We start from the raw sequence: 67,070 nt of genomic DNA, 5'->3' as shown, positions 1-67,070 counted from the left end.
TAACCTGTATCCATCTCATCATACGTTTTTTTTAGCTTTGGTGTAAATCTAATTTATTTTCTGTCAGAAGAACAGATGAATATGTATTGTACACATTTTTTGTTTACTGAAATGATTTAATATACACAACAATATAGACTGGTTGTTACATTTTTGTAACATTGCAAGTGTTACAAACATATCAGTTCATTCCTAGCTTCATATGTATGAACCTGACATAATGTGGCTGTAACTCTGTTCTAGCTGAATGATTGGTTTGATGCAGAGTCCACCTGTGTTGTCTTTCCAAACATGGGTCGAAGGAATTCTATTAAAACTGTGTCCACCATGCCTTATATTTCATCTAAGTTGTAATGTGACTTGTACATTATCATAATAACAACTTTTGGATTCTTGAAGGACTGGATTGAATTTGAAGAAATAGCTGATCTGGAAGAGAGGGCAAAGAGTAATTTCTTTGAAAAGGTTCATGAAGAGGTTGTGCAGAAAACACAGGAAGCTGCAAAAGAAAAAGAGTTTCAGAGTGTTAAAGCCACACCAGATGCGGTTTTTGAGGTATGTTCTCTGGTATTTTTTTATTGATTCACATTTTTAACATTCATCCATTTTATACAATTACACTTTACCTTACCGACACCATCTTCAACATATGTGCTTGTTACTCTTATTTAATTCTGGTAAAATCATTTTGCTCTTCAGTCTTGTGAGATTTGTCAAGAACAGTTTGAGATGTACTGGGAGGAGGAGGAAGAGGAGTGGCATCTCAAAAATGCAATCAGAGTTGATGAGAAGGTAGATGAACTGATCTTTAACTGGTCTTATGCAACTTGTATTCATACATATGGATTGAAATATAATGTTTTCCTTTTCCACAGACTTATCATCCCTCCTGTTATGAGGATTACAAGAATGTAAGTCAAAAACAAAATCACTTTTTAGCATTTTGCTTTGTCACATCCGCCTATGAATCTGAAGACCATAGGTCACAGGTTCAAACCTGTGCTCTGGATAAGGGTGTCTGATAAATGCCATGCATGTAAATGTTAGTGCTGTTATGCAGCTACACATATTCTGCAGCTCACCAGGCACCGTTTGACTGAGAAAGTTTCTCATTTGATCACCTGCTTATGATTTTATTGTTTAATCAGTATTGAAATACAGCTATAGACATAGGTCCTTTCCTTCCTCATAATTCCTAAACAAGATGAATGTATTTCTTTTTAACACAGACATCTTCATTTGTGGATTGTACACCTTCACCTAATAAGGTCCTGACAGACCCTTTAAACGCATTCCTGACTCAAGGACAAGATGAAATGGCATTGGGTACAAGTATTAAGGAAATAAAGGAAGAGCCAGAAATGGCAGATGTTGATGTTGTAGTGGATAAAACCGAATGCCAGGTGAAGCTAGAAGGAGACACGCAAACCAGTGCAATTATTTATTAAAGCTGCTTCCACACATCTTGACTTTGTGTTTATTTTGAATCATTATTTGTTTTGTAAAAAAAGATATTTTTATATTTGCTAGCTCTGCGGCAGGGCCCTAAGCTATGCATACTTTAAATACATTTTGGTATTTGAAATTGCCTGTGAAATCCAGGTGTTTTTGCTGTGTGGATGCACATTGATCTTGTAGAATGGAAGGTGTACTTTGGGGAAATGTATATGTAAAATTTAATTTATGAATAAAGATATATTTGGTATTCTTTTGTGTAATGTGTAATGAGGCTTTAATTAAAACAATTTTCCTATTCCAAGTGTTCTTGTTTTGGGTGATGAGCAACTAGTTCTTAGATTTTCTTTTTAGTGGCTTTGAACATGTCCACAAACATATCCTATTTGGATGCTAAATGTTGAGGGAAAAGCGGGTGAGTTGTCAAATTTAATTCTATGGGTTATGGTAGTTTTTTTTTTTTTTTGACACTAAATACAATAAAATTCATTTGGAAAAAAAAATTGTACTCTTGGTCTTCTGTTTAACAATCATTAGCAATTACAACTTATTTATGTGTGTGTATATATATATATATAAAATGTAAATGGCTCTGATGTGACTCTCTAAAATATGCATTCATATGAATTGAGCTCAAATTTACCAGTATTTTTACTCGGAAACTAAAGCCAGGTTCCTGCCAGTGGGTGACGAGTCAGGTGCCTTGAGCAATAATTAAACAAACAGGTTTCATTGTCCTTTTTAGCATTTTATACACAGATAATTAAACATGATCGATTTGTTGTGTTTAAGTCTGTACTATTTACACAAATATACATACATTGTTAATGCATTATACAATAATACAAACATGTTTATGCTGTGCAGTATTAAGTTTACATATTAAGATTAAGTGAAACCAAAGAGCTAAAATCTGAGAACAGATCCGTTCATTTCCAGAAACGGTAGAATCCCAAGGCAATTGCCAAGCAGGAGAAAACACATGCTGTAAAAGACAAGAAAATGACTTAAATTGAATGATTTAAGTCTGCAAAAAACACAACTGTTACAACATTCAGTCTCCATTTGCACAGTGTGGGGTCCAATTCTGAATGCATATCCTGTCCCTTCAATACACATTACACTTCATTTTAGTTGTAGGTATTTACTAATACTTCCTAAATCACAGTTGAATATATATATGTGTGATATAAGACACGCCTCACTTCCCTCCCCCTTCAGCAGCTGATGGAGGTTGTTTTTCAGAAGACCCAGGACTTTCAGAATTACATACTTTAGACCAATTAATCAAAATCTGAGTTTAGAAACAGTAACAAAAAAAAAAAAAAGAAATGGCTAGCTCTGGAATGGACAGTCCCCCCTGGAGCAATTTAGGGTTAAGTGTATTGCTCAGGGACACAATGGTCGTTGTGGATTTGAACCTGGGTCTTCTGGTTCATAGGCAAGTGTGTTACCCTCTAGGCTACTACCATCCCAATTTTACATATACTGCAGAAAGTGTCCTTGGAATCTTAGTTTTGAGAGATTCAATTATTATTTAATAATCATTTATACAGATATAAATTGAAAGAACATTAGGTTTTTATTAAAGAACAGCAAATATTTGCTGAGGTGTCCACATTTTTTCATGCGACTGTTTACAGCAGCATCACTGTTAATCTGTTTTTATTGGTGACAACAGCCAAATAACAATAGTTTCTCCCAATGCCGTATCCAAACTAGTCTATTAAATGTACAAGTTCTTGTACATTTTACATGATTATTAGTCTTGCCAAACAGTGAATACGTAAAATGAACCTTCTGTTCAGATTAAATGTGCAAATATATTATTATTAATCCATAGTCCAGGTGCTCAATAACGCTATTCAGCTTTGAATAAAGATAGAAAAATAAATGTTAACTTATAGATGGTTGTTGGATTAGTGTACGTGTTTTGAAATAAATAAAACCAGCTGAGATATACTTGTCAATGAGGCTAATGGTTAAAGAACTAGTAATGCAGTCATGATGCAATAATAATAATATTAATTAATGTAATGTTTCAACGTGTTCATCAGCTCTTACCAGCAAGATATCGAATAGTCTCAAGCTTCAGAGATTCAAGAAGCGTTTTCAGCGAAGCAACCTCTGTGTCAATTTTCTTGGTTGTTTCCATTGTGCTTCGATCAATATCTGAATTCTGCAATTTTAAAATGGACTGCTCAGTTAAATTGGAAATAAAAAGACTACAATATAATTATTTTGCAAATGCAAAAAACAAAAAATTGGACTGTACTAGGAACTGACCAGTAAAATCATGTTTAATCCAGTCACAGATACTACATAGTCAGATTCTGATTAACCAGGAAGTACCAGATAAATTTGTCAGGATTATGAATGAATGAAACAAGTAGATTTTAAATAATACCTTCTTCTGGAACTCTGTCGTGATTTCTAAAAGTTTCTTCTCTTGCTCTGTAAACTGAAGAAAAGGAAAAAACAAAATAATCACTTTCGAAATTCCTTTTCTTCCAGCACCACACATTTACAAACATTTGATGTGTCGTGGCTTCTAATTTTGTAGAATAAATGTGCCGCATCAAGATAATTGCTGGTGCATGTCTGATTATTTTGTACTTTGTTTGTCTGCATTCAATTTGTGAGTCACATTACACAACACAGCAAAACATCTATTGTTTTATTCTGTTAAATCACTTCTTTGCTCATTTGGTCATCACACATGAAAACATGATCAGTCACATATATGAGTGCAAGCAAAGTCAAGGAGCATTTCATCTCAAAGTAATGCTTTCGAGAGGTTACTTACCATGTCTGTAACTCTACTTCGCTCCAAATTAATATCCAATTTTGCATCTGCTTTAATTTTTTGACTTTCTTCCTTTAAAAAAAAAAAAAAAAGATATTGCATATGTAAGAAATTAGCATTTTAAAATTCCATTAACTATCTGCTTTACTCACCATTAGCCTGCTCTTTATCTGCTCCAGTTCTGTTTTCATTTTCTGATAAAAAATAAACAAAGCCATTCTGCTGTAAGCATTTTATTTATGAGTATTCCACACCTGAAGGCCAACTGCATTTCAGACTGCGGTTAAAACAGGACAGGAGCCATGATGTGTTCAGAGTGGGAGAAATGTGATGCAAAGGCTTGGATACATACTGCATTTTCAGAGCGCAAGTTAGCAAATTCACTTTTCTCCAGTATCACCATGTCCTTCCGTATAGAGTCCAAATGAGACATTATTTGCTGAAGAGCAATTTCCTGGGAGAAAAAAAAAAGAAAAATTATTTAAATGAAATAACAATGCGAATAATGTGTTTAAACAAGATTGATGAACATTTAATATTTCAGTTTTTTTCAGAATGTCAGATGGTACAAAATAATTTATATATAAATAATAACAATAATTTAAGAATACTTTCTAATGACTAGGTATTTAGTATCATTTTAATCCAGTTAGTTCACTGAAGATACGTAGTCAGTGTTTAGCTTGTATAACAGTGTAAATTCACTGTACCCTCAAAATAACTAAACACACAGACATTAATGTCTAAACCACTGGCAACAAAAATGAGTACCAGTGAAAATGTCCAAATTGGCTCCAAAGTGTCAATATTTTGTGTGGAGCATCTTTACCTTCAGTTTCTTTAGCAGAGCAGTGGTGGTCTTATTATGTTTGGGGTCGTTATCAAATTTCGGAAGAGAGGGGCATATGTCACAGTACATGTTCTTCACTCATGTAGCCTCAAACCTTGACAACTACACAATGCTGGACTGTAAGCAAGACACAGTTGTCTTTGTTCTCTGACAGGCTGAAGCCTTCAACCTCTGCACCAATTCTGGCTGCACACAGGCATACATTTTCAAAAGATAAACTCTGGATGATGCAATGTGTTATGTGATATTTGACAACTTATAGCATTTAGTAGTCTTCATAGTGTGTTTGTCTACATGGACTGTTGTACCACCTGGCATTTTGAGGGTTGCAGATGCCCGAACATAAAAATATATATTATTTGAACATCATGATATTTGTCTGTACATTTGGTGGCATTATATGTAAAAGCGGATGATTTAAACCTGGTGTGCAGCTGTCACCATATCCCTGTAGACAACGTCCATGTTGGCAGTGGTCAGAGTCACCAGCGCCCCCACCAGCACTTCTGCCTGATGCCTCTCGAAACCTTTAAGTCACATTTCTCTCTTAACAAACGTAATTCTTATAATAAACAATATAATAAACAGCATTAACCTTTAGTTTCCAACTCTTTCACCAGTGCATGAGTATCGAAAGTGAGTTTCCTCTGCTCCAGCGGTGTCAGCTCCACCTTTCTCATGTCATACGACCTCCAGTTTGACGTCGCGTGAAAACCTTAACACAGAGATAGATAATTTCCGAGCACTGCCAGAATCATAGGCAATGTGCTTAACTAATAAAAACAACAAAAACGCGTCATGCATGGACGCTACACGTGGACGTATAAAATTTCGTGTTTCACAGGATGCGAAAAAACACATGAAATGAGCCTAAAAAAGTTGTAAACTTTGATGCATTAGACAAACGACGAGCATTAACTGTAATTCTTCACCTCTAGAGACCTGGACTCCTTTCCGGACTACACTTATCGGGTGCCGAAATGTCGCGAAACTCAGATGAAGTGTCGCGGCAAAGCGCCTGATTACAGCCATGTCTCCCCACACAGAGCAGAAAGAAGAACACAAGGCAACCGAACCACGTGGCGAGGAAGTAGTATCATGACCTCGCATACGTGAACATGTGCGCCACGCCTCTCCTTCATTTTCATGAAATGCGCATGCGTGGGATGCATATGGGTGTGTTCACATGCAGGCGTCCCGACGGCTTTTAGAGCAGCACAAACGTGTCACGCTGACTTGTGTGGCCGTCTGAACGTGTCTCGTGTTTTTTCTTCTTTTTATTTTTAAAAATATCTGTAAACAAGTACATCAGAAAATAACCAAATTAATTGATACAGGGCCCTTTGTTATCCTCATTGTACATGCTGCTGCTTGGTTAGTTAATTTGTAGACATGGGGTACATTTTCATTTTTATGCGCCTCCCTGAACTAGAAAATTGACTGAAGGCCATTAGAGACTGGATGACTTGCAATTTCCTTATGCTCAACATGGATAAGTCCGAAGTGTTGGTAATCGGAACATAGTGTTGGTGTTGGTGTGCTGCTTTTTCAACCGGTCCTAGTACATTTGTAAAACATTTGAGTGTGATTTTTGATGCTGATCTGACATATGATTGTCACTTTCAAAATATTTCCAGGACAAAGTACTTCCACCTAAGAAACATTGCTAGATGCAGAGAAATTAGTTCACGCATTTATAACATCTAGACTGGAATTCTGTTTTCTGGTTGCTCTGCTGCTTCATTGAAAAAATACATACAGTTATATATACACTAATATATATATATATATAAGGCAAGTTGTCTGTGTTATTCAGTGTGGTGCTGGTTTGCAGTCCAGGACCGGATGCTGCTGTACCGTCTGATTGACGGTTGCAGTTTGAAGAGTTTGTGACTGCAGTGACTAGGTTTCTGATGTTTCTCCTGCTTGGTGTAGATGTCCTGTAGAGAGGGAAGCTTGTTTATGTACTAGTCTATGCAGAGCTTTGTGGTTGTAGGTGGTGCTTTTTTTTTTTGGCAGCATTAACAATTTATATAAAATAAATATTGTGGTCACTGAGGAATGCACAATAAACAAAATACACTGCAGTCATATTTTTAATAGGTGCAAAACATAGTTTATTTTAAGAATTATAAATAATTCTGAAATGATGCTAAGAAATTGCGAGAAACGCGAAATTGCGACACCCACGACTTTAAAACTTTCCGTGATCACCTTTCCGATCACCAAACCACACGCCGGAAGCGGCGCCGTCTGCCGCCTTCTTCGAAAATGAGAAGCGAACACGCCCCCAGTGGACTGTCATGGCGGCTTCCATGACGAGATGGTTTGGATGGTTTCCGGCATTGACGCTTGGAGTCACTTTGATTAAATGTCTTTTAATAAACACATAGTAGGTTGCATGTGCTTATCTGTCTGTGGTCTGGGGCTCCAGTGGTGTAGCTGTTTGTGTTCTTCATCGTTGTTCAGCATTTACCTGCTCTGTATTGTAATTGTAGTCACATGTCAGATGATGCTGTTGATTTAAAAGCTTTAATTTTGTCTTGTGTATATTTGCAGCCGCTCGACAGATTTCGAGGTTCACAGAAACTGGCTGGCCATCACCCACACCCTGCCGGTGTCAGACTGGTATTTCGAGGTGGGCACCAGAAAAGGGTGTTTCTTTTTTTTTACTTTACTGCATGAAATTCATATTTCACATTCACTTTCAGGAAACCTCAGAATGGACCCTGGATTATCCTCCATTTTTCGCATGGTTTGAATTTTGTCTGTCACATCTGGCAAAATATTTTGATAAAGAGATGCTTGTTGTGCAAAATCTTAATTATGCCAGCCCTGCTACCATTCTATTCCAACGGCTTTCAGTCATACTGACAGACCTGCTCCTTGTTTATGCTGTGAAAGAGTGAGTTTATTTTCCAAATTTCACAAGAATATTCCTAATTTTACCACATTGAGAAAAGTCACGTTTGCTGCCTTTTAGGTGCTGCAACATAATCGGAACCTGCAAAAGCAAGGAATTTCTTGGAATACGTCCATTTGTCCTGGCCGTGTTGCTGCTGTGGAACTTTGGCCTCCTAATTACTGACCGTATCCTTCCTCAGCTGCCACGTGGGCTGACATGAACATTGTGAAATTGTTGATAATTCCTAAATCTATTTCAGACATTCATTTTCAGTACAATGGATTTTTGTTTGGCATTCTGCTTCTGTCAATTGTAAGACATTTCCAGGTAAAACAAAAAAAGAAACAATTCTGTCCTGATGCTATGGAAGTCCACAGAGGACATGTAATTTCACTTTTTTTTTATTTTGTTCTAAAAAAAAGTCATGATCTCATGTGAGGTCAACGTTTAACAACTCTATTTAAAATATATATATATTGCCTTACCTGTCTTCTCATGTAAGTCATGTCTTTTTACTTGTGCAAGTGAAATGTGTCTTCTGCTCAAGTGATTGACACTGATATAAAACTTGTCTTTCTCTGAAATGGCTATTTCTGCTTGCGTCAGCCCCAGATTACAGTAATAATGAATGAGTTCATCCATAATGCTATAGCTAGCAATGGGTTAGCTCAAAAATGTTTTTGGGATACTTCTGTTTTCTCGAGATATCAAAACAAAAAAGTGAAATTGCATGTCCTCTACAGACTTCAGTATCATGCTAGCCCAGCGGGGTGAAGTGGGCAGTAACCTTTTCATGTTTCAACAGAACAGACACCTGGAAGGAGCCCTGCTGTTTGCCGTCCTCCTCAACCTGAAGCACATTTATCTGTACATCGCTCCAGCTTATGGTATCTTCTTACTGAGATCCTACTGCATCATATCCAACAGTTCCGGTGAGCTGCATCACCTAGATGTCTGTTTCATGCTTTTCCATTAGAGGAGTCTTCCTCAGGTGGAGGTTGGCATGTACATTTATATAATATATTTTTTGTGTTGATTTTTTTAAGATGGGTCATTCTGCTGGAGAAGTTTCAGCACTGTCCGCTTCACCCTTCTTGGATCATTAGTTCTGTCTGTATTCGCACTTTCCTTTGGACCATTTATTGCATTGGTGTGTATAAGTAGGAACCTCTTATTTACATTTTACATTATTTACAGTTTACATCTTATATGACATTCATTAATTCTGCAATCTTGCATAACAATCAGTGATAATACACTGATCATGGAGATCTTGGACTTTCAGAAATGTATTTGGATTGTTCGTTATACATATTACATATTGAAAGTTAATTATTTTCTTTGAAATTGATGTGGCTAAGGCCTATTAGCGACTCATCAGTGGTCCAAACCCAAGAACTGGACCTGCTGTCCAACATGGTGACAGTACAAGCATCATGCTACCGTTTGGCTGCCAGTGATACTGGTGTAATGAAGAAGGTGGTCTACCTTCAAATTCTTTCAGATCACCTCAGATCAAATGGTGGTTGTTCATGTGGTTGAGATTGATGAAGTGGGCTTTCCCAAAACCCTGACCTCAGCCCTATTACAAAATTGGTGGACTGTGAAAATCACCTTTTCAAATATAGAATTATGCCAAAAGCTTGTTGTTTGAGGTCAAAAAGCTTGAAGGACTGGCAAAGGTATCTGGTTCAGGTGCAACTTATTAAGTGAAATTCAGCAAAGCATTTGGTGTCATATATGATTTTTATTTATCATTAAAATATATGTACAATTAATCCATCTTGTGAAAACAACAAAGGTAGAACGTAAGAACTTGTTAGGAGCATGTAGTTTATGTTTTAAGGCATGTAGCTTTTATTTTGCTCTCCAATGACATGCATTTATTTTCTTATAGGGTCAGATGCCGCAGGTTCTTTCTCGACTCTTTCCCTTCAAACGGGGTCTGTGTCATGCCTATTGGGCACCCAACATGTGGGCTCTGTACAATGTAGTGGACAAAGCCCTGTCTGTGCTGGGTATGTTGTTTGGAGGAGGAAGCAACATTAATTCTATCTTAAAGACACTGTATAAACCTATTCATGTGGCCAAATGGTTCAGGAATAGGTGATTAATTATTACTAAAGTCCTGGTAAATTTTCAATGCTCAGGTCTAATGATGAATCTCTTGTAAGGTGTAAAATTTCAACTTCTGAAGACATTGCCCAAGGCTTCAATGACTGGTGGGTTGGTGCAGGAATTCTACCATTCAGTTCTTCCCTCGGTGACTCCACTAGCAACATTGATCTGCACACTGATCTCCATACTGGTGCGTCAACAAAAGAACATCTACACCTCCAGACAAGACATGATGCAACAATTAACAGTTTCTTACCCTCATCCATCTAGCCTTCATTGTGGATTTTATGGTGGCGACCCAATGGGGCACAAGGATTCCTGCGATGCATCACAATCTGTGCCCTGGGGTCATTTCTGTTTGGGTGGCATGTACATGAGAAGGCTGTTTTAATGTCCATCCTTCCATTTAGGTATGAGTCTTATAGCAGTGATGTGATCTTGTGTCCTGGTTTGAGTGCTCTGCTTTGTTTTATACCTTTTGTGGCCTGTGTCTGTTTTTGCAGTTTGCTTGCAGTGAAAAGCCGGGAGGATGCTGGAATTTTTCTTATGTTATCTACAAGTGGTCATTTCTCACTGCTTCCACTGCTCTTTACTGCACCTGGTACAAATTCCTAGTCCTATCTCAGCATATGACCTTTATTCAACATGGTTGCTTCACTTCCTGTGTCTTTTCTAGAGCTGCCCATCAAAGTTCTGCTCATGCTGCTGTACACGTTGTCCAGTTTTGCTGCACTGAAGACACTGTTCAGGTCAGCTTCTATCTGCTTTTTTCCTTCTCTGAGGCTTCTTACTAACCTTTATGATGTCAGTAGGGAAGGTCCCCTGTTGCGGAGCATGGAGCAGCTGTATCTCATGGGTCTGATTCCTCTGGAGGTCGTCTGTGAATGGGTTTATCCACTGACAGCATGGCAGCAAACATTGCCATTCATCCCACTGATGATGACGTCTGTCTACTGTGCACTTGGGATCACCTATTCCTTCATCAGGCTCTACATTTTGGCACTGAGAACCAAGCTAGACAGAGAGAAAAGTCATTGATGAGATCTTCAGTTACTGCTGTCCAAAATTTCAGTTACTGCTGTCCAAAACTTCTATATGGGACCACAGTTTGAATAAACTACAAAATCTACTTTTATAACATGATCTTGATTATCATGCATTTTTCTTCTATTTTTAAACCACTGATATGTATTTGAAAGACTTATTTACAGGTTACAGAGTATTTACAGGTTACATATTTACAAATAGATTTCCCATAATATCTTTTTGTAATAAAGAGACTATTAAAAAGTGATTACCAGCTAATTAACACTTACTAACACTCCTTACTGGGACATTTGTCTTTGTAAAATATGCTCCAACATCTCCCTGTACATGATGGGCACTGGCACAAGTCCATGGCTTTGCTGGTATTACTGGAAATCTGAGTAATTATCTCTCTCTTTTGAGTTCTAGAGCATTTTTAAAAAAAAATTCAGGATATTTTTTGGTTGTTTTAGTAAACAACCAATATCCACAGGGCATCTAGATTTATTAGATTTAAAGTCTTCTTTATTCAACATGTGTTCTCACCCCTTATTCACTGAAATTCCAGATTCTTTCTTTCTTTTAACTGCGAGGTGGACTGAACTATCAAAATCCATTATATGAGAATTGTTGATCCTTAGTCAATCTTTACTTACTTGAATGCTGTTTTTCGAACATGTACATAAAAGAAACGAAAACGGAACAATAATTTATCATTTTTATTGATAAGGCAATACAGACGTAAATTATTATAAACTGCATGTGATCAGTAAACTACTACAAAGGGAACTGAAATCTCAGTTATATGTGAACTTGTATTTTTAAGTAATGTGGTCTCCTTTTTAATTTCACATATTTCAAGTTATTCAATACAATTAAATAATATATAAAAAACAATAAATAAATAATACATCATTTTATAAAGTGATAAATAAATACATAATACAATACACATATACACATTTTGAGTTAAACTGCTTGGGTCTATAACAGACCAAAGATAATATCCAAACCATAGAATTTAATGGAGAAATAATGTATTTGTGTAACAACAAGATTCCTCTTGCTGAACTATGACTGTAAAATGGTGCTTGAAAGTTTGTGAACGCCTTACAAATCTCCTTATTTTTGTATAATTGTTCACAGAACTCCTCAAAGTATATAATGATAACCCAATTAAACAAAAGAGGGTTAAATTGGATACTTTATTTTACTATTTATCTATGTATAACAAAATGATTCAAATGAAGGTGTAAATACAGGCAGGATGACTGTCAGGTATGTTTTAGTGTGACTTTAAACACAAACTTCCCATGTTTGACATCCCTATGATGTTAAAATGAAGTTGGCCCACCTTTTGCACCTATAACAGCTACAACTCTTGGAAAGGCATTCTGCAAGTTCTAATAGTGTGTTAATCGCATTTTGTTCCAGAATAGCATTTCATATTACTAATGTTGGATGAGACGACCTGGCTAATTCCCAAAGATGTTTTATCAGGTCAGAGCTCTGTGTGGGTCGGTCGAGATCCTCCACACCAAACTCCCTCATCCAGGTCTTAATTAACCTGGCTTTGTACACTGTTGCAGGAAGGGCTTTGCTCAGTGCCACCTTGGCGGGTCGGGATTTGAACCAGAAACCTTCTGATTATGGGGCCACTTCCTTAACCGCAAGGCCACCACTCAATGCACAATGCAGTTAAACAAGTACAGTTCTCATTTTATCAGCCATCTAGAAGACAGAGAAGCATGATTTGTCACTACAGAGAACACATCTCCACTCCTCTAGAGTCCAGTGGTGATATGTTTTACATCATCGCATCTGACTGCACTTGGTGACGTAAGGCTTGGATGCAGCTGCTCAGCCATGGAAAAACATACAATGAAGCTCTCTATGCACTGTTCTTGGGCTAATCTGAAGGTCATAATCTGAATGTTTGTAGAATGCGCTGACCCTGATTGTAAGTGTCCTACCATTTCATGTCTGTGTTGCAATTGTTCCCAATTGCATCAACTTAAATTTAGTACCACTATCCTTTGATTGTGGAATATTGAGATAACAGGCAATTCCTCAAGAGAACTTATTTCACACATTGCGTCCTATCACATTACCAGACTGGAATTCACTGAGCTTCACACATATGTCTGTAGAAGTACTCTACATTTTATAGAGCTTTTGTACTTTTAAAAGCAAAAAAAAAAAAAAAAAAGAAGCATTTGCAGTATGTATGTAGTTGTGGATATCACCATCATTTATTTAAAAAACATCTTTCCTATAACACCTTGCTCCGTTAATATCTCATGTTTCAAAGGGGAATCCTGCATCTTATAGACAATTGATTCCTTAACCGATAGGCCAACCACTGCCCACTTACACCCAGTAAGTGCGGCTTATTTATTTACCTTTTTTTTCTTTTAGGTGTGCCCTATAGTCTGGAATTTAAAGAAGAAACAGGTTTCACAAACTTTTAATCAGCACTGCGTTTCATAGGAATATTTTTCGGGCTGCAGATTAGCACCATTGGCTTGGGAAAGTGCATTTTAAAGGCAGTCATTGATTTCCAGTATTTGAAATTGCACAAACAAGTTCAGCTTTAGCGATTCGGACAAATTTTCCCAATTCAGCCCTTCCGTTAAAAGGCATCCATGATGGAGTCTATAAAGCCCTCTGAGCTTCAGGAAATTGCTGATCAGCAATTGGGCCTCCAGCTAAGAACTTCACAGATCAACACTTCCCTAAAATGACAGGGAGTCCTAGGCATTTTATATTATATATCAACGTGAAGACAAATGAATAGACAAATGAATCCAGGTTTCTTCTGTTGTTTTTTCTTTTTAGAAAATAGCGACCCCTTCACCCATCCAAGCTTCTAGTTAGTGCTTCACTCTCCCTTCAACAATGATTTCTAAGACTGGAGTGAGATCCATCATTTTCTTTAGCATATCCATAATATCGGGATGCCCCTTGGCTCCTTCGATGAATTCCTCCAGTGTAAGTTCACCTGTGTTTTCATTAAGAAAAAATTGCAGCTGTTTGATCAGCTTCACACAAAACAATGAGACACTGTCATGGTTCTTACCTCAAAAAGACTGAAATCTTAAATTTCTAGAGTTACCTTCTCCATTTACATCTATCTTCTCAAATATGAGAGCCACTATGTCTTCTGGCACAACATCATGATTTCTAGTGATGTCTTGTATTGCCTAAAACCAACAGAAACAGCCTTCATAAGCCGATTTCTCAAATAGCATCTTTGCTGCATCATTAAGGAAATAAGGTGAAGCATTTCAGGAAACATTAATATTCCAGACCATCAAGATTTTTTTTTTTTTTTTTAATGCAGCTCTGCTGAAATAGAATTAAACTCTGGTATCATATTAATTCACAGACAAGAGAGCAGCATTCTATGATATTTTCTTTGATTATCTACTCAATTTCTTTCCACTGTTCAGTTCACTAAAAAGGATAACCATAAATAAAGGTGTAAACAGATACAGATATAGTGTGTGTATGTGTGTGTGTGCAGTAAATTTTCTCAGATTATCATTGCAACTGAAAAATACATAACATATACTTACTGTAAAAATGGTCTCAAGTTCCTCTCTGTCAATTTTTCCATTGCCATCCTGATCAAACAGCTTGAAGTACCACTTGAGCTTTTGGTTAATTTCTCCCTTTAGCATTAAACTAACTGCAGCAATGTACTCCACAAAGTCTATGTAGCCGTCCTGACAAGATGGACAGAAGGCATCAGAATCATTTCAATTGGTTTTGACCACCCTTGCAGTTGTGGTTTAAACAGGAAAATCGTACATGTCACATCCAAAACAGGGGTGAACATATATGACAACAATATCATTAGTCAAGTTAAAATCTTTTGAAAGAAAGACCAATCAAAAATATGAATCTTTCCCAATGTAGTAACTGGAGAAGGATTTTACTCACCCCATCCATGTCAAATGTTAAGAAGACTTGATCCACATAACTGTTTGCGTCTTCATTCATTCCCTGCAGTCCAAGGATGGACTTGAGTTCAAAAAGTGTGATTTGTCCAGAGGGGGACTCCCTCATGAACTTATTGTACCAATGATGCATATCCTCAGCAAGAATGTCATCTAGGCTGGCATGAGCATTTCCCATGATACTGGACACGTCAGTCTTTCTACTTCTGATGCGGACTGCAGCCCAGACAACCACAGAATGGCCACAGCAAATAGGCTGTGAACAGGATACAGAAAGTTTAAATCTCATAAGCTCACTGACAACTACAAAGAGACAGACACTTAAAATAAGCGTCTTAACGGGATATGGCCTGCGTTCTACCAGAGAACAAGGAGAAAGAATTAGTGTGCCAAGGATGCCATACTGGCACGAAAGGAATCTTATGTAACCTGCCAGCCATTCCCACATGCTTCACCTCGCTTTGAGATAAAAGAAATGAGAGCATACAGTACTAATGCCATTACACTTAATGTTTTTCATTCCTGCAAAGGTTCATCAGGTTGTAAACAGCTTGGACTGGAATTAAACCCTTCCAGCAAAATAAGAAACATTGGTATACATCATCATGTCTGTGGCCAGGTGTGCAACTGGGGAAAGATGGAGACATGACTCTTCAGGACAAGCAAGGTCATAAGTCAGCAATGTTCTCATTACAGTAAAGAGGATTAACAGGCAGCTAAGGAGGCCTCTGTAGACCACGGTACAAGGTCAGGAGATAAAAATCACAATCCATGGCAAAGGTCGGCATGTCAAACAATACCTGGCTGCAATATTTAGCAATAAATGAGAACCACACTTTTATGGCATTCTATGATATGTTGTTGGGTATGATTATTATTTTAACTGGTCCTGATTTGATGGTCTGTAATGGATTCATTGCACAGTTAGTTACTGAAAATTGCACAGCTACTGAAAATTCATAATTATTTGTCCCATTAGACTTATATGAAGTGGTGATATGAAAAATGCAGACATTTGTGAGACTTATATAGTTTGTAGATATATTTATTTTGATATAGAATTTTGTAAATAGTGTTTGTTTCCTGTTTAGAAGCTTGTAAAGGGGAATGTCCACCAGGAAAATAGGCAACTGCATAAAATTTCACAGATGTGTAACAACTTCATTTACAAACATGATTCTTTATCTATTATGTTAGTAATTGAACTGACACAAATATGAATTTGAGAAGCATTCCACTCACTAAAATAAGCACATCAAATCAAACCTGACTACCCTATTTCCTGTCCAAGACAGTCCTCCTTAATAGAGAAAGCCAGGCACTGCATTTGGCAGGCTGTCAACAGATTAGCCAAAGGAAGTAATTTCCATTAAGGATCGTCAGTCCTAGAACAGGACACTGACGCAAATATGAATAATCAGCTACTTGTGTGCCCGGTTGATACAGGGAGCAGTATGTGGGGACAGTGCTTTGCACAGTGGCACCTCAGTGGCACCTCGGGATTCGAATTGGCAACCTTCTGATTACAGGGCCGTTTCCTTAACCACTAGGCCACCACTGCCCCAACTAGATTCCTAATCTCAAATTTATGACAACTAACAAGTGACTTTCTAATGGGCACACAGCTGTTAAGTCTTTTTAACAAAGCTAAATTTTTTACTATCAAACAGAGCTGTGAGTTCAATTGTGCATTTTCTGCAAATATTTAAGTGATTTGGGAGTTTGGGAAGACCACTTAATTTTTTTAAATCATCATTGGCTGAGCTTCCAAAGTAGCAACTTCATTTTAATATAAGCCATGCCCTTATGGTATTTAGTATTTCAGAAGTGACATTAAGTTTAGAGGATTTATAACAGAAAATATGGATACTAGCCTCCTCCTTTTATAAGTATACCAGCCTCTATATGCCTCCTGTAGCCTTTGTTGAGCATCTGGGTTCTGGGTTTTTGACTATTCTTCCATACAGAATCTCTACAGTTCTGTTAAATTTGATGGCTGTTGAGCATGGACAACCACCTTTAAATAATCCCATTGATTTTCTGTGATATTCAGGTCAGGGGACAGTGATGGCCATTCCAGAATATTCTATTAGTCTCTCTGGATGAATAACTGTTTTGGGTGGTTGTCTTGCTTCAACTTGTGACTGATTCTTTAACATAATCCTGACTAATTTGTTGATATTGGGTTGAATTAATCTGATCCTTGACATTAAACAAGGTCCTTAACCCCAGTTTCTGAACTACACACAGCCCCACTGGAACCTTCACCAAATTTGACAGTAGGTAGCAGGTCATCTTCTTCAGACATGCAAATCTCTTTTTATTATGAACTTAAAAATATATATATAAATTTTTGTCTCATCGGTACAAAGCACTTTGTTCCTAAATTAATCTGGCTTGATTAAATGAGCTTTTGCCATAATCAAGGCTCTGTGGCATCACCTCTGGACCCAGTCGTGGTAGTGAGTGGCAAAAGAAGCTAAGCTGTCACCCGTGTTGGATAAAATGTCCCACCATAAGCAGGAGACTGATGGCACGGAGCAGCTCCTTCAGTGGCAGGCACCTGCATCCACCATGTGGGAAGAAGAGATTCAGGTGAACAAGATACTTGCAGCTGACCATAGGCTTTATATTATCATACAAATATTCTGGGTACATAAATAGAGATTTATTTATTTGCACATAGGCATACATACTTTCATATTTTTAATACACATCCATATTTATATTTTTAGGTTGTTTGAATGGGCTACTGTACTGGTATTGTTTTATTCTATTTATTTTTGTTTATCTTCAATTGTCCACTTTCTGTTGATCCCACAATTTCTCACTTGTGGGACCAATAAAGGATTATCTTATCTTAGAAAAGCACAACTGACTTCCCTTTCTAAATACCCTTTCTCATGATTGGATACACCAGCCTATGAAGTTCAAGGCTTAACAAGCTAATCCAACCAATTTGGGGTTCCAATGAATCAGTATTACAAAGGTAATCACATTTTACACAGCCCGTTTTTCCACATTGAAAGTGAAAAAATTTAAAGTGAAGTGATTGTCATTGTGATACACTGCAGCACAGCACACAGTCCACTGCTTTTAACCCATCACCCTTAGTGAGCAGTGGGCAGCCATGACAGGCACCCTGGGAGCAATGTGCGGGGACTGTGCTTTGCTCAGTGGGTCCAATAAAAAAATCCTCATCAGGTCACAGTTAAAATGGGGTATATATAGGGTACTTACTTTAGTTGCCCGCAGTTTAGACATTTATGTCTGTGAGTTTTCTTATTTTGTGAACATTTACACATGCTGTACACTGACTACTTTACACTATATCAAAGTGTCATATCTTCAGTGTTGTCCCTAAGAAAGATATAATAAAATATTCCACTCAATTTTGTGAGATACTGAAGATGGTGGCTTCAATTCTTCATTGTAACATTTAATCTTTCTTTGTGTTTCCTTAATGTCCATAAATATTGTTCATGCTTTTCTATCTTTCTCCTCAGACAACTTGTTGCTTTTATTTATTGTCTCCAAGTTCAGTGTGGTACAACCATCACCCTTAGTGAGCAGTGGGCACCCTCTCAAAAATAATTTTATGATTAAAATCTTAAAAATAATTTCTGATCCTAGACGAGGATGCAACAATGTAGAAAATCAGAATTCATGGAGGGAAAAGCTTAAATAAGATTAACAGAAGAACAAGAACAGGCAAGGCCACAGGACAACAGCTGGTAACCAGGGAAGGTGTGTGGTAGCCTCACCTATGAACAAGACAATCCCAACTTACTACCATTACTACTAAGCAAGATACTTAACCCTGAGTATCTACAAGAAACAGTCCCTGTAACTACTGGTTGTAAGGCACTCAGGAATAGGGGTGTCTGAGAAATGCTGTAAATGTAAAGTGCCGCTGTATAACCCCTGCTAGCTTCAGAAGACCACCTGACAGGTAGTTACCCCTCCCTGTTAAACAGCTGAACAGTACAAGGTAATATTGTTCAGGAACACAAACTAGTACCTTGAAACATCTTAGACCGGGCTTTGCAATTAACAATGACAGGGTAACAAATAAGATAACATAAACCTCAGAATACCAAGAGTGTCACCACGAATGTCATTAGGTCATATCAGTACATGGTACAACCATCTGGCTTCATCTGGGATAGGCAGTACAGTCAGTATACAGAAAATGAGGCTTCTTGAAAATGAATGTGTTAGGGTGGATGTAGGGATGAGTAATACCCTACCACACATTTACTGCAGTGGACTAAACAAACACATTTTATACACTTGACCCAATATAGCAGTTTATTGCATACTCTGTTTATTGTTTGTTAATTGTGATTAAACAAGATACAATTTATTGTTTTTGTATTTTAACATTAATGCCTGTGTCAGCAACAGAAACCATAATAGTTATGTTTCTATATTATTTTATTTAATACTCCACCTAATTAAGCACTTTGAATTGCTTTTTGCAGAAATAGTAACAACAAAGTGTGAGAGGATGGTAACTGAAATTTGCAGTCAAAGATTTTTATGTACATAACTTTAAATTAGTAGTTGACTTTCAAATAATAAAAACAATCTTTAAAATAAAAAAAAAAAACATAAAATCTATTATTAGTAACAAACATATAAGACTGTAAATAATAATAATAAAAAAAAATATTTGTGTGAGGCTGTATGAATTAAACTCATTCCTTCTTCCCAAATTTGGAATCCCATACATCTGATTTTTCCATCATTTTCTGCACCTGCATTCGGCTCCTAGTGGAGTCTAGAACAATCAAATAGAAACAGTCAAGGCACAAATTAGACTTGAACACATTTATCTCAGCCAGTATGGGAGACATACTCATCTCAGCCAGCTTCTGGATAAGTGTGGAATCCCCACTGGATTTACTGTAACAAAAAGGAATTGACCAATATGAGCTCAAATGTCTTCTTAAGAAAATTCGGTATTTGGAAGATAGAGTCCATTATAGTGTCACCTACCTGCCATCAGTTTCATCCTGCCCATCCATGTCAAATCGCAGTCTCTTCAGCGGCTTTGGGGTGGAGCCTCCATCCATTCTCCTTTTCAGGGACAGATCAATGCTGCTGACCATCTGATTGATCTTGTGAAATTTATCTGGACTCTATATTTGGAACAAAACAGAGAGGGCCTAAGAGAACCCAGTCGAAACAGTTTGAAAGTCATTCTGTGTGCATCATCACTCACCCTAAAAGACTCACCAATGGAGACAAGGATCCTGAAGGGTGACAGGAAGGGTAAGACATTAAGAACTGCTGATGAACAAGCTGCTAAAGGGCCTGTACGATACATATACACTGACCTGGACTGAGGGGTCATGACCCCTGGAGAGGAGCGGCTGCCTTTCATTGGGGAGATGTAGACGTTGTTGCTTCCTGGAACTCGCAGTGGAGAGTTGGGGTATTTGTAGGGGCTGCATGGAATGTGGGGTATCGGGGACAAAGGTGGCGGCTGTGACAAACAGAAATGAATATCAGACTATTACAAAATGGACCTTAGGTGGACCTCACAGAGTTGATCTTATTTTCATGTTGCACGACTACATTCCTGCACACGTTTTGGTAAATTCTGGAGGAAATCACTGAGTGTCCCCATATGGGCATAATGCTCAGGCTTAAATTGATTTTGTGAGGTTCTTTCTACTAAATATTTTGTAGTAAACAAATTAAATGTTCAATTTGGGGTCTTTGACATGTCAAAAATGATGAATATTATATTAATCAAAATCAAACTTATATTAATCAAAATCATGTAAAAACTTTGGAGACATATCCAAAGTTACTGCCCAAAAAAATCTGGTAACCAAGAAACAAATAAAGATTTCTAGGACCAAAATATATACTAACACTGCCCTGACCTGCATTAGATGATGCCTTCATGTAAAACAATTTTTCAGCACAACCCACTGATCTGAGAAACTGGAGGTCACCTCAGAGTAAATAATAAACTGTGTGGCTGTGTATGTCTGACACATTGTAAATAAAATAAAATGGAAAAAAGCTTAGCAACTCTCTGGTCTAATGCCCTTGGTCTAAAATAGTTGTCTCTATACTGGGGGTGTCCATGAGCTTCATGTACATTGGTTCAGGTCCAGTTAAAGCTAATCTTCCAAAACTGTGGTAAAACTTATGAAGTGTGCCAGGTTTGCTCATGTCTTGTGGAGTGTGTGTGTGTGTGTGTGTGTGTGTGGTCACGTTCATGCAGTCATATGGAGAATACAGTTAACATACTTTAGAAACAAATTTTTTAATAAAAAAAAATATTTAAAAAGTTAATATTTTGTTTTGTACAGTTTCACAAAGTGCACCTTAATGAATAATATGCATACCAAATTGGATATAGATTTACAAATTCCACCCAAGGGTCACAAAACTCACCCTTGGAGAAGAATACTGTAAGATGTTGGTCTTCAGCTTCTGCATAAACACCAGGTTGTAGAAAACAATGATGGAATCATACTGACTGTCCCGGATTAGGACACGCTTGAAGGTCTGCAGAATAATTATAATAATAAAGACTTACACACAACCAACAAGGACTAATGATTATTTTTATTGTAATAATTACTTACCTCTTGGTCTGTGTTTGGCAACTGTTTGTATTCTGTCACAATGGTTTTAAAACGCAAATCGACGCTCTTCACCTTACAAATGGCATATATGGCTGACATCATCAACTAAAAACAAGTAAGGTTTGAGTTATAACTTGAGGCCAAAATGATTATGGAAAATTTTCCTTAAGTTCTTCCCAACTTGACACAAACATTCACCAGTACTATTTAGTAGCTTTTGCCTTTTATAAAATAACATTTTCAAACTTGCTTGCAAATAAAACAAAACAATGTGGTAGTCAAAAATATTGTGAATATTTTCTTTCAAAACACACCTACAGTAATTAACCAATCAGCTTTGAAAACAAACATGTGCAGTCAACTGGCGTCCTAACAACATTCAATCAGCATAAAAAGACTCCAAGGAACAGGGCACTTTAAAATATGAGAGGGACGACTGTTACTAATCATGTCAAAGACAACAAAAATTGCCATCGCCAACCATTGCCATTGCCAACCAGTACACAGTGCCTAGAATTGCTGTACTTGAAGTAAATGGCAAGTACAAGGAGGTACAAGGAGACAAACTCTATAAGAAACAAAACTGGCCATGGCTGTGCACACAAGATTTCAACACCTCTGGAGAAGAAAATTGTCAGAGATGTCAGCAAGGAGCCCCAGACACCTACCAAGATTATTGTTGCTGGCCTGGCCTCAGAGCCCTTTTGGGTGCATGGCATTACTCTTTAAAAAAATTAATTTAATAGCACATTTTGTGAAATAAATTAACATATTATGACAACTGAATTGATATTTCTGCATTATGACTGACATTTATGTTGACATTTTGAGGGAGAATATGCCCGTCTAGTCCAGTCTAAACTTAGGTCATTGCAGGGTGTTCCAACAAGACCATGACCCAAAGCATACGTCAAAATTAGTACAACAGTTTCTCGAGGATACCAAAATCCTGGAGTTGCCCGCAAAGAGCCCAGACCTCAATCCTACTGAGAATCTGTGTCAGGTGCTCAAAGTGAATGCCCATGCTCGGAAATCTTGCAATTTGGACCAGCTAGAACAATTTGCAATTGAAGAATGGGTCGAAATCACACAGGAGACCTGTGCCAACCTACTAAAGAGACTGTAGTCAGTTGTGGCTCAGAAAATCAGACATCACATAATTTTGCATGTCGCATTTTTGAATCAATAAAATATCTTAATCAAACTTAAGTCTGGAGCTCAAAAAGAAGATTAGGCTCATGCTTAGGTGGAAGACTACATTGCCATCTCCAATCAATACACAGTGCCTAGAACTGAATAAAATATCACAAAAAAATATCTTAATCAAACTTAATGGATATAACAAACACTTGTTGCTAATAGTTATTTATAGTATAGTGTTGTCATTTTCATGGAGAAATCCAAATAAAAGGGGGTCAATAATATTGGCCTCTATACTTTACTTAGCAGACGTTTTTATCCAAAGCGACTTACAAGAGGTAGACACCAGCCTCAAAACTATATTTGAGAAAGTAAAGTGATTGTCATTGTGAATCACAGAACACACAATGAAATGTGTCCTTGGGAGTGTCCCGGGAGCAGTGTGTGGGGACGGTGCTTTGTCAGTGGCACCTTGGCGGTTTGTGATTCAAACAGGCAACCTTCCGATTACGGATCCACTTCCTTACCCACTAGATCACTGCATTGCATGGAGAGAAGAATGGAGTTGAGAGTTGCTGACAATCCCTAAGGACGCTGTTGAGGAACCTCTCCACCAAATAGACATGACCTCTGTTACAGATTACAGACTTCGAGAAGTGTCCCTCAACATGTCTTCTGTGAGAGTTTAGGACTCTTGATGTCACTGTATGAATTCAGTTGTGTTCACATATGTGGCATGAAGATGACAGGATATCAGATGAGGATGGAAGGGAAAAACTAAACCAAACCAATGTCCACTGACAAAGTCTTCAGATGCTCTGATTGGGATTTTTTGGGGCAAATCACTGGACACACACAGCTCCCTGGGCACCTTTTGTGGTTGCCCACTGATCAATAAGGGTGACGGTTAAACGCAGAGGACACTGTGTGCTCTGATGCAATCACTTCATCTTCAGACACCTTTTTTTTTTTTTTTCCCCAGGTCAGGTACCTGATCCAAGTGCCGGTCCCTCATCAGATCATATTCATTCTGAAGAGTGTGCTGTAACAGGGTCCAGATTATTGGCTCCAGTTCTGGATGAGCTGCCAGCAAACGTGCACAAAGCTCTTTCAGCCTTAGGTACGCCATCCTATACACTGAAGAGAGAAGAAGCATTATTAAAAGGGCGCAGTAAAGTAGTGTAGCAGGTTTCATTATGCCACATGTATAATTACACAAAATACGTAAACTTTTTATAATTGTTTGACTTTGATTTGGGGATAATACTTTTGTTAGTAAAAAGGGGGATCTTTCATGTCCTTGTATTTTGTGCAGCTATGTGCAATTATGGGGGTACATCCTCTGTTTAAGAGGAAATCCCTGCCCTCGCCTCCTTCCCTTTGCATTGAACTTGCAGGAGAACGTTCCTGTTTGACTAGGAAATCCCTGCCCTCGCCTCCTCCCCTTTGCATTGAACTTGCAGGAGAACGTTCCTGTTCGCCAGGAGCCGACTCCCTCAGTCAGCCTCAAAAAATGAAACATTCATCAGACTTCAGCTTACTTTAATGCAAGGACAGTGTTTGAAAGGGGCTGAATTACAGAGATTGAGAAGTGATCTGCAGGGCTTACAGTGATAAAACATACTTGCTTGTATATTTGTTTTTGACTCAATTTTGTTGACTTCATTTTAGTTTCTGTGTCTTTTTGTCAAGCTGTCATTTTAGTTTATATTAGAGTCAGTGGAAAAGTCAATTAGTGACTCACATTTTTTGTAGAACAGAGTGAGGGAGTTAGATTTCAGCTGCCTTGCACTTTGAATAGAGGGTTTGGTGGTGGGGGTGGATGGGTTCAGAGTCGTGGCAGCATCAGATGTGGTAGAATCAACAGGCATTGGCTGATTCACACTAACACGCACTGGTGACAGATACCTGCATGAAAAAAAGCAAAAGGAAATTCACAGACTTGCAAAAATACTGACGCAAAAAATGTTGTTAAATGTATCCTGTCATTTTTTACATTGTGAAAATCATATGCTCATCATTCTACCTAGTTTTTAGACATGGGGGGGTTGATCTTTCCCATGTGTAAGAAAAAAAATTAGCATAATTTCAAACTTTAATTAAAGTTCATAGGATTCTGCATGAAGAAGACATACAGGTCTGCAGCAGTGTGGCTGTGCTGAAGGGGTTGACTGAGAGTGGCTGTAGCCTCAGCTTGTTCCACTGGATATTCCTCACATGATTGACGAAGGAGCTCAAAAAGAGGGGATCCCTAAACAAGAAAAATTACAATTTAAATGAATGAAGCCCAAAGACACCTTCTGCTGATTCATTTAATCTGCCAGATATTTGAAAGTCTGTTCATTCAGGCATTCATCTTAATTAATTTGTTTTGATGAACACAAACCAAACTGAATTAGACAGAGATAATGAGACAACCTCCAAAGGTTTGTACAGTAGGAACTATTGATGATGGATGCATTGATTCATGCGCTCAGGTCTCTGATAGATTTATTTGAAGATTTTTGCTTTTTTGGATGTAATTAATATCCAGCTAACAGATCCTTCACAGATCCTGCAGAGTACAAGGATAACAGGGCATTTCCATGTTAGAAAGAGAACTTTGAAGATTCTTTTTATTACATCTAGTCTAGACTGGTAAAAATGCTAACGGAAATGTTCACATCACAGTTTCCAAAAAAAAAAAAAAAAAAAAAAGACAGACTCCATTCTGACATACCCTCACACAGGTGGGCAGTCACTAGAGCTTCACACCCTGTGGTGGTCCAAGTGGTCTAGACACAGTTGTGTTGGTGTTCAGTGAGGGATACAGAACTCACATCTCTCCAGGCGGTGCTCTCAATGATCTGGTGCTCGCAACGCTCCAGGTGTTTGACCATATCCCGACTAAGGCTGGGTTCAGCCTTTATAAAGCTCTCAATAACTTTGTAGAAGTCAAATGCAGACAGCTGGAAGACATCCAGAATCCAGGGGAAGCAAAGGTCCAATTCTTCCAAGGTACCATTACCGCTACCGCTACTGGACATGGCAGTTCTGAAGGAGTTACCTGCAGGAGGCATACATGAAGCAGCTTACACTCAATGTAGTTATCATTACTGAGACGTGAAATAGTTAATCTCACCAGCATAGGTTGCCATGACAACTTCCAAGGCGCAGGCAAGCAATGAAGTGTGGAAGGAGGAGTTGTTAAGGAGTTTACTAAAATAGAAAGCACATGATTTAAAAATAAATAAATAAATAAATAAAAATCTGATTCTTTTGAAAACAGTTTTAAAATAATATGATTAATAATTACACTATAATTATTAGCACATTTTGTGAAAAAAAAAATTAACATGATAACTCAGTTATAACTGAACTGATATTTCTGCTTTATGATTAGTCTATGACTGGGCTAAGATGTGCATCTTTTTTGTCATAAAGGTAACTGATTTGTGCTGTATCACAAATCACTTTTTTCACTTTAATAGCCTAATAATTTGAGATTCTCTAGTCCTGCACATTAAACCTGTGCAAATTCTGAAATCTTACCTGAAATTGTGGACCGAAAGTCTTTCCTCCTCCTTTATTGAACATGAAATACAATCACACAGGTTTATTTCATTTTCATGATATGACATTACTGTGGATTATAAATACATGACCGAACACTGACGTACCGACTTCAACATGGACTCCATGACTCTGTAGTACAGGCAGACACCAAGGGCAAAGCGCTGTCAAAGACAAAAACAGTTTAACTGCAGCATTACAAAAAGGCACAGAGGAGAAGAGTAGGTCCGTACCTGTTTACCCAAACTCAGACAGCGATGCCCTACAGCCTGGGCAAACCTCTGACCAAACACCTGGCCCAGCTGCTCGACACGCATCATGATCTCATCAGATGGGTCCACAGTGCAGTTCTGAGGAAAATTATGTAAATGATGTAAAACGATACATGCAGGAAAAAAGTAATTAGTAAAGAAACCCCCACCTTAAAAAAAACAATGAGGTTGTCAGAGGGATGATCACCAGCTGATGTGAGGTCAACTCTTAGTTGCCGGATGGAGTTTAAGGTGGCTCTGAGAGGGAAGAAGAGAAAAAAAAAAAAAAAAAAAAAACACTCGTTATTTGCCAGGAAAAGAAACATGTCCCTGTCTAGCCAAACAAACTGAGTTCAGGTTTGGTTTAAATGGCAGGTTGCCGCTGGTACATTGCGGTCCCAAGGTGTACAAGGTGTCAGAGGGAAAAGGAAACACAAACACACACACACACACACTCACCTTGTACCCTTTATTTAGCCTGCAAAATGAGGTTACCTACTAGGACTATCATTTATTTATTTAATTGAAACAAATTAAAAATAAAAACCTGATTAATAAAAATGTACCTGATGGGGGTTTGAGGAGGCACTCGTGTTTGCTCCTCATCACTCTGAATCTTCTTTGGAGTCATCTCCAGGTCCATCCTGTGATGAGCAGTGTTGGGGAATAACGAGTTACATGTAACAGAATAATGTAATTTAATTGCATTTTTAATTGTTATCAGTTACAGTTTCTGGACAAACAGGTGTAATTAAATTACAGTGGCTTTTGACAAAAGTAAAAGAAGATTGAAAGATTCATGAAAGATTAATCTTAAATCAGTTTCATTATTCAAGACTCATTTGCTTTCAATTGCGGTTCACATTTCACTTTCGTTTTTAACATTGACCTATCCCTGTGTTGCACTTAATGTAAGTGAAGTGTCATTGCGAAATACTGCAGTACAGAACATGGTGCACACAACAAAATGTTCTGCATCGACTCAGCAGCCTTGCATGCACACCACGGCTGTGCGCCATATTTTAGCAGATTAAAAGTGTACAGAGATCTACAACATGACGTGGTATCATCTGCGCATAGTTTTCAAAACTCCTGGTAAGATGATACCACGTCATGTTGTAGATCTCTGTACACTTTTAATCTGCTAAAATATGTCTTGGCGCACAGCCGTGGTGTGCATGCAAGGCTGCTGAGTCAATGCAGAACATTTTGTTGTGTGCAGGAAGTATGGCACGTTAAGCTCAACTTGCTGCTTTTTAAAAAAAGCAAACTTCAAAGTGTCCACACGGGTGAACGATTACATTTGAAGTAATGTAAAGTAATGTAGAAAATTTATGGGATGCATCGCGATGCATTGATAATTATTCAATGATAATCGTAATTGAATAGAATTGTGAAACCAATGAAGGTTCACGCATCTACTAAATACTACATTTTAAATAGGGTAAATTGTAATTTAAATTAATTGCCAGTGCAGTCCTTCCAATATTCATCACCAGATTAAAGAGAACAATGCCTAAAGCAGGAGACTCACAGCTCAGGGGAGAGGGTTCCATCATCGTCCAGAAACAGTCTAGCATCAAAGTCCTTGTTTATTAGATACAGCTCCTCATACTCTTTGGAAAGATCCTCCATCTGAGAACAAAGCATTTCTATCATTCAAGGACTTATTGTCCCTTTTAAAACTGGAGGAAGCTGAAGAGGTTATCACTGCTCTACAGAAGCACCACTCCATAACACTGCAGTACTCAACAAGTCCATCGCCAGCCCAAAATCACTCCCAACCTAAAAAAACATTTATACTTAATGCATAAATCAAGTTTCATAAAAACCAGAGCTGAGATTGATAATACATTTTACTGTTTAAAGAGGCACATTTAGGGTATTCTGTTCATGAACACACTGACATGTTTTGCACATGTACAAAACTGAATTTCAATTTAAAAAAAAAAAAAACTAAACAAATGTTCAGTGAACTTAGTTCACTGACTGAATTCATGCACAACATGGCAAATATGTGTTATGACAGACAGATCCTAAAGGGAAGCAATCAAGCATTGTTTACAAAGCATTGGTGACAGAGAGAGGACTATTAAATGTTGAGGTGTTTACCAATGTAAAGATGGGAGCAATGCACTTGCACTCTCTGCAATGTGCCTGTAGTGTATGGAAATCTCTGCTCACCTCTGGGAGCTCCTGAGAACCAGAGAAGCGGCTGGAATCAAGAAAGGCTGAAAAGCTGGTCTGGTAGATATTTCTCACCTGAAAAACAAACAAATAAGCATTTTGAGTAATCCCTCTGTAGTAAAAAAAAGTGCATGTGTGACCATGTGAACACTCACCTCATCCACACTGCATTCATTCTCCTTACAGAGAGACTCCAGCAATTGCATGTCCATCTCTTGGGAGGGAACTTTAGCTTTCCCAGTGCAACGCCTAGACGTCCGTGTTGGTGGGTTGACTGCAGATTCTGAAGGCAAGAGGCACAATTACACTTTGAGAATCAATCTGTACCCAGTTAATAAAAACATGTATACTGAAGGTGACACTCTCAATTGGAGGGAAAAAGGGAGGGTAATAGACATGCATCTACCTCTGGAACACAGAAGTTAATAATACTGCAGTTCTTTAAACCACAGATCAGTGAGTTGTTAAAATGCAGAACAGGTTTAGTTTATTTAATTATTAGTTTCAATGGGGGCAGTGGTGGTCTAGCAGTTAAGGAAGTGGCCCAATAATCAGAAGGTACCACTGAGCAAGCACATGGTTGCCCACTGCTCACTAAGGGTGATGGGTTAAAAGCAGAGGGCACATTTTGTTGTGTGCAGTGTGTACTGCACTGTTGTGTATCACAATGACAATCACTTCACTTCAATTTTTTGCCATTTATAATATTTTTTGTGTGCAGAATCTGCCAGTTCCATCTCAGACCAAAATCATGCACGCTTTATGAATTGGTGTGAGTTAATGTTGTACACACCAGTCAGGGTGAGTGTTTGCCTTGCACCCAGCGACCCAGGATAGAAGGATTTTTAATCTCAAAATGTAAGACTTTTAGACCACTTTAATTGAAATTTAAACCAAAGTTGCACATTTCCTGGCATATGAAGGCAATACATAATAAATAAATAAATAAATAAATAAATAAATAGTAAACATTAACTAAACATCCTCAAATTTCACAAGCATATTCTGGGTGCCTCTGCGGTCACACCCATGTAAAAATATTTGTATAGTAAACAACTGCTCATAGAAAGTGTTCTTTTCCATATCGTGCTCGGATATGGTTCTTAAAAATCATGTGAAATTTGGGCACTGAAGGACTTTAGCATATGTTGAACTGTGACTAAATGCAGACATTTCAAACATGTTTTTTTTTTGTTTTTTTTTCCTGTGACAAGACAGTTTAACATTAATGCACCAAATATGGTACACACATGTGTCATCTTAAGACAAAACATTTCTAATCGACACCCCTGCGCTAAAATGCATAAGAAATGTTTTTTATGTGTTCTCACATGCAAAACTTTTATGCCCTTGTTAAACACCAAATGTGCTGCATGAGGACAACAAGTTCAGCATTCCACTTGTCAAAAATCTTATTTCAATCTTGGAAATTATGGCTGTGAAGATCAGTTGGGTGACTTTTTACTTTCTGTTTTTGTTACATATGAAACTGCCTGCTTGTTTTTGGTGGTCATCGAAACACCACACACACTTTTATCCTGTATTCCCACTCAATTGACTCCAGATGTGAAACCTTCAAAACATGATCATGTGTGAAAATGCATCATGAGACACAACGCGTGTTTCTGCTGGCCATGTTCTAATGATCTCATGCCCCGTCTGCCATCCCATTGCATCCCAGACAGAGCTGTCAAGCTGTGCGAATGCCACACAGTTTGTTAGAATTGGATCAATGACATTGGATCGGTAGCATGGGCCTCTATGGAAAATGCCCCGTGGAGCTGACACTCTGCACAGCTGCCCTGCCAGGTGACATCACTGTTCCATGCGGAAAGAATGAAATTTAACACCTGTGATAAATCACAATAAGAAAAACACAAACAGTACAAGCATCCCTGAAGAAGAAGCCCTGATACTTACTGTAAAGTGGCTGGAGGTCAGCGGGTGAGGAGCGCTTGATGAAGAACTCCAGGACACACAAAAGTAATTGAAAAGCTATCACCAAGTCATCTTCCATCTGCAGAACACGGCCTACAGGTCACAGCAGAAACAGGATCTCAGTTGTGATTATTTAAAACATTTACAAAATGTTGGTCTTGACTTAACATTAGTGCTGCACGATTGATCTAATCGCAATCGTAATCGCGATGTCAGTCTGTGCAATTACATGAATGCAAAAAGCTGCGATTTAAATGATTAGTACATGGATTGGATCTGCAACATATCCGATCCATTCTCTCAAAGTTTGCGAGCTGACTGAGGTCTCACTTCAGTCGGATGTGACGTGTTTTGTCACATGACTTTCGATTCGGAGACATATGGGTAGACGCCGCATCGTACGTCAACGTTGCCGCCATATTGCGATAGGCTCTGCTGTGGCGTGAAGCATATACATGTCTATGGAGAGAAGTGCATAAAAATGCCTCACTCTTGTGCTGCTTGGGGCTGGACAAACCGCTGTACGCTCCAAACCACATCCCGGGGCATTACATTTCATAGGTAAGGCTGGACAATTGTTTTGAATATATTTGGCCATTATAAAATCCCATTTTATAAGTCTTAACCTTAGCTAAGCTAGCGAAGCTATGCATTCCTGTGTTCAAATCAGCCTCCAAACAACGTTTGGTACCAGAAACCACAGCAGGACACAGACCAGGAGAAGCATTTTACCTTTAGCTAAAAGAAACATCAACCAGCTGCTCCTCATGGTGCTCCTGTGTCAACAAAGAGGGGAAAAAAGGTCCATAGTAAACACAGATTTACTTCTAGTGAAAAAAATTCTGCTGGCTGAACTCTCTGCTGGCTGCAACAAGAATTATTTAATTCATATAACTAAATGTTGCAAATATGTGTTTTTAAGAGAAATTCAAAATAAGGTTAGGAAAATTAACCAAAGAAGACCTGCATTTTAAATTATTTAACTATTCGTATTTTGTAATACATACTTGGTTACTGAGGTCTCACTGTATATCCTTTTGCATGTCCTAGGGAAAAAAAAAACCCAACACATTAGGGGCAATCCCAACCCACCAAGGTGCCACTGAGCAGTCCCCACACGCTGCTACCCATGCACCTTTCATGGCTGCCCACTGCTCCCTGGGGATGGGTTGAATGGCAATGAGAGCAATAGTAACGCAAGTAAAAATGTTTTCCATTGTATAGATCGTGAAAAATGCCCTATAACACAGCCTACAAATCAGTCAGCGATCATAAAAAAATTATTCCTTGTAGAAGGTCCATGTGGAGAAGTGCAGTTCACGTGAGGATGCTTTTGTTTCAGGTGCTGCTACACTGATATCTTATTTTTCCACCACTGCCATAGAGCGTAAAATAAAGCCGCCTTAGAACTTTGAAATGTACTTCAGTTAAAACAGTACATGTAACACTATGTTATTGGTGCTACACAGTATTTTACAAAATGGCAAAGAATTTACCTAGATTCCTTTTTATTTGAATCCTTGTTTCAGCCCTAATTCAAATCTTGAACTGCCATGGTGCCACCAAGGTCCCCTTGATCAGGGTGCAGTCCCCGCATACTGCTCCCCGGGTGTCTTTCATGGCTGCCCACTGCTCACTAATGGCGATGGTTAAATGCTGAGGAAACATTTTGTTGTGTGAACTGTGTGCGGTGCTATACTTACTTTTCAAATCTCTGGTAAAGTGCCAGTGAAACGTTATACTTCTTCTCCAACCGAGACAAAACACCATTAACCTTTGGGCTTATCGTGTCCACGTTTACATCCAGCATTCTTAGCAGGTTAATAAACTGCTTCACACTGAAACCCAAAAAAAGTTGTTCAAGTAAGACCAGGTAACACTTGCTAAACCACACCAGTGGTAGGTAAGAATTTACAACTATTTTCATACAGAACTATGTGTTCACTATGCATTGACAGAATATTAACTGTGTGAATGCAAAGATGTAGCCAGAACACAGCCAGATACATCCAATAAAGGCTCTAAGGATCTGAGTTGGCACTTACTTGAGATCTAGTGCTTTGAGGATGTCTGAAAATGTGAAGTTGACTACACCCATGTCAGTAACCACGAGAAACAAACAGGCTCCCCAAATCCTGCGGTAGTGGGAGGTAGTGTCCTGTACACAATATAAAATAAAGAGACCATCTTATTTACAGAGGAAGCGTTGTAACGGAGAGCACATTTTAATTATGGCAGTTCAAAAGCAGAGAGGCAGTTTAGCTCTGATCCTGAATCATTCAGAAGCTGCTGGTTACAAGATGAGAATAACAAAGTTGAAGACTGTCAGACACGTCGGTGACGAGGTGATATCCCGGTGAAAACACTGACAACGTCTATGTCTAGACGTTGGTGTGGTAACCAGAGCATATCACAATATTAATGAAACAGAAAATAATAGTCTTTTTGATCTAAAGGAACATGTGATTTATGGCAGGAGCGCGAAGGATTCATCGGATGAATACGTCCCGCGACAAATCAGCCATCTTTACATGCTTCGAGCGCAGGGAGTGTCAACATACGGGAATTTTGTCCATGGCCTCCGACACTTTCTTCCACATAATCCAAGCTTGATCACACACCGCATCGGTCACCATAAGATCCATGCACAATGCGACAAAACCAGTGTCTTTGTCTTCATGTCTACAACACACAAAAAAGTTCGTATGAAGACGACATTCAACAAACTGCTTGTACAGAAAGATTTGGTTCATTCAATAACATTTCAACGTCAACCCCTAAAACTGTACAGCCACAGCATGTTGTGTAAAACTGACTACTTACTTTTCTGCGGAAAGTCGTGATTCCACGTCCTTGTTGGAACATTTGCTGCCTTTCGCCCCAGACTTCGGAGACACGGCGCTGCGCTTTTTGGGCGGCATGTTAAAAGTCAAAAGAAATTCTGGGGCGGACTGGTAAAATGGGGTGGTGTGCTCGTCTATTTACTGAAAACCATAAAAGATGGAAACCACGCAATTCAACTAAATAAATATCGCGCCTCAAAATTCCTGTTATTTACTACACCGATCAAACCGCGGGAAAACCTACCAAGAGCACTTCCGCTACCATGCGTCACTTCCTCTGCTCGTGCCGCTTTTCCCATAGTAAACAAAGCACCAGTTCGTCACTTTGAACTGTTTCGAAAGCCAAATATAAGATTGTAATCGTTGAACATTTTTATTCCAATTTTGGAAAGCACAAATCACACATTATTTCGACTGGGTCAGCTTACATATAATCGAAAATAGTGACGTGTTTAAGTGAATCGTCATCGATCACGTGTTTAAACTGGACCCACCCTGTCACTTTTAAAACAAGATGGTCGACCATGCTTATAATCTCACTTAGTTTACCTGGCAGAGGGACTGTCCCTGTAACTACTTTCTGTAAGTCACTCTAGACAAATGCCGTAGATGTAAAAAAGGTAGCGGGTCTGTGGCTGTCAGCCCGAGTAACCGGATGGTCCGGTCTGCTGACATACCCAACAGCCAATGCGGTATCACTCATGGCGCCTCTGCTTGACCAATCCGCATCGTTCATACTGTTTGGGGGGGCGGGAGTTTTAAATTCCCGGTTATTGAACCGCTGTTTTACCAACTGGCAATTTTCTTTATAGCTGCGTTATTTTATCTGATCCTAGAAGCAGATTGTAACATTTTATAACCGTTTAAAACGTGTTAGCGCGATGCGTCTTCTGTATACAGTCAACTAGCATGCTGTTTCTTGGGGTTTAGCAAAATTTAGCGTCGAAAGTGATGTATGGAGTCCATGTAGCAGTTCAGTGAGTAGCTAGGGTGGTGTTAATTAGCAGAACTCTGTAAAGTGACCTCATGACCCGTAATTTAAGGGTGCTGTTGCGCTGGCGTTAGCATTAGCTGCAAAGCCAGTAATACTGGCTTCTGACGTCGGTTTTGACGATTGTCTGACTCATTACTGTACCTTATCTGTTTACCAAAATGGCGCGTAACGCTCAGCATTTACCCACTATTGTCACCAAGAAAAACATGTCAAGGAACTCCGTTGTACAAGAAGACATGAAGTTTCGTGGAGTGGACTTCTGTGTCCGGGTCGAGCAGCAGGAGGAACTGCTAACGGTGGAGGTTTCAGATGTGATAACAGCTGACCAGTGGCGGGCACAGTTCGATCCTGCCTGTGAGTTACTGCACTCTACAGTCAAAAACCGATTCCCGCTGTTCATACAATCTAAAAAATCCATGTGTTTGAAAGACATTGAGGACCTGACACGGAAGACAGGCAATTTCAAGCAGTTCCCCATCTTCTGCAGCATGCTGGAATCAGCAGTGAGGAAGGTGCCACGCTGCCTCGTATGAAACCTTCCTTAAATTTGTGTTCTTTTTTTTTCGAATGGACTAACTTTTTCTATTTTTTTTTTAAGACTAGCGAGTCAGTCACCCTGGACTTGCTGACTTATGCGGACCTGGAGCTACTTCGCAACCGGAAGGCAGGTGTTGGGGGGAAGCTCCATGGTCACCAGCAGCCCTCTGGCCTCAGTGCCAAACGCTACCTCATACTCATTTACACTGTGGAATTTGACAGGTTGGTTTTATTCCTTTTAATCTGAGGTTGTCATCAGTTCACACATGTTGCATCTTCTGTTTCCTCTCACTCCTGGGGCAGTGGTGGCCTAGCAGGTAAGGAAGTGGACCTGTAACTGGAAGGTAGCCAGTTTGCATCCCGGTCTGCCAAGGAACCACTGAGGTGTCACTGATTACTAAGGGTGGTTAACTGCAGAGGACACATTTCATTGTGTCCTGTGCTTGCTGTGCTTCACAATGACGATCACTTCACTTTCACTTCTTCTCAGGATTCATTACCCTTTGCCTTTGCCATATTTGGGCAAGCCAGACCCAGCAGTGCTGCAGAAGGAGATTCGACTTTTGAGGGCTGAATTAAGTGCCCTTGGTGAAAGGGGCGATCCCAGACCATCAGATCACGATTTATGCAGGCTACGAGCAGAGTACGTTCTTTTTAATCCTGTGTTATTTTTCAAAGAGCAATGAGTTCAAATATGGTTTCTCAATGTTTAATAATTACTATTACTCAGACTTGCACTTGTAAGAGAGGAGAAGGAGGCTTTAGCGGAAGCTCTGGAGCGCCTCCAGGTGATGGGGATTAGATCCTCTCCTGGTCTGGCACGGGGACTCCAGGAGACCGTTCGCAGTCTGGAGGAGCAGCTGCTCAGGGAAAGAGCCAAGACCCAGCGCTCAGCCAGCAAGAGGGGACAGGAACAGCGTCTGCTGATTGAACAGGTCTGTCCTCACTGTTGCTGGCAGCCCTGCACTGTCTACATCCACTTCACATTGTTTGACCTGTAATTAGCTTAACTGAAGGCTGGCCAACAAAGTTAGTTTCTTGGTTTGTTTATTGGTCTTCTAGCCATGCATGAGTCAGCAAAGTTTATATACAAGAAGAACTTAGTAATTTAGCCAAGCAGAGGAGCACTTCAGTTTTGAGAAATAGTGTGTGATACATAGACATTGACTTTGAAGCCACCCGACAACAGAATACCTTTTAATGTTTACAAATCTTTCACCACTACATACCACATTATATAATGGTATATCACTATCATGGCCGGTACATTTATTTATTTTTTTTAACTGTTCAGACACACAATAGACAATTATTGGCAGTTTAAACAAAGATTCGAATGGAATGATTTACATGATGAACTCTTAATTTCATCATTTTGTTAATGTGTCTTCAGCTGGAAGAACTTCGAGCCTCAGAGCGAGCACTTCGAATTAGAGTGAAAAGTTTGACCAATGAGCTCGCACTCTTTCGTCGAGGGTGAGTAGATTTTAAAAACGTACTTTCCATGAACTGAAGGTATTCTAACTCATCACTCCGACACTCTGCTTTTTAGGAGGATGACCCCTGTTTTAACAGGTCACAGTGGGTCAAGAGATCGGGAATTCCACCGTTCATCCTCTAGAGAACGCAGCAGCATAAGCAGAGTTGTTGTGAGGGGTCGTTCAGGGTCCAGAGAATGCCTGGAGGATCACAGGAGGAGGTCTGAGGACAGAGGTCGAAGGGCAGATTCCTCAGGTTCCCGTGCCAATATTCCTCAGCCCTCACCTTCTCCTACAGGTTGCTTTAATGTGTCCATTTGTATTTATATAGTACGAACATCAAATAAGAAAATGTATTTTATGTAGGGTCTAGGGCACCCCGGTTTGACCCTACAGCCTATGTCCAGGATCAACAGCGTCGGCAGAGAGAGGCTGATCTTAAAAAGTCAGTAGAATTAAATTTACATAACTGTCTTCTTTTCTGCTTCTTAAGATATATTTGTGTCTTGCAGCCAAAGGAAGGTTAGAAGGGACATGCTGGTGTCGTCGTCTCTAGTGGAACGAGGCCGGTCCCGTTGCAGAGAGCTCTGCCCTCAGGCGGTGCGAGCAGGAAACAAAGGGCGGGGCAGAAGTGTGTCTGTAGAGAGCAGGAGGAGTCAGCGGTCCTCTGAAAGCTCGGTGATCGAACTGGATGAACCTCTGAAACCCCTGACTTCCCGGTAAGGTCTACACTTTAAGCAATAGGTGATAATGCTACACCCCTCTGGTACTTTGTATACAGTGGGTTGCAAAAGTATTCAGCCCCCTTGAACATTTCCACATTTTGTCACATTACAGCCACAAACATGAATATATTTTATTGGAATTCCACGTGAAAGACCAATACAAAGTGGTGAAGACTTGAGAAGTGGAATGAAAATCATACATGATTCCAAACATTTTTTACAAATAAAACTGAGGTTTGAGTGCAGTCAGTTGCCCATAGACATTGCCTGATGAGTGCTAATGACTAAATAGAGTTGGATAAAGGTATTGAAAAATTTAAAGCAGGCTTAGGCTACAAAAAGATTTCCCAAGCCGTGAACATCCCACGGAGCACTGTTCAAGTGATCATTCAGAAATGGAAGGAGTATAGCGCAACTGTAAACCTACCAAGACAAGGCCGTCCACCTAAACTCACAGGCCGAACAAGGACCGCACTGATCAGAAATGCAGCCAAGAGGCCCATGGTGACTGAACGAGCTGCAGAGATCTACAGCTCAGGTGGGGGAATCTGTCCATAGGACAACTATTATTCGTGCACTGCACAAAGTTGGCCTTTATGGAAGAGTGGCAAGAAGAAACCCATTGTTAAAAGAAAACCATAAGAAGTCCCATGTGCAGTTTACCACAAGCCATGTGGGGGGATGCAGCGAACATGTGGAAGCAGGTGCTCTGGTCAGATGTGACGAAAATTTAACTTTTTGGCCAAAATGCAAAACGCTATGTGTGGGGGAAAACTATCACCGCACATCACTCTGAACACACCATCCCCACTGTCAAATATGGTGGTGGCAGCATCATGCTCTGGGGGTGCTTCTCTTCAGCAGTGACAGAGAAGCTGGTCAGAGTCGAAGGGAAGTGGATGGAGCCAAATACAGGGCAATCTTGGAAGAAAACCTCTTGGAGTCGGCAAAAGACTTAAGACTGGGGCGGAGGTTCACCTTTCAGCAGGACAATGACGCTAAACATAAAGCCAGGGCAACAATGGAATGGTTTAAAACAAAACATATCCATGTTTTAGAATGGCCCAGTCAAAGATCAGATCTAAATCCAATCGAGAATTTGTGGCAGGATCTGAATTCTGAATTTGTGGCAGTGTTCACAAACACTGTCCATCTAATCTGACTGAGCTGGAGCCGTTTTGCAAAGAAGAATGAGAAATAATATCAGTCTCTAGATGTGCAAAGCTGGTAGAGACATACCCTAAAAGACTGGCAGCTGTAATTGCAGCAAAAGGTGGATTACAAAGTATTGACTCAGGGGGCTGAATAAATACGCACACCTCACTTTTCAGTGATTTATTTGTAAAAAATGTTTGAAATCATTTTGTTCACTCCGTACACTTGAAGTGGATTTTTGTTCCACTTCTCAAGTGTACAGCACTTTGTATTGGTCTTTCACATGGAATTCCAATAAAATAGATTCATTTCTGGCTGTAATGTGGAAAAGTTCAAGGGGGTGAATACTTTTGCAATGTCCATTGGTCATTTAATTATTGCTTTGGAAAACAAATTGACCATAAAATAAGATTAGTCTTTCTGTCTGCTTTTCAGAGGGAGGAAACTCCTCACTAATGGTCCAGCCATGGTGGGTGAGACTAGTCATGGTAGCTATAAATTATCAGAAATTAAAGTGTTGTAGTGAAGTGACCTTCTGGTTTTGTTTTTTGCTTGTTTAGCCTAAAGGACGACATTTGAGCAGAAAGCCAATGTGTAGCACTCCCACACGAAGAACCAGACCAGTTGATCAAGGTTTGTGACCTGCAGCAAAAGTTCAAGATGTGTGCCATGTGTACAATTGTCAGAAACCTTAGATCTTTTGAGAAATCTTCTAATATTTGTAGAATATTCTAAAACTTCCTGTTTCACTGTATAAATATGATGTGGAATGTTTCACATCAAGAAACATACCATGCAAATCAGGTAACTGGTGCACAAGGGGCCATTTTGAGTGTAACGTGAGTGTGATCAAACTTAGGTTCCTGCAGTGCCAGCAGTATATAGAATCACTGCCGCTCAGCCTTGTGCACTGGTGTGGGACTGCATTCTACTAAATCTCTGATTACCCACCAACTCTACTCTGATTGCTTTTGTAGAGTGTTCAATGGATACAGGAGCAGATCTGTCTGAGATTGATGCTCGCCTCCAAGCTTTGCAAGATTACATGAGAGACCTCGACACTGGACATTAAATCTTCAACACTTCAGCACTGTTGTCAAGTTCAGAAGAAATGCATGTTTGCAGATATCCAGTAGTTCTGGGTTGTTGGCCTGGTGCAACAGAAAAAAATACTCAGTGCACGATGACTATCACCATATGAACATTAAGGAACCCTGCATACATTTATCCAGCTATGTATGAATTAAGTTAATGGGTTCCTCTGACATGGGAACCGTAAAATATTACAAAATAACGCTCTGCAATTCTTACAGAATAGATTTTGTCTAAGATTTTTCACCATGTAAATCCTTAAAAGGACTAGTGCGTTTCCCAAGAATTCGTTTCACAATAGGTTACAGTTCACTGGGTGCAGTTTAATGCTGTAAATAGTCAATCCATTTTTTTTTTATAAAAAAGGATGTTTGTTTTATGTAATTATTTGGTACATTTCCAGCTTGTTATAAGGTGTAAGTGACAACAATGTAAATTGTTGGGCATTACACCTTTAAAATGTTTATATGGATGTTTTTAACTGAGTACATTACTGTTCCATACCACATACAAAAATACACTTTACTTCAGACTCTTGCATAGACTGATTATTGATATGTTAGACAATAACCACTGCAATCTGCTCATGTTATAGATTTAAAAATATTGTATGTTAACAAAGGAAAGAACGTCTTAAGCTCAAATAAATGTATTTTTAAGAATCAAACTCGTTTACATTTGAGGACTTTCGGAGAGTTCCTTATCCAGGGTGACTTACAACATGCCTTGATGTTGGCATCAATTAAGTAATCACCAAGTTTCACTAGGGTCTTTACTATGAATACAAGTCATTTTATTCCCTTGGTTGTATTGTTCTTCCTCTAAAGAGAAAAGTGTTAAGCACTTTAAGAATCAGTAAACTATTAATCCCAAAGGAAATTGCTTAATTGGTGGGTCTCATCAGCAAGAATGATGCGTCAGCATATAAAGATTGACAGATCTTGTGTGGAGATAGTCAAGAACAAAGTTCCTCTGTGTTCATCAAAAGGTGAACCTCTTCTGGCTCTCAACAGCCAAGAAAGCCGAGCAGCGTCTTTACTTTATGCGCAGGCTGAGGAAAGCCCATTTCTCTTCCCTCCATAATGAACATTTACAACACACATTTCATCTGGAAAGTCACCAGCATTGTGAAGGGAGTCCTCATATGCACTCTTCACCCTCCTGCCATCTATAAAATGCATTCAGCCCCTCATTGCCAGACTAAGCTATATCCCACAGGCCATCAGACATCAGGCCATCAGACAACACACAGGGACTTCCTAGTCTGGACTGACACACACACTACCTACAATAACAACAACAATATTTATTTCTTATATAGCCCAAAATCACCTACAGTATGTCTCAATGGGCTTTGACAAGCCCTACAGTTGACACAGTTGACACCCCCCACACTTGACCCTTTATACCTCCTTTATATTGAGTTATATTTTCTATAAATGCACGGTTCCATGTTGCACACAATTTGCACTTTTTTACTTATTATTCTTTTTATTTATTATTCATTTCACTAGTTTAGCGCTGTCTGCCTCATTGTTGTCTACGTGTTTTTGTTAGATGTTACTCTTGCACTGCCTGTGCCCCCTTTTTGCACTTTATAAAGTGAAGTGATTGTCACATGTGCTACACAGCAGCACAGCACACGGTGCACACAGTGAAATTTGTCCTCTGCATTTAACCCATCACCCTGAGTGAGCAGTGGGCAGCCATGACCGGCGCCCGGGGAGCAGTGTGTGGGGACGGTGCTTTGCTCAGTGGCACCTCAGTGGTACCTTGGCGGATTGGGATTCCAACCGGCAACCTTCTGATTACGGGGCCGCTTCCTTAACCGCTAGGCCACCACTGCCCCTTTATGTAGCCCAGTTTGTCTGTCACATGTGAACTTTGTTAGTATGAAACTTTATTTAATTGTTTAAATGTTACATGTAGCACCAGGTTCCGGAGAAACGTTGTTTCGTTTCAATATGTACTGTCAAACATGTATGTAGCTTAAATGACAATAAAGCTCAACTTTAAATGTAAAACTTCATTAATTAATTCAAATTGGTGGTAGTAGCCTAGTGGGTAACTCGCCTATTAACCAGAAGAACCAGGTTCAGGGGGACTGTCCCTGTAACTACGGATTGTAAGTCACTCTGGAAAAGGCCGTCTGATAAATGCTGTAAAAACAAATTGACCACAAATAAAAACATTAATTGTGTCATTTTAATTCACAATTTAATTTGGGCAGTGCATGATTAATTACTTCTGTCAGTCTGACCCATCAAAGTAAGTGGGCGGGACTCATGCCCACTAAGGGGGCAAATTTATTCGAAGTATGAATAATATTTATTCTGAAGCAGAAACATGCCTGAGTTAATCCTCACATCACCTTCACACTTGATTAATGAGAAATATAATGTGATGGGAAAATACATGAATAATTTAAAAGACTTTGCTGTTTAACTGCTGTTAAATCTCCAGGTGACTGGCAGGCAATATAATTTAATTAAATATAATGTAAATATATAGAGAAAATGAATATAATCATGATGTTATGCTAAATAAATTCTTTAAATGTAAACTTAATATTTTGAACATAATTTCTGTTCTGTGTAAACACTATATAATGTAATTTATAACACAAAGACACATTTCTAAATTAATTTTCTATTACATTATCAAATTATCCAAAGTAGAAGCAGCTGCAAGTGTTTACATCACCCAGGTTAAAAAAGTCTGAACTGGAACCCAGGTAATAAAGTTCGTCTGAACTGGAACCCGGGTAATTGGTGACGTTGCAAATGAAGTTGTTGTATAGACGAGGGATCCCTTATCTGACATCCCGGGCCAGGGAGTAAGTAGGAGGGATTTGCATGCTGGAAAAGAGGGGCGGGGCTACATGACGCCAGTCCCCTCACCAATTACCGTTGCGACAGCCTGCGTCACGTGACCGCTGTTTAGCGTGAGTGAAGGGAGGGTGTTAGCCCGGTGCTGGACCGGTCTCAGCGCAGGTGTCTTCGGATTAATGTTGGAGGTGCATCGCGGAGATCACGTCAACGCTTATTGTCGTGCAGGCACAATAAGAATACTAAGTAAATGACAAAAGCAGCGGTCATATCCACCTCGTGTCCAAGCATGGGGGAAAAGAGTGAGTCGCAGGCTGGGAAACAGCCACGGGTACGGGCCGAGCTGAAGGCAGCGACGGCCAATGATCGGTCCCTCCTCCCGCATGCTGACGACGAGTCCGTTTGCTCGGACAGCGGCTTCGGAGGCTCCCCCGCGCCATCCAGCTCGTCCTCGTTCGAGGAGCACGAAGGTCCGAACGAAGCCAGCGGCGTGAGTTCTCTCTTTTCTGCATCGTTCTCTTCATCCACCGGCAGCTCTCTTCTGTTTCAGCACTGGCCTCCGTTCACAATTTTAATTTGTGACTGTGTGATCTGATGGAAAACACCATGAACCTCATTAATTATGTTCTGCTGTTACGTGACCATCATTACAGGTTTTACTAGTGTTCAGTAGCGCTAAGTGTCAGTAGTTTCTTTCGGTGCATCTTATACATTTTGCCTACAGAAAGATAAAGCTCTGCCACAATTTACAGAAACCATTTCTGTAAAACTATTTGAATACTATTTGAGAGGAATTACATAAATATGTATATATGTTTAATGTATGTATGTGTATGTATGATTTCACGTATGAGCACATGAACTCTTTCAATTCCAGGCATAACAATAATCTGCTGTTAATATTTCTTCAATCATTGTGCAAGATCAGCTTCAATGGAGGCTACTGACAGGGTTCAGGTACTGGAGTCACAAGGCTCTGAAACAGAAAAACTCTTGACTGAGTGTAAATGAGATAATGACTAAGCTGCAGTGGGTAGATATTAACTGTGTGAAAGAACCTGTAAATATGGCAAACATTTCATGTACAGCTCTGACCTGACTGCTTTTTTTCTGGACAGGATGATTCATGGAAGATCAACAAAATGATCCCCCATTCCTGGCCAACTTTCTCACCCCCACTGAGGAAAAGGAGTTCTTGGGTTCAAGTAGTTGGGCATGCAGGTAAGTTCTCTGTGTGTAATTTAGGTTGTGGGTAAATCAGCTTTATTCTAAGAATGGGTTGAGGCAGAGTTATGACAGGTGTTAGAGTTATGCAGAACTAATGTTTAACACTACTGTTAGAGTCTTTATCATGGAGGAACTAAGACTTCTGTTCGGTTACATAACTGCTCATTCACTGCAGATATTAAAAACTGGTTTCAGACTGAATGTAACATGCGCTCCATGTGCCACAGGGTTCAGTGATCCCACCATCATGATTCCACAGTACAATGCATTTTTTAATAACTATACATTATTATTTTAGTTAACAAATTGAAACATAGGTCTAGGGTGGTAATAGCTTAGTGGGTAAGACTCTCACTTATGAACCAGAAGATCTAGGTTCAAATCCCACTTACTACAATTGTGTCACTGACCCCGAGTGTCTCCAGGGGCACTGTCCCTGTAGCTACTGATTGTATGGCACTCTGGATAGGGGCATCTAATAAATGCTGTAAATGTAATGTAGGTATATAGTAGTTCTGCACGATTAATCTAATCGTAATCGCGATGTCAGTCTGTGCGATTACATGAACGCAAAAAGCTGCGATTTAAATGATTAGTACATGCATTGAATCGGCAACATATCACTCATTCTCTCAAAGTTTGCGTCTGACTGAAGTCTCACGTGACGTGTTTGGTCACACTTTCGATCGAAAACGTACGTCAACCACGCCACCATATTGCGATAGGCTCTGCTGTGGCGTGAAGCATATACATGTCTATGGAGAGAAGTGCATAAAAATGCCTCACTCTTGTGCTGCTTGGTACAAACCGCTGTACGCTACAAACCAGATCCCGGGGGATTACATTTCATAGGTAAGGCTGGACAATTGTTTTGAATATATTTGGCCATTATAAAATCCCGTTTTATAAGTCTTAACCTTAGCTGAGCTAGGCTAAGATAGCATTCCTGTGTTCAAGTCAGCCTCCTGTGTATGCATTCCTCTGTTCAAGTCAGCCTCCAAACAAAGTTTTGGCTAAACGTAGGCATGAACTATTTAGACTGTTCTTAGCTGTTCTTAGCTTTTCTCAAACTTTGAAGGTTTCCTAAAGAAATTCACCTCAGTTTACAAATCTTAACCTTAGCTAAGCTAGCAAACCTATGCATCCCTGTGTTCAAGTCAGCCTCCAAACAACGTTTTGGTTAAACATAAGAACTATAATACAGGATTTTATAATGGCCAAATATAATCAAAACAGTTGTTTAGCCTTACCAGGGTTTGTCATTCAACAGTAATGTAAAGAGTTTTTTTTAAGAGATTTTTGTAGAATATTGTATTTTGAAATCACTGGGAACTTCAATGTCTTTTTCCCCAAATTGTGCAGCCCTAGTATATAGTTATATGCAATTTGCAGTGCATTCAAGTATTCAGTCCCATTTCAACTTGCAACCAATTGTCATGTTGTAGCCTAATGCTAAAATTATGGAAATTTTTCCTCTATAATCTACACTGAATACCCCATATAGAATATAGAATTGCCAAAAAAAGAACTCCCAGACTGTAAGAAACAAGATTCCCTAGTCTGTAGGGCTGCAGCTAACGATTATTTTAATAATCGATTAATATGTCGATTAATTTGATTAATCGTAGAATCTGATTTAAAAAAAAAAAGCATTCATTTCCAACCCTTTATTCACAATCAGAACCAAAATCTTTAGAAAGTGCACAAACATGTTGCTCCTTGAGCTGTTATACTAATAATAAAATGAAATAAAAATGGACTAACACAAAAAACATGTATGCTTTACATCTGCCAAATATATACTTTTTAAAAAAAAATAAAGTGCCACCAATAATTTATAAAAAAATTAAAGAACAATACAAATCAGAAAATTTAACAGGATTTGTTTGAATGTCAGAACTTGTTCTCTACACTACACTGCAGATGCACACACTGACACACACTGCAAAAAATGCTTTTCTAACTTAGTAGTTTTGTCCTGATTTCAGTCCAAATCTCTAAAAAAATCTTAAATCAAGATACATTTACTAGACACATGAAATAGCATAAGAAATTATGTCTTGTTTTCTGATAAAACATCTCAAAATTAAGTGATTGTTTAAAACAAGCAAAATTATCTGCCAATGGGGTAAGAAAACTAATCTTAATGAGATATAATCTCAAACAAAAGTTTTAAGCATCACTTAATTTTCTCATGGCATTTTTCTTGTCTAGTAATCTTGATTTAAGATTTTTAGATATTTCCCCGTCTAGTTCTCCTCTGCGGCGAGTTAAACACCAGCACCAGGGATATTACGTTCCTCACTTCAAAACGGAACAAAGGAGGATTCTGTAGCGACTTACCCTGCTGCTGAACTCCCTTCCTCCTCATCAAACACGCGTTTCAGGTGCAGGATCATTGCCGTGGTGCTCCCGTGCCGTGCCATGTCGCTTTTGTATATTTTCGCGCAGATTTCTCTGCCTCCGCCATGTATCTGTCCTCTACCTCTGCTGGTTTTTTTTTTTTTTTTTTTTTGCTCCACGCTGTCTATGAGGCGCCAAACTCTCCTAGCATCTGTACACGAGAGAGACCGAGTGTGTTCACTCCGCTCCACTCTCAAATACATTTTTTTTTTCGAAAAAAAACCATCTCGCGTCGCGCGACATAACGAATGGATTAGGAAATTCATTGCCAACTTTTTTTAGTAATTGATTTTTATCGATTCAATCAGCCCTACTAGTTGCAGCCCTACTAGTCTGACAAAACAATCACCTGTCCAATACCATCCCACAAACCTAGCCCAGAGAGCTCTAGACCCCAGACTGGACCAAGGATTCACATTCCAACATGACAATGACCCTGAGCACACAGCCAAAACACACAGGAGTGTCATAGGAACAATGAATGTCCTTCAGTGCCCCAGACAGCGCCCTGACTGAACATTGAACATCTCTGGAGAGACCTGACAATGGCCATATACCAACATTCCCATCAAACCTGATAGAGCTGGGCAGAATTTGTACAGAAGAGTGACTGAAAATCGCCAAAACCAAGTTTGAAAATCATTACATTATTCCCAAGAAGAATCACCTGGTGAATACCTCAGAAAGGTGCTTCTACAAAGAACTGAGCAAAGAGTTGCAAAATTCGTGTCCATGTGATATTTCAGTTTTTCTATTTTAATACATTTTCAAACAAGTCTGTAATTTTGTGTTTGTGCTGTCATTATGGGGTACATGACATGGTTGAACATTAAAATGGGTTAGAATACTTTCTGTATGCACTGCTAAGAAGAAGCCATATTTTATGCAGCATTTTTCTCCAGCTTATACCGCATTCACCACATTGTCACAGTAAGAATTAAATCACTATATTCAATTTATAATCACATATAATCAACCTTTCTTCCAGCTTGGTTTCAGAGTCTGATTCAATGCCTTGGTTGTATTAGTTGTGCGTTAGAGCACCACATCCCTGAGAGGTCAAAGTTCAACAAAATTTAACTTTGACCGCAGTGTGAACAGCTCTCCAGACACAATTGCTATATAAAACTGTGTTTTTCAGAGTGTATCGCAGTACTTAACACATTTGGACAGAAACTGGCTTCAGGCTGAGTTCATGTGCGGTGTCTGAGGGGTGGAGTGGTTTGCCACGCCAACAGCCAGCTCGACCATTTACATATTTTCTAACTTTCTGCTGCAAGCAATGCAAAGTGACAGACCCATAATTCAGTTGGGCAGTGAGTGACATCACCCATTTAAAGTTGGGCGTGAAAATATTTTTTCTGACAAGGTAAAAAATATTGTGTAAAATGTTCCCAATGCTCTTTTGACTCTGCAGTAACTGCATTTATCTCAGCATAAAGACCCCAGTCACTGTTCTCAGTGCCAAAATGTCAGATGAAAAGTGCACCAGCACTGGAGTGTGTAGAAACTTATTTGGTCGCTTTCTGGCTGTTCTCTGATTAATGAGTCAGGGTGTGGTGGGTGACAGGGGAGTGTCACCTGTCTGTCTGCAATGTGCCAAATGTGACATTTGCAGCAGCAAGGATAGTGGAGTGTTTTTCAGGGGCCACTCCAGGCCCTTTAGTTCCACTGAAGGAATTGAATGCTTCTCATGGCAGTGACGTACAAAAGTGCAGGTAGAATTGCACTGTTATGACTATACTGTTTTTTTTTTTTTTTTTTAACTCTTGGTGATTTTACATTTACAGCATTTATCAGACACCAATCCAGAGCGATTTACAATCACTAGTTAGAGGGACAATTCCTTTTGGAGCATTTTTGGAAGAGCAGGGAAAATGTCCTTCCATACATTTGGAATTTGTATAGTTTCCCAATACAATAATTTGCTAAAAGTTCAAAAGAAAACATCTGTGTCCTGAAATCTTCACATTTTGTGTTGTGGGGCAATATGCAAGTGAAAGTGATTGTTTTTGTTATTGTAATACACACAATGACAAAACACAGTTTTTACATATCTCAGATCAGCAGCAGATCCAGTTATTCAGCAGCGTAGATGATGAGGAACAACATTGAATGAGGAAAATGCACAGAATTTATTTCATAATGAAAATAGGAAACCAGCAAAACTATTTTAGACTTTTCTCGACCCCTACAGGAAACTTTCAGGCTGGCCCAGATGGGAAGCTGCTAAAGAAGTACTGCAAATCTGAACAGCAGTGTTACCAGAAGCTCATGCATGACTCTCTACAGCCCTTTGTGCCAGGATACTATGGCGTGACTCAACATGATGAGCAGGATTACAACATGATGGATGATCTTCTGGCTGACTTTGACTCACCCTGCATTATGGACTGCAAAATGGGTAGCAGGTGGTGGCTTCTGTTCTTGTCTCAAATGTATTTTACATTTTTCAGTCTCTTTTGAGATGGAGAGTGTTGTGGATTTTACTTGCTCGTGACATTTACAATGAATTATTTTCAGGTAATATGGTTCATACTTGAAATAAACAGATTGTATTTAAAGGTTTTTAATTTAAATGTACTTGCAATGCTATTTTTTTGTTTGCTTTTTGATGTATCAGTTGGGATTTGGATTTTAGTCTTGAACCAGACTTTGGTCAAATTCAGTTGTGTCCCTGTTTTAGCCAGATGTGTTATGCTTTTTTTGAATATTTACTTCTGCCCACCCTACCAGGACGTACCTTGAGGAAGAACTGCGTAAGGCCCGGGAGTGTCCCCAGCCTCGCAGGGACATGTATGAGAAGATGGTTGCAGTAGATGCCAATGCACCAACCACAGAGGAACATGCCCAGCAGTCCATACTCAAAACCAGATACATGCAGTGGAGAGAAACCCTCAGCTCTACTGCAACACTGGGCTTCCGCATAGAAGGAGTGAAAGTGTGTGAGGGTGCACTCTTTATGTAAGGCATGTCATATCAAGCTTAAAAAGGGAAGGGAATGTATGTTAATGTTGATTTTTTTTTTATATACAGAATGCTAATGGCACTTGCAACACCAATTTCAAAAAGACCAAGGGCAAGGCACAGGTGACTGAGGCACTTCAGGACTTTGTAGACAAGAATGTTCCAGTTCTGGTATGTGTTCCTATCATCATATTTGGTTTCAGTCACATACGCTAGAGAAGTGAAAGATGAGATGAGATGAAATTTCATTAAGAACAGATCTTATTGCAACACAGCCATCTTGAGGGACATTACTTGTTTCTAGATTTGAACTTATTTTCTTTATTTAATTTCCAGCGGTGTTACCAACAGCGATTGACAGAGCTGCGCAGTGTTCTTGAAAATTCAAATTTCTTCAGAGGTCACGAGGTAAGCAGCTCCCTGCGTTTGCACCTGATTTCTGTTAAGGCAGCAGTCATTTTGATCACTGCTGCACTTCCTGTCTCTCAATACAGGTGGTTGGCAGCTCCTTGCTCTTCATACATGACCAGACAGGCAAAGTGGGCGTGTGGATGATTGACTTTGGGAAAACCATGCCCATGCCATGTCCTCTAATCCTGGACCATCGGACCCCTTGGGTAGAGGGAAATCGTGAGGATGGATACCTCTGGGGATTAGACAATTTCATAGACATATTGAGCAGCATGCTGCCAGCTCTGGAAGAGTAAAAGTGCAAAGCCAAATCCAACACAAGCTGGAGGTGGTTAAAATGGGCACATGCTCTTATCTTTCCAGTGTCATTCCACGGTGTAAGATATCTGTCCTTGTATTTTTTTTTGTCTTTAACAATGGTCACAGTGTTGTTTCAAGTGTATATAGCTGATGAATTTTCACTGTTTCTTGGTCAGAGAACATTTTGTAAATTTTGACCTGTGTAGTTTGGGAGAAATCAGCCATAAAGGAATGTGCTGTAGGCGTTGTCTGGATAATTCAAAAATTAGCGATCGTTTTTTAATAATTTTTTGGGGGGGCATCTCTGTGCATCCCTGATGCCACATAATATTTTGTGTAGTACCATTTGGGAAGTCTGACCCAACATTATTGTTTATATTCTCATTGTATGAGAATGTACAAATAATCAGGTGATGTGTAATCATTAGAAATGAGCAGGTTTTGACCTCCAATGTCTTTATTTTGACAATATTTTGCTCAGTAAATAGGCAGAAGAGAACTTCTCTATTATATATTACATTTGGGGTTATTCTAAAGTGTCTGTGGGTGTGAGTAATATTAATGTAAATGATAAGGTATGTACTGAAATGTAAACAGTAGTTATTTTGACAAACATTTGATTTCCTTTCAATAGAATAATTGCGTTACTAATTTTTTCCAGTGTAGTTTGTACAGTCGACCTTCAAAATCAAACTTCACTATATTTCTAGACTTGTCATAAAAATTGCTCAAACTTGGCATAATTTAAGGATTATAATGCAGAACTTTAAAAGCTCCTCAGCCTTAACATTAGATGATTGGACACACTGTCACCATTAACACTCAAATCATGTCCACTCAGAATTTTCTTCTAATAAATAATTAGGGATACTCATTTTGACAGTTTAACAGTTAACCGAAAGAATGAATTTTGACCGATTATTACTATAGGTTAAATGGTTTAAAATGTGTTTGTGTGTGTGTATATATATATATAAAGAAAGTAGTAGTATAAAGTTTGGAGGCATAAATATGCTACACATACGCTATTTGTTAACCCATGGGGCGTTATCACGTGCAACCACACGTGCCTACAGACATATTTTGCCGGGCAAGCAAAAGTAAGCGAGCGAAAAGTACTGTGTGGGACGAAGTGACTTGCATAATATGCGACGCGGTTATTTAAATACACCAGTAGTACAAGTACGATGCACTATCACTTGCGTCCACAAGCATTGTGCAATGAAGGACGACAAACATTGCCCTCGGTGTTATCAGGGAGAAGATGTGATGCAGGTTAAGATAATCCGCTCAATGATAGTTAAGGGCATCAGCCTCGTCTGTGGTGAACGTTTTCGAGAGCTGCTGAGCTATATTGAGCCTAATTACGATATCCCACCAAGACGTACTATAAATTTTAAGCCTGTTTTGAGGAGAGGAAAAAATCGCTTAAAACACAACTCAATTGCACAAAGTTTGTGGCCCTTACGACCGACTGCTGTACGGCACTTACAACGGAAAGCTATATAACAATAATTTGCCACTACATAGATGAGAACTGAAAAAAAGTTCACATATTTAATCAGACACTACTCAGTTATATTTTCATTAATTTCTAATTTGTCAACGTGCTAGTTTGAACATGCAAGTGCGTCACTTACGCTTTTTTCCGCTTCCGGGTCGCTATCTTCCTTGCTGATCGTGCGCCCTCTGGTGGGATGGAGGTGGTATGTTGGCCGTCAGTTAACTGTTACATTTACATTTACAGCATTTATCAGACGCCCTTATCCAGAGCGACTTACAATCAGTAGTTACAGGGACAGTCACCCTGGAGCAACTTAGGGTTAAGTGTTAGACTGTGTAATGGTGGCATGAAGCTCCCCCTGTACAGGACAGCTCAGTGGTGATGGTGGCAGGGAAGACGACACAGGAATTGGAGGCAGACTCGGTTTATTAAATTATATTCCAAAATGTAAAACCCCAATAAATACATTAAGGATAAATAATAAACAGTAAGTCAAACCTCATTCGACAATCAACTCTAATACCACAACTGAAAAATTAGGCCAGTCTTTATAGCACCTGAACCAAACCATTTAAACAACAATCCATTTGTATTAATTATTTTTAACATTTCCAACAGAATATGTAAATCAAAAAACACATAATTAAATGGTGAATTCATCAAATAATAAATGAATATAAAATGAAAACATTTCAATTACATAATTGCACATTAATTTATGAATAATTTCACATCCTCATCTATGGGGGTGATTATATGGGGGTGCTTTGCTGGAGACACTGTTGCCGCCATGCACTTGGTGCCCAGGAGACCGAGTAACTCTACAGTCAGCTGCTGGAAGCCTTCAGGGAAACTAAAGACTCGGTGGGATCCCCTTCTGGACAATGCAAGGATTGATGTGATTATGGGACACCCAGAGACAGTTAACAGCTGACCAAGCAAGAGTTGAATTACTTGAATTACATAACTCCACATCTGTTCAATCATAGTTTTGATGCCTTCAGTGAGAAAATGGTCAAAATAAAGAAAACACATTGAATGAGAAGGTGTGTCCAAAATTTTGGCCTGTACTGTATATATGTGTGCAGCTATACTGAGTAGTTATGCATATGTACTGTATGTTTTATGTCCAGATAATTTTTTGCGGTTGTTCAACTGAGCTGAATGAACTGGAAGGCATAGGTTTACTATTATGAGAATTAAAAACAACCCCATTGTATCTGATGATACAGATCTATGTTGGTTACCTCCACTCCAGTCAGCTACACCAGATCTCCCACAGGTCCCATGAAGACAATGATTATGCTGCCAATCATCATGGGAAGAGCCTCTCCAGCATCTTGAAAAGGTGATCTGGCCTTGAGAAGGTCACCTGGCCTTACCATCAACCCTCAAATATGCCTGGGTATGTCATTTTTGAACTGAAAGCTGTTCAGAACTGCCCGCTGCCCCACACCAATCCTTATCAGGCATGGCTGTCCAGTCCATGTGGAGTGGTCAGAGGAGGCAGGACTGTTATGGAAATAGGGCACCTGCATATCATGAGTCATTTTTTTGCATGTTCCAAACATTTCTTTTACTGGTTTGAAAACTAAAGTTTGAGTATTTGTATGTTGTATCAAAGGGTACGAAGATTTTTTAATATTTCATCAATATTTGTTTGGTATGTCCAATGGAAAAGAGGTTCCTCCATCAACAGGAAGGAACATTTATTTGGTTCCTGGCATAATATGCCAATGGGAGAGTGATTTGTGATTTAGTGTTTGCAGGCTGGGGAGTGGGATGGGATTTGGCTGTTTAAATAATGAGGATTTGTGTGTGTGGTCCCATGCTGTGTACTTCTTGGAGACCCTGAACATGGTGAATATCGCTGATGAGGAGCTGAATGTGTCTGCACTCACCTGCGCCTTCATTTCTGCTGTCTAGAAGCCGTACATTGCAGAAGATTATTTTTTCTGAGTTTTGTTGTAAAAGTGAGGTTACATGATCTGACCTGCCCTTACATAGAAACAAAGGTGGTATCTTAACAGTGAAATGAAATAATAGTTTAATCAGAAACTTAATATAAAAGGATAACATATAAACATTAAATACAGACAGGTCAAGCTCTGTATAACTAAAGTAAATTCTTCTAATACTGACAGCCCCATATAATCATGCTAGAATTTCCAGATGAAGCACAAACAGCATGTGATTTCAACATTGCGGCTTTTCAGAGGAAAGTATTGACCATATCCTAAACTAAACCCATTTCAATATTTCTACAAATTAAATATCTGAATAAATTTCTTTAAATCTTTTTAGTTAAGAAATGCCTACTGTGTCTGTGCCCTTTTCTTTTTTGACACAAATGTTATCTAACCAAACTCAGATATAGCATAATTGCCAATCAAAGGATTATCCAAACAAAGCAAAAGAATTCAAATGAACAGCCTAAACCATGATGCGGATCTCTTTCCATCTGTATAAAACGGTTTCATATTAAAAACTAGGTCTATGGTTAAATAGGGTTAAAACAAGCAAAACTTTGGAATTTGCTGGAGTGCTATCAACAATAACAGAATCTTACACAACAAAAAGTGACAGTTAATCCATGTTAATTTTGGGCTTCTGGACAGGTAGCATGTTTCGGTGGGCCAGGAGCATGTGCAGAGGGTTGGGGACATATTCCTGCCCCTCTTCTTCTGCCTCCACATCCTTAATGCGGACATTGCGGTTCTGCTCACGGCTGAATTGTCGTGCCTTCAGACTGTGGGCAGATTTCAGATCACTTTAATCTGGTAGTTTCTTCAACCATGTACAACAAAGTGAAGTGATTGTCACTTGTGATACACAGCAGCACAGCACACAGTGAAATTTGTCCTCTGCATTTAGCCCATCACCCTGAGTGAGCAGTGGGCAGCTATGACAGGTGCCAGGGAGCAGTGTGTGGTGATGTTGCTTGGCTCAGTGGCACCTTGGTGGCACCTTGGCGGACTGGGATTCGAACCGGCAACCTTTTGATTACAGGGCCACTTCCTTAATTGAAAGGCCACCACTGACCTAACAACAAATTAGCAGAGGATGGTTTCAATCCATCGACCTCTGGGTTAAGGGGCCAGCACGCTTCTGCTGCGCCACAATAATATACAAAACACGATAATACACATTATATTATTATATACAATAATAATGAATAATAATGACTGACCTTTGTATTAGCCAAAGCTACCTCTTGTCTTATGAAACCCCATTTAATTAAACTGGTTCTACCCCCCTCATCAGAATTAGGGAAAAATCAGATGAACTATGCTTCATCCATCCAGGCTGGTTTAACTGTCTGCTTGGAAACTTGGCAGAGAACCAAGTAACTAGGACCTTCACAGTCCAGGAAGAAGGTTCCTCGATCACGTCCAAGTGTGTGAGTATGGTGCTTTGCTCAGTGGCACCTTGGTGGATTGGGATTCGAAACAGGAACCTCTGATTATGGGGCCACTTCCTTAACCGCTAAGACACCACTGCCCCCTAGGCCACTACTGGCGAACTATCCAAAATGGTTCAGTTGTAAATGAACAAATGTAGAAATTCAGATCAAACAATTAAATATTTCCAGCACTGTCTATTATATATTACCAGCTATAATGTTTTTATTGACATTTTCTTTTAGTAATTTAGTAATTAATATAAAATGTAATTCAGCTCTAAATCTTTTCTTATATGAATAGTCACCCTTCAACAAAAGGGTGGTCATGGCCAGCATGCATGCTGTAAAATGGACACAGAGTATACTGACCAGTAGATTTGTCTATCTTGCTTTGGCATAACATGCCAAATGCTGGCCAGCTCCTTGGTGACGATGGTGGAGGGGGTGCCTGGGTGGGATCTGAAAATGGAAGTAGTTGCATTCTGCTGAAAGTCCCACACTGCCCGTGTTCAGCATGCTCACCTGGAAGACTGCTCACCTCAGATAGATCTTTCTGTTCATGCGGCAAAACATCAGGAAGCCATTGACACATTTCTTCTTCAAAAGTGGAGGGATTTCTGGATTTCTCCTGGCACAAGGCACACTTGCCCCTTCCTCCAAACTGCCACCACAATTACTAGACAAAGTCTTCAGATCTGAACTCTATTAAAAAAATTATAAATAAAAACAAACTATCACACAGTATTGTGCTAAGAATGCTTTCAAAAATGTTAAGAGTGTGTTTATGATTACAGTCTAAATAACATTAGAATTAATAGTTATGTGAAAAAATTAATTGAAATGAAAAAGATTCCATATTCGGTTCATACCAAACCGTTCAGATGCTTGTAGTGAAAACTTGGAACTGCAGAGATGTTTGTTTTAGGATAAACCCACACATCCTCAAAAAGAGCTGAGAAATAAAATTAATCAACAACGGTGAGTTGAAGAGCAGGAATGTTACTGTCTGGCGCATCATCTTTACTCTGCAGCTCTTCTTGGCCTTCAGGCAGGAGGTCATGGCGAAGGCCATGAGCAGGGGACGTGTATAAGGACGGGCTGAGGTTCAGACCTGCTTCACTCTCCCTCAGGGCAGGGCTGCCTGAACTGCAGGTGGATCTGCAGGGTGGTGAGGCTGTGTGCAGACCCCTATCAAAGACAGCAGAAATAATTTCACTATAGATTTCAGAACAGTAAGAAAGCAAACTCATAATCGGAAGGTTCCAATCCTGCACATTCAAGGTGCTGTGGTCCTGTCCCCACCCACTGCTCACTAAAGGTTAAATGCAGAGGATGCATTTTGTTGTGTCACCAGGTGCTGCATTGTATCACAATTACAGTCACTTTCACAAATTGTTCTCACATCTTTCTTAACACCAACCCTGCAGGCGGGGATAGCCAGCAATGGTTTCCAGGGCTGCCACCTTCATTGTTGGTCCTGCCTTCACATGCTGGGCAGCATTCATGATGTGTAAAAATCTGCTCTTCACAGCTCTCTGAATATAGTACACAAACACAAAGACACTCTGAAGGGAACCACAACCCAACCTGGCCAGGCCAAACAGACAGAACCAAGAAGAAACTCACCTCCTGCTGATCTGCGGTCTACCGTCCATGTCCTCCAGCTCACATGCGCCTCCAGCTCTGGCCAACGGCACTGTCCACCCCACATAGGGTGCAATTCACTGGTCCATAGTCCTGCTGTGTTGAAACATGTTTAAGTTATATGCAGTTTCAAATATCATCAGGAACAATAAAATACTTCTCCGATCTGCTATGGTGTGGACCTGGTCTGAGGGCAGTCTTCCTGCGAGAACGGGCACAGGGGTATTTGCGCTTGGCCTTCAGCATGTTTGGGGGTGTGGAGGGCTGTGAAACTAGCCTTTCCATCAATGATCCAGACTCTACACAGATAATTTTGTCATAAATGCGACTAGCTGTGTCGTTATCAGTGTACTGGTGTGGTGCTCACCTTCCTTGCTGACTGGTGAGGTCTGCAGTTTCTGAATGTGAGTCTGCAGAAAGTCTAAATATCGCAGCATTTGAAGCAGAGTCTGCTTCTGTGGAGAAAAATGGATGCAGCACACTGCACTGGAGAGAGAGAGAAGGAGAGAGCGAGAGAGACAGCAACTTACCTTGGTCAAGCCATGGCCACTCCACTCTGGCACTGGAAGCATCCCTGCCAGCTCCTTCAGGTTCGTCTTCCACCTGGTGCTGCAGTCCAGCGGTCCCCTGCACGACCAGAAGAAGGGACATGGTGAGGTAGCTGCTCACGTGACACGCGGACACCCCTGACCGGACACTGCTTACCGTCGTTTTCCTGCTGCCCTGTCGCTCTCTGCGCCGCACAGCGGCATTTTATCTCGGATCTGTGGGGAGAGCGGCTTTTACTTAGTCTCTCCTGTCTTATTTAGCGGCGTAGCCGCGAACCTGAGATATATGACCTGCGCACTTCTAACAGCAGCAGCGCTTCCTTCTTAAGAGGAATTTGGGCGCCAAATTGAGTGTCTCGTGCGGGGACAGTCTCGCCGCGCGCCTTCCGATCTGGTTTTTACTCAGTTTACGCATTCACAATATAACACAGAACACAATCAGGAACTAAATCAAATGAACAAATCCCCAAATAAAAAGAAATAAACTGTGTAATCTTTTTTTTGTATGTGTACGGGCAGATGTTTAATGTTCTGCCCCTTGAATTAAACTTTTAGAAGTTTGAACCTGGTTTTCACCCATCTGCGGACATGAAGTTGTGATGAATTATGACAAGCTGCAGTTCACGCGTTCACAATATAACACAGAGAACATGCCCTACAGTTGACACCCTTCACACTTGACCCTTCTGCGCACAAGGAAAAAACTCTAGTGAAAAAAAAGAAAAGACGAAACCTTGGGAAGGAGTGAAACAGAGATGGACCCTCTTCCAGGGTAAAGTGAGTCTGCAAATTGGTATCAGTGCAGGGTTGGTAATGATTTGTCCAAGAATGAAAAATGTCAATTATAATGGTACTGGTCAATTAGAAGATCCCTGAAGCTGTTGGTGGCTGTGGTGACCCTCTGGTACATTTCATGCTGGGTCATATTGTCTGAAGCTCATTGCAAGGAGGCAGGATCTAGAGCAACTCTGAAAGAAAAATATTACATTTGGTTGGTTGGGAATGAGTGGTAGAGGTAGATGCCTATGTACATGTTGAGTGGCACAATGTGGCCCCAGTGGACTATCTAGGATAGCCTAGGTGAGATGAGGCTAATAGTATATGTGAGTTTTAAATGTTATGGAATGCTTGGCTAAGATGTGTTTTAAGCTTGGACTTAAATATTGATGTATTTGAGTTCTGAACATTAGCAGGAAGAGCTGTGTAGCAGAAAGTAATCGACCTGCTGATAATTTGTCAATTCTCAGTACCAGTAAGTGCCCAGAGTCTTGTGAGCGTAATTCTCATGTAGAGCATCACTCTGTTAACAAGTCTTTCAGCTAATCAGGGACCAGTCTATGTAGAGCTTTGAATGTTAATAAAATAATTTTATATAATGCATTGAGGACAGAATCCAATCATTAGAACATTTCAGTAGTATATTTTTGACATTACAAATGCATGTACCAGTTTTTTTGCATCATGCCTGGTGAGAATTCTTATCTTTGAAATATTGTTGCTTATGTGATTGTTTTTTTGTGATTTCCAGGTTTTTGGCAGTTGTACATATGGTGGTAGGAGTCCCATCAATATTGACAGACATTGGATAGAATCAGAATCAGAAAACTTTATTAATAGATTCCAATAATAACAATATATCAGTATTTTTCAAGTTTAGCATAAGAAAGCAGTGGTTCATCCTATCTTTAATGTCTTCTACACAGTTCTCTATTTTTTGTACATCATTTACAGCATTTATCAAGGTGGTAGTGGCGTAGTGGCTAACACACTCGCCTATAAACCAGAAGACCCAGGTTCAATTTGTTAAGTGTTCATGACATGGACTGCCTGGTGGAACAAACTGTTCCTGTGTCTGGTCATTTTGGTTCTAAGTGCTCTGTAGCATCGAACAGATGGCAGCAGATTAAAAGGGGGTGTGCTGGGTGAGAGGGGTCCAGAGTGATTTTCTTAGCCCTTTTGCTCACTCTGGATAAGTACAGATCTTCGAGAGTGGTGAGGGCTGTTTCAATGCAGGAGGTGAGAATGGCATTCTCCCAAACCTTCAATAGAACTCGTTCAAATCCTCTGCCAGTTGTTGATTTTCCACAGTGCTGGGGGATGGTGGCTTGTAACTGGAGATGTAACTAGAGATGTGTAGTTGTGTCATCTGCATAGCAGTGGTAGTTGATACTATGTTTCTGAATTGTTTCCAAGTAGAAGCATATACAGAGAGAACAGTATTTGTACTAGTATGAATCCTTGGAGTACTCCATATTTTACCAATGCTTTTTCTGAACATTCACCAGTGATATTGACAAAGGTGTATCAATCCATTAGACATGAAGCTATAAGTGCAGATATAACTGCATGGCTTCTAATTCCCACAATAGTTTCAAACCTGTTAAGTAGAATGTGGTGGATAACAGTATCAAAAGCCATTTGAGATCAAGTAGACGGAGTATTGAAATGCAGTCATTGTCCAATGACATAAGCAGATCATTTGTAACTCTGACAAGGATGGTTTCCGTGTTGTGGTGTGGTCTAAAATCTGACTGGAATGCATCAAGTACACTTTTCTTTTCCAGGAAATTTATGAGCTGTTGTGCCATAGCTTTTTCTAAGATTTTCCAAATAAATGGATGGTTTGATATAATTTGAAAGCTCACTGATATCAAGATCAGGCTTTTTTATTATAAGATTTATAACTTTGTTTAAGTAATGTAGAGACAGCCACTGCTTATATAGGGGGTAAGGAAAGAATCCTCCACCATTCCTCCTTGCAGATCCTCCCCAGTTCTGGCAGGTTGGATGGTAAACATTGGTGGACAGCCACTTACAGGTCTCTCCAGAGGCGCTCAATTGAGTTTAAGTCAGGGCTCTGGCTGGGCCATTCAAGAACAGCCACTGAGTTGTTGTGAAGCCACTCCTTTGTAGCTGTGTGCTTAGGGTAATTGTCATGTTGGGAGATAAACCTGGATAAACCCCAGTCTGAGGTCCTGATAACTCAAGCAAAAGGTTTTCATCCAGGATACCCCTGTATTTGGCCGCATTCATCTTTCCCTCCATTGCATCCAGTCGTCATGGCCCTGCAGCTGCAAAGCACCATGATACTGCCACCACCATGCTTCACTGGACAGGTAATGAGCAGTGCCTGATTTTCTCCACATATACAACTTAGGGCAAAAAGTAAAATTTTGGACCAGACCAGAGAATCTTATTTCTCACCATTTTGGAGTCCTTCAGGTGTCTTTTTTAGCAAAATCCATTTTTCCCATCTCCCGACTGCATCTCTGGAGCTCGGCCACAGTGATCTTTGGGCTCTTCTACACTGATAGCTCAGTTTGGCTGGACAGCCAGCTCTAGAAATGGTTTTAGTTGTCCCAGATATCTTCCTTATGGAGGCCACTGTGCTCTTAGGAACTTTAAATTGAGCAGAAATTTTATTTGTAACTGTGGCCAGATCTGTGCCTTGCCATAATTCTGTCTCTGAGCTCTTCCGGCAGTTCTTTTGACCTCATGATGCTCATTTGCTCTGACATGCACAGGGAAAGTAGAAAGTGAAGTAGCACCTTGGTGGGTCGGGATTCAAACCTGCAACCTTTTAATTACAGGGCTGCTTCCTTCATGCTAGGCCACCACTGCCCCCTGACAAAGAGTGAAAATTTTAAGGGGATCTGACTTCTTTCCATACCCATTGTACATGTATGATTAGATCCAGTTATGGCTCCCATATGGCACCAACAATCAGTGCTGCTGATTTCCTGTAGTTGAAACAGGGTTATCAGGTTGAATCTTTCCAGGCTGTCATGTGTATAATCCACAACATCTGATGAATGGATTCCACTTCTAATTTTCACTGTTTTGTGGATAAATTGTATTTTGTCACTAAAGAATTTCATTAAGCGATTTCGGTTAAATGCAAGTGGGATTTGAGGTGAGATTTCTGCATGGCTCTGAGTTAATCTTTGTGTTAAACAGGAATCTGCTGTTGTTCAATTTGCCTTGAGGGATATTCTGTTTTATGATTGCATTGCTATTCCCAGTTTGTATTTCCGGCATTCGCTCCATCCTTAGTGTAGTAATCTTGAGATTATGAATGTTATCATTGTACCAGGGAGCTAATTTTTTGTCATCATTTTCTTGTTCTGGGTTTGTGCCACTTCATCCAAAGTTTTTTAAACTGTGTAATTAAATAGCTCAGTTATGCGGTCCAGGTCTGAGTGAATCGGATTTGATGGTACCTTACTTCCTATACTAAGCTCTGAGAGTTTATCTAAAAACTCATTAGTGCTGGGTGGTGTGATTGTTCAACTTTGGCATGATGTATGATTACTAGGGATGTGTGGATCAATACTAAATATCAATACAATCGATACTAAGTTGATATCAGTATTGGATTGATACTAGCAAAATGGTATCAATATTTTCACTCTTCTATTTCTGAACCTTGTTCCAAATGAAAGTAAACATGCCAGTAGAAATACTGCTCCTCACATATTAACATGACGTCACAGAAAGGGGTGGCTCTAGCCTGTTTGGTGCCCAAACAGGCAACGCCCCCGCCCCCAGCAGCTCAGTACCCAAGACAAACACCTACCAAACCATGGCAGGACACACACTTTTCAGTTCATCTTTCCAATCACATTTATTTTTTGTATAAAGTATTTGTATTGGCTGGTCGTAAGAATATAAAACCTGTTTTAACCTCATTGCGCGGTTTGTCCTCACTGCACATGTGCAAACAGAAACACCCCACCCCCTTCTTCTTCTTCGCACAGTGTAAATGAGCAGGACAATATTTGTCTTCAAAATCTCAGTGACAGGTTAGCACCAAATTAATTTAGTGTAATAAGTTAATTAATCTAGTATATATATTTGTATAGTCAGTGGGGGACTAGTCCTTTGTTTTTCTCAGAGTTTTGTAGAGAAGTGTTTTATTCTCGATCGCACAAGCACCACTGTCAGTCTGTCTATTGCATAGAACAGACTGGAGTACCCAGACCCAAAGTAAATCTTAGTCACTGTCCACCCCAGCAGCTCACAACAGGAAAATGCTTCAACTATTCCAACTATTCCTTTTTAGGTTTGTTAATATTGCCAAAAATGAGATGTGTTATCGTTGGGATTGAATATATTTGATATGAGCCAACCAATTAAAGTGAATGTTATGTTTTTAGATATAATCTGGTTAATAATATTTTGTTAATTTTTTTTTAGTTTGACAGGTCAGGTAGACACCTGAGAAAGTGCAATCCACCTACATGACAAAAAACATTCTCCAGAGCATGATGGTGTCTGAGTAATACCATGCCTGGGTGGTGGTAGCCTAGGGGCTACAATGGGGCAAAAAGGGAGGGGAAGGTGAGAAGGACTGAAGTACACGCATACTAATTAAACTGTTTTAATTCAAGTCAATACAGTAATTTCATTCATGTGAAATGTGAATATCGTAGTAAAAATATTTAATCTGTGTCTAAGTGTAAACTTATCAAGACACTAAACCATGGTTGCTCTGGATAACTGCGTAAATGTAAATGTTTTACATGGTGCACTCGCAACTCACAATATGGTGGACGCACTGACGTATTGTGTTAGTGGGGCCTATGGGCGTCACATCCTGCGCGTAAGTACTAGCGGAAGTTACATTTTGGCAATGACAATCCTGTTTGAAAAATTACAGATTTAGGAGCGAGTGTTCCATATTACAGTACGGTAAGGTACAGTAAGTTCTTTCCACGTTTACATCGATTTCTACCACAAATGGACTACTCAGTAATACAATTACTCACAGCACTTACGCTGTCTTGCAGGGAGATGTGCGTCCTAATCAGCGGAGGAAACCGCGTTGTGCCTCTTTTACCTTTTACAGTGAGCGTCAGTGTGTGTACATGTCCACATAAAAGCGGAGTGGCACAATGCTTCGCCACAGTAACTTGCAGAAGCAGGTGCTGGCGCTATACCGGCAATTCCTGCGCGCAGGACGGGAGAAGCCCGGCTTCGTGCCGCGTATCCGCGCCGAGTTCCGGGAGAAGGCGAGCATCCGCCACACCGACATCGTGCGTATCGAGTATCTGTATCGGCGCGGACAGCGGCAGCTTCAACTGCTGAAGGACACAAACACCAAGCAACTCGGAACTTTCAAGACGAAGAAAGACTTATAAGGACTGTTCAGATGCCATGAGAAATATGAATAAAACATGATTTGACACAAATCACAGTTGTGCTGGCGGCTGGTGAATCACTTCTTTAAGACATTGTCCTCACTGGCCAGTGAATGATATGTTGAGCTGACCTCTGGTGAAAATGTAAACGCTGGTATGTGATAATAAGGACATGATAATTTGTGTAAATTTACTCATGATTATTATGCAGTGACTTTCCTCTTATGGCTTTTGTAAATACATTTGGATCTCTCTGTCATTCTGTTTTAGCATATGTGCCCATAATTTCTGTATTGTTGTGTGGTAGTTTGTGTTGCTTTACAACATCTTTAGAGTAATGTAAAACGCCTCTTACATCAAATCACTACATTTACTGGGGGAAGCGGCAATCCCGCCCTGCCCTGAGCGCATTACGCGATCGCTCAGCTACCGGCTTTAGACTCCAACTGCTGGTCGCTAATGTAACCGATGTGGAGTTTTGTGTTCTTTCATGATAATGACATTAATGTTAAACATTGGGTCAGCGTGACTTTGACCCAGGTCTCCTGTCATGACTGTGCGCCCCACAGACAGAAAGAACTTCCGACCAATGATATCGTCGAGTGCGGGGCTACGCATGTCTTTAGACTCCGCCCACACTCAGATTGGCAGGAGCCTTCGACCAATTATATTATTGAGGGCGGGGCCACTCAGGCGGGCAAAGACCTTCCTACTGTCAATATGGCGTATTTTACGGAAACGAATAAAATGTCCGACGCGCAGTTAATGCAGCAGGTTTGTTTCAACGTTTGTCTTGTGCGGGTTTACTATTGCGGTCCGTGTTGATTTTTTCTCGGTGAACTGATATGTATTTTTTTTCGGCCAGTTGGCGCTGCTGTGGTGGTTGAAGTCGGACAGTGTCGAGAGTAAGGATCTTCTGACTGCTGTCACCAGTGTGCAGGTCGGACGTGAGATCCTTCACCGATTATCCGGGCAGGACAACGTGGACATCTTTAAGGTGGTTCTTCTTGACTGAATGTCTATTTAGGTGGAGTTAAGACCATTCTGATTGGGAGAACCTGTATCTTTGTTCATGTTTTTGTGTGATACATAGAGAGACTGCATCCAGAATGTGGTGGACTTTGTAAAGAAGAAGCCCCAGGCCTCCCAGCAGGAGCTGAATGCAGAGGTTGAGAAGCAAGTGCTGCTGTTTGCTTCTCGAGTTCAGGCCCTTGAGTCTACACCTCTAGCCCCATATTGAGCATTCCATCTTCTGCTGGCCTTCATGCTTTACCTCAAGGTCTTATCTTCTTCACTGAAAAAAGGCCAAAGGTTTGGACACACCTTCTCATTCAATGTGTTTTCTTTATTTTCATTACCATTCTCACTGAAGGCATCAGCTCACCCCAAACCATCTCGATTGGGTTCAGGTCCGGTGACTGTGGAGGCCAGGTCTCCACTTTCTGTTAAGTAGAGTGCACTCCACATTCATAGTTTTGATGCCTTCAGTGAGAATCTACCAATTTAAATGGTTATGAAAATAAAGAAAACACATTGAATGAGAAGGTTTCCAAACTTTTGTCCTGTACTGTATATACCATTTTATTTATTGGATTTTAATAAATGAAATTAAAATAATTCAATAAACAAAATGTTCTTATTTTAACATCCTGCTTCACTTTGCAATGCTGCATGAATTGTGCAAGTGGTATCAGTTTTTTTTTTTTTTTTTTTTTTTTTTTTTTACACGTGGCCTAATTGCCTGTACATTTTTTTCAGCATTTTGCTATATGTTTCAATTTGTTATCATCTCTGTGGTCAATAATAAACATAATAATCTATTATAAGTTATTATTTTTAATATCTGTGAAACAATAATATTAGTCTATAAAAATCATTTAAAAAAGGCAGCTCACTTACAGAAGGCAGGACATAATTGAACTAATAAATTAAAATATGTCTAGTTCAGCTTTTGAAACCAATGTTTTGCCATCACTTTCATGTGCAATAAGGTTTCTACCACACAATTTAATTTTATATTTGTATTATATTTTTTAAATCTAGCTTTTTCCTATGTTTCTTTTTTAAGCACAATATTTAAGATACCTCTCTGGCTTAGGAACTGCACCTAATTTTGTTGTACTTGTTACAATGACAATAAAGATATTCTGATTCTGATTCCTACCTCAGCAAATTTCACCAATTCACTGGATACAGGGGCGGTCCTAGCCTGTTTTGTGCCCTGGGAAAACACCCTCCCCCCACACCCCATACACACACACAAACGTAAACATACTAAGAATGATGTATTTACATGTTTTATTGTAAAATCTAGGGACGTGCAGGGACCCTTGAAGGGGCAGGTTCTCCAAATTAAAAAAGGGGCACATACAAGATTTTATAAGACCATATAAGAATATAACCTGTACCGTACTTAAAATGGTCACAAGAACCACACTTCAGAACTTAAAATGACAGGTTTATGTTTTGTTCTGTTGCACAGTGTTCACACACACACACACACACACACACACAAGCTCATATCTCTTCGTCAGTTGCCACAAGACAACTTAACAACATGCATAATAGCCTGATACTCATGTGTAGTTTAGTGGTATAGCAACCTTTTTAAAAATGTGGGGACTGGGGAATGTTGTTGACAGCATCACTTACATCTGACATGCACACATGTGTTTGCGCACACACACACAGTATGCATTAATTGACTTCGTTCACAAACTGCAACTAAAAACACTGTATTAAACCTATATTTATTGAATTGCTGACAGGTAAACCTTTTTTTTTTTCTCTCTGAACCAGATGCCTCCTGCAGATACCTGTCCTAAACCAGAAGTCTACAAACCAACAAGCTTTGAATGATTTACAGTTCAGTTTACACAAAAATCTTTAATACTACAAATTACAATTTTTTTTATTTAAAATGATTTTCAGTAATTTGGCCTAAAGGATGTCTGCCTTTTTCAGTGGATAAAAGCTTGGCAGTGACATGATTAATCTGACTTAAAAAAACAAACATCTGCTAACACGTCGTTCAGAAATACTATAGTACACTGGACTGGAGACTGGAGTGAATATATTCTTTCATTTTGATCTGAACGTTCAGCAGGTGAAAGTTACGTGATGAACTTGAATGCAACAAGAGCTGTCTGAACTGAAGCAGGCTGTGCGTGTGTGTCTCGCAGGACGAGACTAGAGAAGAGAGGGGCTTGTGTAGCTGTTCGCTAGTAAAGCAACGACAATTAGCGAGTAGAACGTACGGTGAAAGCATCAAATAAGCAACTTCAGTGTCAGTAGTACTGGAGTTGTGTGATCTAACTTAGCCTGAGCTAAATACACACATGGGGATGAGGAATTTTAGTGATTCAAGAAGATGGGAAAACTAATCTGGTCAGATAAACGGAGAAGGGGAGGGGGAGAGGAGGCAACACACACTGAACGGAGAAAGAATAGCAATTTTTGAATAAACCGGGGTTAAACTGGGTGTTAAAATACCCACATGTCCCAGTCCCACAGACCCATGCCTGCCTCGTCTACACTTACCGGCGGTTTTACTCTGCTGCGCCATTAATTATTATTCACATTCAGCTGCTCAGCTCCACATTGCGTACTATTTGCTAGCTCATTTGTGCCCTCATTTGTGCCAACAATAAGCATTCATTGGTTATTGGTCATCATGTGACTGAAGGCGTCCTGATTATTTTATTGAACTAGAATTGTTTTTAATAGTTAAATGTTATTGTTGAGGGGCACAGGCAGGCCTATACATACACAGTTAATAATAAATGTATTAAAAAAATAATTTTAAAAAAGGAGATAAAAAGGGCACTTGGGGCATCAAAGACAAAAGGGGCAGGTGCTCAAGCACTCCCGCCCCCCAATGCACGTGCCTGGTAAAATCTATTGTCGAAACCAAACTTCCATTGGTGTTAATTTTGCACTCCAGTATCAACACCCAGCCTCCAACCCAAGGAGTTTTTTATTTCCTTCTTGTCTAGTTTATAGCTTTAATGTCATCTAGTGCCTACTCACAACACCTGCATTTACCTAAAGATGTTATTGCTAAATTTGCA

General features: G+C 39.7%; 9 protein-coding genes across 24 annotated transcripts in view; 5 read left to right on the top strand and 4 right to left on the bottom strand.

Moving 5' to 3' along the window:
- Positions 1-1,754, top strand: part of pcf11 (PCF11 cleavage and polyadenylation factor subunit) — a 9,970-nt gene extending 8,216 nt beyond the window's left edge. For both annotated transcript variants that reach the window (XM_028984525.1, XM_028984524.1), the window contains exons 13-16: positions 400-555; positions 700-792; positions 876-911; positions 1,230-1,754. In XM_028984525.1, coding sequence (XP_028840358.1) covers positions 400-555; positions 700-792; positions 876-911; positions 1,230-1,448 — 504 coding nt within the window. In that variant the 3' untranslated portion in view covers positions 1,449-1,754. The remainder of the gene's footprint in view (positions 1-399; positions 556-699; positions 793-875; positions 912-1,229) is intronic.
- Positions 1,755-2,187: 433 nt separating this feature from the next.
- Positions 2,188-6,223, bottom strand: ccdc90b (coiled-coil domain containing 90B). Of its 2 annotated transcripts, none has more exons than XM_028984049.1 (9): positions 6,044-6,223; positions 5,729-5,826; positions 5,535-5,638; positions 4,614-4,715; positions 4,414-4,455; positions 4,262-4,333; positions 3,863-3,916; positions 3,520-3,634; positions 2,188-2,440 (listed from the first exon to the last, which is right to left on the bottom strand). In XM_028984049.1, exons 3-9 carry the CDS (start codon positions 5,574-5,576, stop codon positions 2,385-2,387), a joined length of 483 nt encoding a protein of 160 aa, XP_028839882.1. In that variant the 5' UTR covers positions 5,577-5,638; positions 5,729-5,826; positions 6,044-6,223; the 3' UTR covers positions 2,188-2,384. The 2 variants fall into 2 exon arrangements, with proteins under 2 accessions (XP_028839882.1, XP_028839881.1); XM_028984048.1 differs by having other exon boundaries at positions 5,707-5,826; positions 6,044-6,222.
- A 1,171-nt stretch (positions 6,224-7,394) lies between these two features.
- On the top strand, positions 7,395-11,439 carry alg8 (ALG8 alpha-1,3-glucosyltransferase). Of its 3 annotated transcripts, none has more exons than XM_028984568.1 (13): positions 7,395-7,503; positions 7,671-7,749; positions 7,823-8,016; positions 8,095-8,201; positions 8,276-8,343; positions 8,822-8,948; positions 9,063-9,166; positions 9,914-10,034; positions 10,191-10,324; positions 10,405-10,544; positions 10,638-10,735; positions 10,811-10,883; positions 10,947-11,439. In XM_028984568.1, exons 1-13 carry the CDS (start codon positions 7,415-7,417, stop codon positions 11,170-11,172), a joined length of 1,560 nt encoding a protein of 519 aa, XP_028840401.1. In that variant the 5' UTR covers positions 7,395-7,414; the 3' UTR covers positions 11,173-11,439. The 3 variants fall into 3 exon arrangements, with proteins under 3 accessions (XP_028840401.1, XP_028840400.1, XP_028840399.1); XM_028984567.1 differs by having other exon boundaries at positions 10,944-11,439; XM_028984566.1 differs by having other exon boundaries at positions 10,811-11,439.
- Positions 11,440-11,897: 458 nt separating this feature from the next.
- Positions 11,898-15,478, bottom strand: guca1d (guanylate cyclase activator 1d). 2 transcript variants are annotated; one of them, XM_028984569.1, is made up of 4 exons: positions 15,106-15,478; positions 14,739-14,888; positions 14,276-14,363; positions 11,898-14,161 (listed from the first exon to the last, which is right to left on the bottom strand). In XM_028984569.1, exons 1-4 carry the CDS (start codon positions 15,409-15,411, stop codon positions 14,034-14,036), a joined length of 672 nt encoding a protein of 223 aa, XP_028840402.1. In that variant the 5' UTR covers positions 15,412-15,478; the 3' UTR covers positions 11,898-14,033. The 2 variants fall into 2 exon arrangements, with proteins under 2 accessions (XP_028840402.1, XP_028840403.1); XM_028984570.1 differs by having other exon boundaries at positions 14,055-14,161; positions 14,240-14,363; positions 15,106-15,477.
- Positions 15,479-19,496: 4,018 nt separating this feature from the next.
- rb1 (retinoblastoma 1) lies at positions 19,497-34,005 on the bottom strand. Of its 5 annotated transcripts, XM_028983422.1 has the most exons (28): positions 33,889-34,005; positions 33,625-33,785; positions 33,363-33,483; positions 32,847-32,959; positions 32,505-32,639; positions 31,809-31,847; positions 31,534-31,577; positions 30,784-30,894; positions 29,019-29,146; positions 28,861-28,938; positions 28,211-28,311; positions 27,243-27,320; positions 26,847-26,934; positions 26,659-26,775; positions 26,533-26,589; positions 26,405-26,436; positions 25,995-26,071; positions 25,693-25,919; positions 25,009-25,124; positions 24,618-24,781; positions 23,865-24,010; positions 21,734-21,838; positions 21,540-21,653; positions 20,465-20,613; positions 20,350-20,380; positions 20,124-20,266; positions 19,984-20,030; positions 19,497-19,905 (listed from the first exon to the last, which is right to left on the bottom strand). In XM_028983422.1, exons 2-28 carry the CDS (start codon positions 33,720-33,722, stop codon positions 19,823-19,825), a joined length of 2,742 nt encoding a protein of 913 aa, XP_028839255.1. In that variant the 5' UTR covers positions 33,723-33,785; positions 33,889-34,005; the 3' UTR covers positions 19,497-19,822. The 5 variants fall into 5 exon arrangements, 4 of the variants coding, with proteins under 4 accessions (XP_028839255.1, XP_028839254.1, XP_028839256.1 ...); XM_028983421.1 differs by lacking the exon at positions 33,889-34,005 and having other exon boundaries at positions 33,625-33,882; XR_003750117.1 differs by lacking the exon at positions 33,889-34,005 and having other exon boundaries at positions 19,811-19,905; positions 20,124-20,204; positions 20,364-20,380; positions 33,625-33,882.
- Positions 34,006-34,370: 365 nt separating this feature from the next.
- ccdc61 (coiled-coil domain containing 61) lies at positions 34,371-40,292 on the top strand. Of its 2 annotated transcripts, none has more exons than XM_028983427.1 (12): positions 34,371-34,992; positions 35,068-35,150; positions 35,237-35,397; positions 35,666-35,818; positions 35,906-36,110; positions 36,569-36,651; positions 36,728-36,909; positions 37,020-37,098; positions 37,166-37,372; positions 38,969-39,002; positions 39,094-39,166; positions 39,511-40,292. In XM_028983427.1, the coding sequence occupies exons 1-12, from the start codon at positions 34,797-34,799 to the stop codon at positions 39,603-39,605; spliced, it is 1,551 nt and encodes a 516-aa protein (XP_028839260.1). In that variant the 5' UTR covers positions 34,371-34,796; the 3' UTR covers positions 39,606-40,292. The 2 variants fall into 2 exon arrangements, with proteins under 2 accessions (XP_028839260.1, XP_028839259.1); XM_028983426.1 differs by having other exon boundaries at positions 36,728-36,951.
- Positions 40,293-42,572: 2,280 nt separating this feature from the next.
- On the top strand, positions 42,573-50,412 carry itpkca (inositol-trisphosphate 3-kinase Ca). Its single transcript, XM_028984941.1, has 7 exons — positions 42,573-42,943; positions 43,572-43,674; positions 48,281-48,494; positions 48,820-49,024; positions 49,120-49,221; positions 49,387-49,458; positions 49,545-50,412. Exons 1-7 carry the CDS (start codon positions 42,704-42,706, stop codon positions 49,755-49,757), a joined length of 1,149 nt encoding a protein of 382 aa, XP_028840774.1. The 5' UTR covers positions 42,573-42,703; the 3' UTR covers positions 49,758-50,412.
- A 2,883-nt stretch (positions 50,413-53,295) lies between these two features.
- On the bottom strand, positions 53,296-57,189 carry meiosin (meiosis initiator). 3 transcript variants are annotated; one of them, XM_028984315.1, is made up of 10 exons: positions 57,018-57,189; positions 56,843-56,939; positions 56,680-56,767; positions 56,295-56,408; positions 56,071-56,203; positions 55,693-55,856; positions 55,538-55,620; positions 55,207-55,370; positions 55,038-55,127; positions 53,296-54,014 (listed from the first exon to the last, which is right to left on the bottom strand). In XM_028984315.1, exons 1-10 carry the CDS (start codon positions 57,062-57,064, stop codon positions 53,852-53,854), a joined length of 1,143 nt encoding a protein of 380 aa, XP_028840148.1. In that variant the 5' UTR covers positions 57,065-57,189; the 3' UTR covers positions 53,296-53,851. The 3 variants fall into 3 exon arrangements, with proteins under 3 accessions (XP_028840148.1, XP_028840149.1, XP_028840150.1); XM_028984316.1 differs by having other exon boundaries at positions 56,089-56,203; XM_028984317.1 differs by lacking the exon at positions 57,018-57,189 and having other exon boundaries at positions 56,495-56,767; positions 56,843-56,893.
- Positions 57,190-62,462: 5,273 nt separating this feature from the next.
- Positions 62,463-63,257, top strand: sdhaf1 (succinate dehydrogenase complex assembly factor 1). Of its 4 annotated transcripts, none has more exons than XM_028984003.1 (2): positions 62,463-62,556; positions 62,650-63,257. In XM_028984003.1, exon 2 carries the CDS (start codon positions 62,755-62,757, stop codon positions 62,998-63,000), a length of 246 nt encoding a protein of 81 aa, XP_028839836.1. In that variant the 5' UTR covers positions 62,463-62,556; positions 62,650-62,754; the 3' UTR covers positions 63,001-63,257. The 4 variants fall into 4 exon arrangements, with proteins under 4 accessions (XP_028839836.1, XP_028839835.1, XP_028839837.1 ...); XM_028984002.1 differs by having other exon boundaries at positions 62,475-62,551; XM_028984004.1 differs by having other exon boundaries at positions 62,479-62,551; positions 62,709-63,257.
- The last annotated feature ends 3,813 nt before the right edge of the window (positions 63,258-67,070 follow it).

The sequence above is a fragment of the Denticeps clupeoides genome, chromosome 6 (assembly GCF_900700375.1).
Source record: "Denticeps clupeoides chromosome 6, fDenClu1.1, whole genome shotgun sequence".
In the NCBI taxonomy this organism is placed as follows: Eukaryota; Metazoa; Chordata; class Actinopteri; order Clupeiformes; family Denticipitidae; genus Denticeps; species Denticeps clupeoides.
This window is presented reverse-complemented; position numbering and strand designations above follow the sequence as displayed.

Bases quoted from the DNA above. Each gene is read 5' to 3' on its own strand.
- ccdc90b (XM_028984048.1), bottom strand. From the start codon at position 6,221: ATGCGAGGTCATGATACTACTTCCTCGCCACGTGGTTCGGTTGCCTTG. The intron at 5,639-5,706 runs GTTAATGCTGTT...TGTGACTTAAAG, and splicing joins GAAAGAGTTGGAAACTAAAG to GTTTCGAGAGGCATCAGGCA. The intron at 3,917-4,261 runs GTAAGTAACCTC...CCTTTTCTTCAG, and splicing joins GAAGTAGAGTTACAGACATG to TTTACAGAGCAAGAGAAGAA.
- alg8 (XM_028984566.1), top strand. From the start codon at position 7,415: ATGGCGGCTTCCATGACGAGATGGTTTGGATGGTTTCCGGCATTGACG. The intron at 8,017-8,094 runs GTGAGTTTATTT...GCTGCCTTTTAG, and splicing joins CTTGTTTATGCTGTGAAAGA to GTGCTGCAACATAATCGGAA. The intron at 8,202-8,275 runs GTATCCTTCCTC...AATCTATTTCAG, and splicing joins TGGCCTCCTAATTACTGACC to ACATTCATTTTCAGTACAAT.
- guca1d (XM_028984569.1), bottom strand. From the start codon at position 15,411: ATGAGATTTAAACTTTCTGTATCCTGTTCACAGCCTATTTGCTGTGGC. The intron at 14,889-15,105 runs GTGAGTAAAATC...CCATCTTGTCAG, and splicing joins TAACATTTGACATGGATGGG to GACGGCTACATAGACTTTGT. The intron at 14,364-14,738 runs GTAAGTATATGT...TGTTGGTTTTAG, and splicing joins AACTTGAGACCATTTTTACA to GCAATACAAGACATCACTAG.
- rb1 (XM_028983422.1), bottom strand. From the start codon at position 33,722: ATGCCGCCCAAAAAGCGCAGCGCCGTGTCTCCGAAGTCTGGGGCGAAA. The intron at 31,848-32,504 runs GTAAGTATAGCA...TTTTTTCCCTAG, and splicing joins CTTTACCAGAGATTTGAAAA to GACATGCAAAAGGATATACA. The intron at 26,776-26,846 runs GTGGGGGTTTCT...AATTTTCCTCAG, and splicing joins ACCTCATTGTTTTTTTTAAG to AACTGCACTGTGGACCCATC.
- ccdc61 (XM_028983426.1), top strand. From the start codon at position 34,797: ATGGCGCGTAACGCTCAGCATTTACCCACTATTGTCACCAAGAAAAAC. The intron at 35,398-35,665 runs GTTGGTTTTATT...ACTTCTTCTCAG, and splicing joins TACACTGTGGAATTTGACAG to GATTCATTACCCTTTGCCTT. The intron at 36,952-37,019 runs GTTGCTTTAATG...TATTTTATGTAG, and splicing joins GCCCTCACCTTCTCCTACAG to GGTCTAGGGCACCCCGGTTT.
- itpkca (XM_028984941.1), top strand. From the start codon at position 42,704: ATGACAAAAGCAGCGGTCATATCCACCTCGTGTCCAAGCATGGGGGAA. The intron at 42,944-43,571 runs GTGAGTTCTCTC...TTTTCTGGACAG, and splicing joins GTCCGAACGAAGCCAGCGGC to GATGATTCATGGAAGATCAA. The intron at 49,459-49,544 runs GTAAGCAGCTCC...CTCTCAATACAG, and splicing joins ATTTCTTCAGAGGTCACGAG to GTGGTTGGCAGCTCCTTGCT.
- meiosin (XM_028984315.1), bottom strand. From the start codon at position 57,064: ATGCCGCTGTGCGGCGCAGAGAGCGACAGGGCAGCAGGAAAACGACG. The intron at 56,409-56,679 runs GTGAGCACCACA...GTTTCAACACAG, and splicing joins CTCACCAGTCAGCAAGGAAG to CAGGACTATGGACCAGTGAA. The intron at 55,128-55,206 runs GTGAGCAGTCTT...TTCCATTTTCAG, and splicing joins AACAGAAAGATCTATCTGAG to ATCCCACCCAGGCACCCCCT.
- sdhaf1 (XM_028984003.1), top strand. From the start codon at position 62,755: ATGCTTCGCCACAGTAACTTGCAGAAGCAGGTGCTGGCGCTATACCGG.